At 42.8% G+C, this 63,821-nt stretch overlaps 1 protein-coding gene across 1 annotated transcript; it reads right to left on the reverse strand.

The window, feature by feature from the left end:
* Positions 1-6,871: 6,871 nt before the first annotated feature.
* Positions 6,872-38,048, reverse strand: LOC145348610 (putative G-protein coupled receptor 139). Its single transcript, XM_080196786.1, has 2 exons — positions 37,979-38,048; positions 6,872-7,770 (listed from the first exon to the last, which is right to left on the reverse strand). The coding sequence occupies exons 1-2, from the start codon at positions 38,046-38,048 to the stop codon at positions 6,872-6,874; spliced, it is 969 nt and encodes a 322-aa protein (XP_080052912.1).
* Positions 38,049-63,821: the final 25,773 nt, after the last annotated feature.

Here is a 63,821-nt window from a genome sequence, read left to right on the forward strand (position 1 = left end):
TATTTAGGAAGATTCATAGGATCAGAAATGAGCTGGCAAGATAGATAAAGAACTGCCTTGGTCATAAAAGGCAGAGGGTAGTAGTGGAAGGATGCATTTCAGAATGGAGGACTGTGAGTAGTGGCGTACCTCAGGTATCAGTGCAGGGACCTTTGCTGTTTGTAATATATATAAATGATTTGGAGGAAAATGTAACTGGTTTCATTAATAAGTTTGCAGATGACACAAAGGTTGGTGGAATTGCAGATAGCGATGAGGACCATCAGAGGATACAGTAGGATATAGATCAGTTGGAGACTTGGGCAGAGAGATGGCAGATGGAGTTTAATCTGGACAAATGTATTCTAGAAGGTCTAATGTAGATGGGAAATATACAGTAAATGGCAGAACCCTTAAGAGCATTGATAGGCAGAGGGATCTTGGTGCACAGATACACAGATCACTGAAAGTGACAATACAGATGGAGAAGGTAGTCAAGAAGGCCTAATGTATGTTTGCCTTCATTGGCTGTGGCATTGAGTTTAAAAATTGGCAAGTCATGTTGCAGCTTTATGGAACCTTAATTAGGCCACACTTGAAATATAGTGTTCGATTCTGGTTGCCACACTATAAGAAGGCTTTGGAGAGGGTCCAGAAATGATTTACCAAGATGTTCCCTGGTATGCAGGGCAGTAGCTATGAGGAGAGGTTGAAGAAACTTGGTTTGTTCTCACTGGAGCGATGGAGGTTTAGGGGCAACCTGATAGAAGTCTGCAAGATTATCAGAAGCATAGACAGGTGAAACATTCTTTCCATTCTTCCAGGGTGGAAGAGTCAATTACTAGGAGGCATAGGTTTAAGTGGTTTAAGGGGAAAAGTTTAAAAGAGATGTACAAAACAAGTTCTTTACACAGAGGGTGGTGGATGCCTGGAACCCACGGCAGGGGGAGGTAGTGGAAGCAGATATGATAGTGACTTCTATGGTGCATCTTACAAATATATGAATAGGATGGGAGTAGAGGGATACAATCCCCAGATGAGTAGCGGTTTTAGTTCAGACAGGCAGGTTGGTGAGTGCAGGCTTGGAGGTCCAAAAGACCTGTTTTCTGTGCTGTAATTTTCTTTCTTCTTTGTTCTCTTCAATGAATGAGGGCTGTGTAAGTTGGACTTATACTCATGGCAGTTTACAAAATTCAGAGACGAGCTTACCGAACCAAGAATATATTGCGAGTGTGCTTCATGGAGTTGCTGCTAAACTACTTTAGAAATAGAACATATTTCCAATGGTGTTGAGGATTCCCTTTTGACAGAGCTGTTAGTGTTTGCAATTATCTTCTTCACCATGCAGTGGCGGCTGGGCCACTTGGTATATGCTAAGTTAATTTAAATGCATCTTTGACTGACAAGAAATTGAAGAGCTATGGGGACGAGCAAGAGTTCAGGTCACAATAACATTTTCCATAAACTTAATAAATGTTGGATCAGGCTTGAGGGTGAAGGTGCTGTTCCTAATGTAATGTAAGCACAATGGTTTCTGCTAGATTCTCAGATGATTCACTCTTGTTTGTTTGACACAATAATAAATTGGCTTTCAGGAAAGGACTTCAGGGATATGGCTAGCCCAGTTAACTTTTGAGCTGTACATGTGTGTAATAGGTATCCAATAATAAGGAATATACAAAGATGTCCACATTTGCACTTGACATTGCATTTCCCTCGCTCCTAACACTCATCTTCCAGCTATTGCAACGAATCTCCAGAAGACATTATGCAGATACTGTATTTACAAAATAGTAATATAGTCCATGGGTAGTGACGTCTCAGGGCCTAGCAGCGCATCAGCGTGTTTTTGCACTAGAAATAGAATATACAGGCAAGGATATTTTTCTGCAGCTGAAATGTAACTTGGCCAGTCCACATGTGGAACTTTGTGTACAGTTTCCTATGCCTTTTGAAGAATAAAAGACACAACCGTGTTCAAGGCAGTTTAGAGAAATTTCACTCATCTCATTGCTGGATGATGGGAATTGTTATGAGGAAAGTTTGAACAGATTGGTTTTGTATCCATGGGAGTTTAGAATAAGAATTTACCTGATGATGAATGTGTGATAGTGTGGGAACTTGGTGAGGCAGATACCAAGACAATCCTTACGCTTGTGGGGAATCTATGGGGGGAGTTCTCCTCTCCTGCCCACCATGGAAATTGTAGTGGGCGGGGGCAGATCACGCAAATGTCCATTGACCTGGGCGTGTGTGGCCTGGGAATCCCACCCTTCATCAAGGAAATACAGTTTAATTATAAAGGGTCTGCCTTTGAGGAGGAGTACTTCCAATCTGTTAGTTTATGGAATCCCCTTCCTCAGAAAACATTGGAGACTGGGTCGTTCAATTTATTCAAAATGGAATTCGAGATTACTGACATACATGGGAGTCAAGGATTATGGTGACAGACAAGAAAAGCAAAATTGAGATCACAACCAAGTCAGCCATGATTGTGTCAAATGGTGGTGGTTGGGGTTGGGGGTGCAGAGACACGAATTTCCAAATGGTCTATCAGACATCCTAGATTCTGCATTTCCATGTTTCTATGCTGTACTAAGCGTGAATCGATTGCAGCCTTCTTGTGTTACCATTTAGTACATGTTGCTCCCTGTGACCTATTTTCAGCAGCATTGTTAAAGTTTTCAAGTTGTGTTTCACATTTTAGAGCAGTGAATTGTTTAGCGAAGGAAGAAGATGTAGAATGGGTCAGTGAAATTTGAAGGGCTCTACAGCGATACATCTGTCATTGATATTTACATAGGATAAATGGGATTGAATCACTCTACACAGTTACCCATTTCAGAGACATGGATAGAGCAGGGGCAGGAATGGTTGCTGCAGGTCCCGGGGTTCAAATGTTTTAGTCGGAGTAGAGAAGGAGGTAGAAGGGGGGGAGGGGTAGCATTATTGGTCAGGGACTGTATCACAGTGTCAGAGAGGAAGTTTGATGAGGACTTGTCTGTTGAGGTAGTATGGGCGGAGATTAGAAATAGGAGTGGAGAGGTCACCCTGTTGGGAGTCTTTTATAGACCTCCTAGAAGTTCTAGAGAGGTTGAGGAAAGGATTGCGGAGACAATCCTGGTTAGGAGTGAAAGTAATAGGGTAATTGTTATGGGGGATTTTAACTTTACTAATATTGATTGGAATTGTTATAGCTCTAGCTCGTTAGAGGGGTCAGTTTTTGTACAAAGCGTGCAGGAAGGTTTTTTGACTCAGTATGTAGATAGGCCAACTAGAGGTGAGGCTATATTGGATTTGGTGCTGGGAAATGAGCCAGACCAGGTGCTAGACTTGGAATTGGTGTGCATTTTGGTGATAGTGACCACAATTCGGTTACGTTCACCTTAGTGATGGAAAGGGATAGGCATGAACCTCGGGCCAGTGGTTTTAGCTGGGGGAAGGGTAATTATGAGGCTATTAGGAGAGAATTAGGAAGCATAGGTTGGACTAGGAGATTACAGGGACTGGGAACGTCCGAAATGTGGAGTTTTTTCAAGGAGCAGCTACTGCGAGTCCGTGATAGGTATGTCCCTGTCAGGCAAGGAGGAATTGGTAAGGCTAGGGAACCGTGGTGCACCAAAAAAGTTGATTCATTGGTTAAAAGGAAAAAGGAGGCTTATGTTCGGATGAGACGTGAGGGCTCGGGTAGTGCACTAGAAAACTTTAGATTGGCTACGAGAGAGTTGAAGAGTGAGCTAAGAAGGGCTAAAAGAGGACATGAGAAGACTTTGGCTGATAGGGTTAAGGAGAATCCTAAGGCATTCTATAGGTATGTCAAGAACAGAAGGTTGGTTAGGGCAAGATTAAGGCCAGTTATAGACAGCAGAGGGAAGTTATGTGTGGAACCGGAGGAGATTGGAGAGGCATTGAACCAATATTTCTCTTCGGTGTTCACGCAGGGGGACATGGATATAGCTGAGGAGGACACTGGGTTGCAGGGGAGTAGAATTGACAGTGTTACAGTTGATAAGGAGGATGTGCTGGATATTCTGGAGGGTCTGAAAATAGATAAGTCCCCTGGTCCGGATGGGATTTACCCCAGGATTCTCTGGGAGGCAAGAGAAGTGATTGCAGAGCCTCTGGCTCTGATCTTCAGGTCGTCATTGGCCTCTGGTATAGTACCGGAAGATTGGAGGTTAGCGAATGTTGTCCCATTGTTTAAGAAGGGGAACAGAGACTTCCCCGGGAATTATAGACCGGTGAGTCTCACTTCTGTTGTGGGCAAGGTTTTAGAAAAAATTATTAGGGATAGGATTTATAGTTATTTGGAGAGTAATGAATTGATTGGAGATAGTCAGCATGGTTTTGTGGCGGGTAGATCGTGCCTTACTAACGTTATTGAGTTTTTTGAGAAAGTGACCAAAGAGGTGGATGGGGGTAAGGCAGTGGACGTGGTGTATATGGATTTTAGTAAGGCGTTTGATAAGGTTCACCATGGTTCTGCTTCTGCAGAAAATGCAGATGTATGGGATTGAGGGTGATCTAGGGAATTGGATCAGGAATTGGCTAGCGGATAGGAGACAGAGGGTGGTGGTTGATGGTAAATGTTCATCATGGAGTTTGGTTACGAGTGGTGTGCCTCAGGGATCTGTTTTGGGGCCACTGCTGTTTGTAATTTTTATTAATGATCTGGATGAGGGTATAGTTGGGTGGATTAGTAAATTTGCTGATGACACCAAAGTCGGAGGTGTGGTAGATAGTGAGGAAGGGTGTCATAGTTTGCAGGAAGACTTAGACAGGTTGCAGAGCTGGGCTGAGAGGTGGCGGATGGAGTTTAATGCGGAGAAGTGTGAGGTAATTCACTTTGGTAGGAATAACAGATGTGTCGAGTATAGGGCTAACGGGAGGACTTTGAATAGTGTGGATGAGCAGAGGGATCTAGGTGTATGTGTACATAGATCCCTGAAAGTTGGGAATCAAGTAGATAAGGTTGTTAAGAAGGCATACGGTGTCTTGGCGTTTATTGGTAGGGGGATTGAATTTAGGAGTCGCAGCGTTATGTTGCAACTGTACACAACTCTGGTGCGGCCGCACTTGGAGTACTGTGTGCAGTTCTGGTCCCCACATTACAGGAAGGATGTGGAGGCTTTGGAGAGGGTGCAGAGGAGGTTTACCAGGATGTTGCCTGGTATGGAGGGGAGGTCCTATGAGGAGAGGCTGAGGGATTTGGGGTTGTTTTCGCTGGAAAGAAGGCGGCTAAGAGGGGATCTTATTGAAACGTATAAGATGATTAGAGGTTTAGATAGGGTGGATAGTGATAGTCTTTTTCCTCTGATGGAGAAATCTAGCACGAGGGGGCATGGCTTTAAATTAAGGGGGGGTAGTTATAGGACGGATGTCAGGGGTAGGTTCTTTACCCAGAGGGTGGTGAGGGATTGGAATGCCCTGCCTGCTGCAGTTGTAAATGCGCCTAGTTTGGGGGCGTTTAAGAGATCTGTGGATAGGTTTATGGACGAAAAGGGATTGGTTTAGGTTAGTGGGTCATTGTTTTGTAACTGGTCGGCGCAACATCGTGGGCCGAAGGGCCTGTTCTGCGCTGTAATGTTCTATGTTCTATTTTCTATGTATATAAAATTGGTGCATGCTCAATAGGTGCTGAGCAGACATTAAACTGCTAAAGGTGAATCTCTGCAGACTTCCCCACGTACTTTGTCGCCGCTGTGTATTTCTAGGCTTTGCATGAATGTTGGATCTGTTTGTATAAAATCATACCGCAAAGTCTTGATTTGTGTCAGATCGTGCAACTTCATTTTATTTAATACACCAGCTACTTAATTTAATATATTTGAAAACCACTTTCTGAGTCCTGCTTGACCTCACATTGTTTTTTAATATTATGTTCCATTTAAACTGTGGGAAGCCATTTTCTTTAAGATTTTGACAATGATTTAGTTTGCATCATATAGGCAGAAAACACGTTTCAGTAATCATAGTGGGAGAGCAATTATGTTGAGCCTTACTTGTTCAACAACATAGTTTAGTACTAAGGACACATTTCTGTAAACAGAATATTTGGGTCCGATGCAGCTGCAACAATATTTTGAACGCTGCTGAGGATATGAGGAACAAAAGAGGCATTTGCATTTTATTAAAACATAACAGCATTATTTTCAGCAGAGCATTCTCTCTCGCTCTCTCCTCCCCTCCTCTCTCTCTCGCACACACACACACACACACACACACACACACACACACACAATGCCCAGACTCAGACATACTGCGCAAATAGGCACACAATGTACAAACACGTACAAAGATATATGCACAAGCATGCAAACTAATGAATGCTCGGACACGTTCTGTGGATTCTTATTAATCAGTGTGAGACGCTTACTATAGGAAAACTGACTACAGAGATTACCTCCTGACTGAATGTGACATACAATATACATTCTGTAATGTTACAGAGAATTTATCCACAATAAGGCATACTGGAAAATAAAAAGTGAAATTATTAGAGTTCTGAAATTTTACACAGTGACCCTGGTATGGAGTTCTGCATTTCAATGGGTACAAAGAAAACACAGTATGTAGCTGAACATCTGTTGCACAAGCTAAATCATTCCTGGGATAGAAACATATTATACGCAATGGCACATGTTATGGTGTCAAGTTTTGCAGTGTGTGAGGTATACAATTTACATGATCACTTGTATTGGACTTTTTAAGAAGCAATTCATGTGCCTTTAAATGCAAGTTTTGAATAAAAGGTCAGAAAATTTCAAGAAGAGTTTAATAGTAATGACATGACATATATTAATAATGTATCATATATATTTCAATGACCGTAGCTTGCTTGGAATGAAGACATTTCGTTCCAGTGCCTCAAAACATTCAGCCATAGCTATGCTTAATTCAATTTATCGATCAGGACGAATGGACATTTCAATGCATTCTTCAGTTCCTCTCTGAATTTCGCTTGGGTCAAGACGTAAATGCAAGTGTTAGTACAAGTACTAAGAAGCTGAAGCATCATTGATGTAGATTCAGTGATGTAACGAGGGTCAGAGTAAGAATAGTAATATTGAATATTTGTAACTCGTGCATAAATTTGATACACAACCCGGGTCATCCATAACAGAATAAAGCTGCCGGAAATGCTGAAGAGTAAAATTATGGATTTCCTTCGGTTCTCCATCTCCGGGTCCTTTTTATTCTCTCCATTGCTCTGGCCCCGGAGGCCCTTGCGGACTCTACTAGCTGCTAAAATACGCCTGACTGTCAGAACATTCAGCAGCAGAATCAAAATGAATGGGACGCAAGGCGTTAAGACACGATGAAACATGTCAAATGCACCCCAAATGGATGATCTAAAGAAGCTCTTTTTAGCGATACAATCCCAAGGAACATTATCAATTATATAATACGGTTCATAGATGAAGTACCAAGGGATAGATACTAAACAGCCCACCATACTCACAGTTCCTATCACTATAGCCGCGGATTTTGCTGTGCAGTATTTTGTTTTCAGTTTCTCACAACAAATTGCGACAAATCGATCAAAGGTGAATACAACGGTGAGCCAGACAGAAATCATTGTGGTTGCAAACCTCAAAAAGTAAATGAGACTGCAAACAGGAGTAATATTCAGGAATGAATTTGGGTAATAAATTTGAACGTTCCACCTTAATATTGGATCAGTGATAACGACAAGGAGATCAGCTGCTGACATTCCGACCAAGTAATAAGTAATACATTTCGATAGACCACAATTTCCTCGGGACAGAATCACAATCGCCAACAAGTTAACTACAAGAGAGCGAAAAAAGGAATAAAAGTATTACTGACCATACATTGCCAAATGAACAACTGACAGCATTGGGAAATTCTTATTATTGTGTCTGTATTAAATGGCACAATGTGATTCAATAGTCGATGCTGTGTTGTCGGCAGAGCAAATGATATAAACCTGATTGTCAGCAATGAATGCGACATGCCATAAGGGAAATGAGTACACGAGAAACGTGTTGAGCTGCATGTAACTGCGTTGCCTATGGAGAGGATATTTTCTTGTGGTGTATTACGAGGGCTGGTAGGAGCTAGCGCAAAATGGAAAATAACTGACAATCCCTAGAAGCTGAAGAGCTACAGCATAGGATTGTAAAAGGATTGATTGCATAGAGAAGTACATGTCATTTTTCAAAATTCCCTGCTTTTTGGAACATTCATATCAAATGAAAAAATTGCTATTTAAGAAAGGATGGAGGGTGATTACAAAATGTTATGGTTTAGTAAGCATGATTTCCATCATCTCAAAAATCTTGGCATGAAATTGTAAGGGACTGTTAATTATACAATTAAATATCAGCATGAAATAACATAGTCAATATATTTTAAGTAAAGCAGAATTTTCCAGTTGAGTGTGTAAATCCTAAATTTGTAAAAAGCGGGACCAGGAGAACTGATACTCTTGGGTTTCCAATGGGAAAAATGTGACTGAACAAGTTGCCACATAAAAGCTTCCCTGCAAGTATCACTGTGATTTGGAACCATACATCAGTTTATTTTGGAAATTCCATCCAAACAGCACTGCAAGATTTTTTACTACAGAAGGCAGCTAACTCATTACCATCTATTCAAGGATAATTCGGAATGGGCTATGAATGCTGGTCTAATTAGCAGCTCCCCCCCTCCCACCCCCCCGCCCCCCCATGATTGAATACATAGAAAAATTTCAGTATGATAAATGTTGGATATAATATGTAAACATAAATGGATGGTTGATTGAGTGAAAGGGAATAGTGAATATGGATTAAGTTGGCTGCCTGAAACTATTGCAGCTTCACTATGATCTGTGCTGGGCCACAGGTATGTCCAACCTATATCAGTGAGTAAACAGATATCTATGTTTGCTGAATATACAATGCTGAAGTGGGAATGTAAATTGTGACGAGGGTAGAAATAGACTACAAAACTATGAAGGCAGGTGAATTGAATGGGCAGCAATCTGTTATTATGGGTATATTGCAGGACATCATGGTTTTTTTGGGAATGGACAATAACTGCTGACCAGCCAGTGTTGCCCATGTCCCATGAATGAATAAAAACATATTTACTTTGGCAGTAAGGATTATAAAGTAGTTTTTTTTCAAAAGTAATGCATTTGCAAACTTGGTGCAACATTAAATCTATAGGTTCCACGTCCCAATAACTGGCGAGCTGGAATAAACTGCATTTCCATTCAGATGTTCTCAGTGAGCAGACTGTACTCAACAACAACTCAAAACAACATTACAAGTGTTTAATATGATTCTGCAATTGTATATAGCATTTGATAAACAAATACGAAGAATTAAGCTAATGGCCACTTTAAGATTACCAATCGTGTCTTCAATGACACTCACTTACACTGGCTAAAAGCTACATATACTATGCAAAGGTCATGGTATTTGCAGAAGAAAGGACCATGTTCACACATTGCACATTTTAAATTGATCAAAGAATCATGGACAAAAGTTCCTTGGCATATTGTGCATTCATTTTGGGGCATAGCGTCGCTGGCTGGCCAGCATTTATTGCCTATCTCTAATTGCCTGAGGGCAGTTGAGAGTTAATCACATTGATGTGGCTCTGGATTCACCTGTAGACCAGACCAGGTAGGCGTGACAGATTTCCTTCCCTAAAGGAAATCAGTGAACTAGATGGGTTTTTCTGACAATGTACAATGGTTTCATTGTCATCAGTAGATTCTTAATTCCAGATATTTTTATTCAATTCAAACTCCACTATCTGCCATGGCAGGATTTGAAACCTGGTCCCCCCAGATTATTAGCTGAATTTTTGAATTAATAGTCTAGCAATATCAATAGGCCATCACCCCCACCAGTGACACTACCTGAACCACAGTTGAGCTGCCAGCCAAATAGCAGCTATTTTACATGCAATGCAAGTTGTTGCCTGCTTTAAAATTTTGAATTCTGGCATCTGTATTTAGGCATCCAAACTGAAAAACCATGACAGAATATGCTTTCAGGAAAGACTGAAAGCATATTTTCTGTGTTCAGAGGGACTTCTTTTAAAGTTAATTTATTGATGTCACAAATAGGCTTACATTAACACTGCAACAAGGTTACTGTGAAAATCCCCTGGTTGCCACACTCCGGTGTCTGTTTAGCTACATTGAGGGAAGATTTAGCACGGCCAATGCATCTAACCAGCATGTATTTTGGACAGCGGGAAGAAAAGGGAGCATCCAGAGGAAACCCATGCAGACATGGGGAGAACATGCAGTCTCTGGATAGACAGTGACCCAAGCTGGGAATTGAACTGGTGCTGTGAGGCACCAGTGGTAACAACCGTGCCACCACGGACTTGTGTGCATTCGTAATATCAACATGTCAACATGTGAAACCAGCAAGCAACGGGACGGCAAAAGTTTTATGAGTGGGAATCTGAGTCAAAAAATGTAGCTGAAAATGTCACAGCTTTGATGAGAAATTACCTTGAGTAGTTTTTTAAATTGGTTTCCATTTTTAAGTGAGGCTTTACGTACATTTGAGATATTGCCATGAGTAGTACTTGATTTGTTCCTAGGATGAGAGACTGATTTCTAGTATACCTCAAAATAAGATTTTCAAATTCAGATTTATCAAGCACCCATTTTAAACAAAAAATTATTGTAGCATTGACTATGTTTTGCAGAATAGAATTCCAATTCCCTCTCATTCTGTGCTTTAAAAATAAATCCAGGAATGTTTGGCTCATTTTTACACTGTGATTCTGGTATTAAACTTCACAATAGCAGGATTAGATACCCCAACCTCCCCGGCCACACTCAGAGACCAAATCACCATGTCTATCCCATTCAATCAATTCTATCATTTTCCATTCCTGGATCAACAACAGCTTTGATCGCCCCTCTTCTTAACTTATCCCTTAAATTCCAATTTTCATCTGATATAATCGATCATACATTCCCTCCCCAAACAAATACAATACTCTTTTCCATCTTATCCAGAGTTCCTCATAATACCCCATGTCTGCATTTGTTTTTTTTTCATAGATCTTAACTATCTTCTACCCCCTTTGTATTCCAGGCCTCTTATAGACACCCAGTAGAACAATATCCAATGACAATATTAATAGTTAATTTACATTGTCTGAAACAAGTAATGAGTAATCCACCTAGTCCCTAGAAGAATCATGTCTAATTTTCTCACCACTAAGTACCCTGTTGTCAAATTTTGATGATCTTACACCTCAAAATTTATTGGTCACTTGATTTTTCCCTATTCATTGAAACTATCAGCTGCCTTCTTAATTTTACATGTCCTTTTAAAATGTTTACTATACCACTGATCATGCCTAACTTTGCTTATGTGCTTCCTATCCCATCATACAATGTAGATATACTAATTGGTGGGACATCCAAGAACACATTCTACTCACCAAAAAGTCAGTCCACCAGGCATATAGTGGCATAAAGTTAGGAGGGAATTGTCTTGAGAGCACATAACACTGATTCCAAATTTCATGCAGTCCAATGGATTATTTCAAACATGGACAATGTGACCATGTCCTGATTTGCACCTATCATCATCACTTGTCTGGTGAACCAGTATTCCTCCAAATTGCATCAATCACTGAATACAACAATGGCACAGACAGTACTCAGAGCCTGCTAATGACAATGTCCATCAGTATACTTGGCCGTAATAAAAAGCTGGCATATTTGCCAGCTTTAGCATGCAGAAGGTGGTGCAAGGCTCAGAAAGACGGCTGGATCTACATGAACTCACCCTCTCCGAATTTCCTAACCCAGATGACTGAGTCTATAACTGCATTTGTGTGAGTGACAATCCCATTTGCCTTGCCAAGTTCACACGGAAGATATATATTTCCATTCAGTAAAGGATGTGGGCTCCACTGGCCAGACCAGTACTTGTCCATAGCTTATTGCCACCGAGAATGGGGTGGTTAGCTACCTTAATAAACTGCTATAAGAACCCCCACCATTGCCATTAGGGAGAAAGTTCTTGGGCTTTGGTTAAGCGAGAGGGAAAGCAATGGCAATCGTTTTCCAAGTCAGGTCAATGGGTGGCTTAAGAGGGAACTTCCAGGTTGTTCACAAGTTGTTCTTTGTCCATCCATATGGTGTTATTAGTGGGTTTAAAAGGAATGTTGGTGAATTCCAGCAATGCATTCTTGCAGATGGTAAAATCTTCTGCAACAGTGTGCCAATGGTGGAGGGAGACAATATTTCTGGATTGTGTTCCAATCAAGCGATCTGCTTCATCCTGGATGTTATTAACCTTTTCAGTGTTGTTGGAGCTGCACTCATTCAGGCAAGTAACAGTATTCAATCACTCCTGGCTGGTGCCTTGTAGATGGTGGATTGGCCTTTGGGAATTAGCAGGTAAGTTAGATGCCACAGGATGCTTAGCTTCTGATCTGCTATAGTAAGCAAGCTATTTATATCCTAATCCAGGTGAGTTTCAATTCAATGATAATTTGTAGGATATTTACAGTGGGAGATTCAGCGATGGTAATGCCATTGACTGTCAAGTGGTGATGGTTAAATCACCTCTTTTTGGGGTCATTGAAACTTGCCAGCTTCAGCCATTATATTGTCCAGGTTTGTCTACATTTGAACATGGACTGCTTCAGTATGAGGAGTTACGAATGGTACTGATCAGTGTGTAAAGACCAGTAAACATCCCCACATCAATTTTTATGATGCCAGGAAGGACACTGATGAAATAGTTGATATTTGTTGAGCTTAGGACACTCTTTTGTGGAACTCCTGCATTGATGTCATGGAACAGAGACGCTGCTCACTGTAATCACCAAAAACTTCTTCCTTTGTGCCAATATGAATACAATAATCAGAGAGTTTTCCTCTGATTCTACAGAAAATAGAAACAGGAGTAGTCCATTCATTATATTGGATGAGGCCATTTACTCATTCTTGAAAACATTCAACGTTAATGCCTCAAATGCTTTCTGCAGTAGTGAATTGTAAAGGCGTACCACTTCCTGGATGAAGACATTTCTCCTCATTACACCCCTAAAAGGTTTATCCTGTACCCTTATGTTTTGGCCCCTGATTCTGGACATCCCCACCATTGCGAGTACCATTCCTGCCTCTTAACTGTCTTGCCTTGTGCTTCAGTTTCTATGAGATTTCCGCTCATAGTTCTAAACTTCTGTGAATATTATCCTAATTGTCTAAATCTTTCCTCATATTTCACTCCTGCCCTACCAGAAAACAGCCTGATAAACCTTCACTGCGCGGCAAGAAAATCCTCAGATAAGGAGTAAAAAACTGCACAAAATATTGCATGTGTGGCTTCACTAAGGCCACATATAATTACAGCCAGACAACCCCGCTCCTATATTCAAATCCCCTCGCTATGAAGACCAAAATACTATTTGTCTTCTTTACTGCCTGCTGCACTTGCATACCTAACTTCAGTGAAAAGTGTACAAAGAGACACGTGTCACATTGCACATTCCACCTTCTCAATTGATAGCCATTCAGAAAATAATCTGTCTTCCTGTTTTTGCTACAAAGTGGATAATCTCATATGTATCCACATTATACTGCATCTGCCATGCATTTGCCCACTCAGATTGTTTGTACACATCACACTGAAGCATCCTCCTTATAGCTGAGCCTCCCATGCAGCTTTGTTAATTTTGCAAATTGGAGGTATTAGATTTAATTGCCTAATCTACATCATTAATATCTATTGTATACTGCTGGTATCCTAGCACAGATCCCTTCTAGTTACTACCTGCATTGGAAAAAAATTCCATTTATGCCTACTCTGTTCCTTGTCTGCCAAACAAATTTCTATCCATTTTACTAAAGTGCCCTCAATCCCATTTTAATTTTAGACACTAATCTCTCCCACGGGACTTTGCCAAAAGTCTTCAGAAAATCCAAATAAATCCATTCACTTTCATCCCCTCATCAAGGCTACTAGCTATATCCTTGAACAATTTCAGGAGACTTGTCCAGAATGATTTCCCTTTCATAGAAACATAGAAAAACTATGGCACAATACAGGCCTTTCAGCCCACAAAGTTGTGCCAGACATGTCCCTACCTTAGAGATTACTAGGCTTACCTATAACCCTCAATCTTATTAAGTTCCATGTACTTATCTAGAAGTCTTTTAAAGGACACTATCGCATCCACCTCCACCACTGTTGCCGGCAGCCCATTCCATGCACCCACCACTCTCTGAGTGAAAAATTTACCCCTGACATCTCCTCTGTACCTACTCCCCAGCACCTTAAACCTGTGTCCTCTTGTGACAACCATTTCAGCCCTGGGAAAAAGCCTCCGACTATCCACTTGATCAATACTTCTCAACATCTTATACACCTCTATCCAGTCACACCTCATCCTTCATCTCTCCAAGGAGAAAAGGCCGAGCTCCCTCAACCTATCCTCATGAGGCATGCTTCCCAATCCAGGCAACATCCTTGTAAATCTCCTCTGCACCCTTTTAATGGCTTCCACATCCTTTCTGTAATGAGGCGATCAGAACTGAGCACAGTACTCCAAGTGGGGTCTGACCAGGGTCCTATAAAGCTGCAACATTATCTCTTGACTCCTAAACTCAATTCCTTGATTGATGAAGGCCAGTACACCATATGCCTTGTTAACCATAGCTTCAACCAGCACAGTTGCTTTGAGCAACCTATGAACTCAGACGCCAAGATCCTTCTGATCTTCCACACTGCCAAGAGTCCTGCCATTAGTACTATATTCTGCCATCCTATTTGACTTGCCAAAATGAACCACTTCACACTTATCTGGGTTGAACTCCATCTGCCACTGAGGTTAGACTCACTGGTCTATAATTTACAGGGCTATCTCTACTCTCTTTCTTGAATAAAGGAACAACATAGAACATAGAACATAGAACATAGAACATTACAGCGCAGAACAGGCCCTTCGGCCCACGATGTTGCGCCGACCAGTTACAAAAACAATGACCCACTAGCCTATACCAATCCCTTTTCGTCCATAAACCTATCCAGAGATCTCTTAAACGCCCCCAAACATCCGCAATCCTCCAATCCTCTGGAACCTCTCCTGTCTCCATTGATAATGCAAAGATCATCATGTAGAGATGCAGGTGTTGGACTGGGATAAACATAGTAAGAAGTCTCACAACACCAGGTTAAAGTCCAACAGGTTTAAATAAACCTGTTGGACTTTAACAACAGGCCAAATAAACCTGTTGGACTTTAACCTGGTGTTGTGATACTTCTTGCAAAGATCATCGCTAGACGCTCAGCAATCTCCTCCCTCACTTCCCACAGTAGCCTGGGGTACATCCCATCCAGTCCCGGCAACTTATCTAACTTGATGCTTTTCAAAAGCTCCAACACATCCTCTTTCTTAATATCTACAAGCTCAAGCTTTTCAGTCCACTGCAAGTCTGCACTACAACCACAAACCATATATCTATGTTGACTCTGTCCAATTCCACCACTGCTTACCATGTGCTCTGCAATACATCTTTGATAATGAGTTCCTGAATTTTCTCCACTACCAACATCAGGATGATTGGCCTATAATTCCCTGTTTTTTCTCATCCTCCTTTTTTAAATAATGGGGTTACATTAGCTACCTTCTAATCTGTAGGAACTGTCCAGCATCCAGAGAATTTTTGAAGATAACCACCAGTGCATCCACAATTTAAGGGCCATTACCCTACATACTCTGGGCTGTTGATTATCAGGCCCTGGGAATTTATTAGGCTTCAATTCCATCAATTTCCTCAACACCATTTCATTGCAAATATTGATTTCCTTCAGTTCCTCCTTCTCACTAAACCCTGTGCTGCCCAACATTGCTGATATGTTATTCATGCCCTTTCTTGTGAAGATAGAACCCAAGTATGTATTTAGTTGTTTTCGTTTCTTCTTTCCACATCATATATTTATTCCTAACTATAAAGGACCTACATTTGTCTTCACCAATCGTTTTCTCTTCGCATACCTATAGAAACAATTACCATCAGATTTCTGTCCCTAGCCAGCTTAGTTTTGTATTCTATTTCCCCCTTCTTAATCAATCCCTTTGTCCTACTTTGTTGAATTTTAACCTGCTCCCAACCTACAGGTTTGTTGTTTTTTTGCCAATATGTATGCCTCTTCCTTGCTCTAAGATTGTCTCTAATTTCCCTTCTAAGCCTTGTCCCATTTAACTTTCGCACCAGGAAGAGACAATTGTGCGGTTCGCCCATACACTTGTTGAATATTTGCCATTACCTATCCATCATCCCTTTAAGTAAAGTTTCCCAATCCATCACTGCCAACTCTAACCTCATGGTATCATAGACTCCTTTATTAAGATTCAGGGCCCTCATCTCAGTTTCAATTACATAATTCTCCAGTGTGATGAAAAACTCTTACATCATCTCAGTCTTCCCCAAGGGGTCTCGTACTACTAGATTGCCAATTTCTCAGATGACAACACCCATTCAGGGATGGCCTGTTTTCTAGTTGGTTCTTCAACATATTCATCCAAATAACTATCCTGTATACACTTCCAGCATTCCTCCATTATACTAATGTATAATTGGATTTGCCTAGCCTGTATGCAGATTAAAGTCACCCATAATTGTGGATGTTCTTTCATCACATGCACCTCTAATTTCCTTTTTAATTCAGATCCCAACATCAACACTGCAGTTTGGGAATTTATGTTCAACACCCCCACTAACGTTTTTTTGCCCCTTTCTGTTTCTCAGCTCTACCCATACAGATTCCACTTTGTTGGAGAGAATTTCTTCCCCTACTATTGTGTTAATATCCACTTTAACCAGCAATGCATCTCCACCACCATTTCCTTTTTGTTTATCGTTCCTAGAGGCTGAATACCCCATGATGTTCAATTCTTACTCCGGTTACCCTGCAGCCATGTCTTTGTAATCCCAACTATATCATACTTGCTTGTGTCTGATTGCATGATTAATTCATCCACTTTATTATGAGTCCTCCTTCCCCTGTGAAGCTGAGCCTACCATGGTGCACAGATTTTGATTTTTGCTCCTTCCCTGGAGAGGCCATTTCCCTCAACAGTTTCAAATCTGTAAATCTGTTTTGAAGGGCAATGGTTACAGGAGATTCCTGCACTAACTGTCCAGAGCTTTGTCTGGTAGCCATTCAATTCCCTCCTGCCTTATGATTCTTAGCCTGCTGTGACCACCTCTCCATATTATCCACAATGCTCTCTGTCTCATGGATGCTGAAAAGCGTCCTCAGTTGCCACTCCAGATATAAAGCCAGGTTTTCAGGAGTTTGCAGCTGGAAGTTCTTCCTCCACATATACTAGTCCTGGGCATTGGAAATGTTCCCAGCTTCCCTCATCAAATATGGAACTCACTGCAGCTTTGAGCTCTCCTGCCATGGCTTACTCCTTTGAACTAAACCTTTGGAACATGTTAATATGAAATAATATTAATTAATTCAGGCCCATTTTACCTGATCCTTATTACGTTCCATTACCATTTATTACCATTTAAATAATAGCCCATTTTGCTGTTATTCCTACCAAAATGGTTACCTCACATTTACTGAAGAATATAACTGTTACATTCAGAAATCACAAAAATGGCCTTACAAACCGCAGATGAGAATACTCACAAACATTTACTCGACATTAGCAACTACTCGCCAATCAGCTCTTGTCTTTGTAGTGTCTACAGTTGTAATGAGGCAAGGCCACACTGAAGATTTAATGAAGTTAGAAAACAAAGGGAAAAATAAACAAAAAAACACCACTTTCCCCTCTGCAATGTGTTCCCACTGCATTCCAAATTCCTGGTACTCATTCTCACTCCGGTTTTGTTTCACTCAGGATGAGATCTCCCTCCACTGTATGCACACAAAGTTCATTGATTGTTTGCTTCCAAAGTTCATTTCCTAAATATAGCTCAAATCAGCTGAGATGACTCTCAACAGTTACGTTTCAACAGTAATTAGCAGCCATTGAGGCCCCCATTACGCTTCAGCTGATTGACAGTTAACTGTCACTCAGTCAAGTCAGCTGAGTTAGCTACATCTTCAAACTTTTAATTAGAATAATGAACTGAGAAAATGTAAAGAGAAGGTCTTACCAGTTCAATTCCTCATGTGTCCAAAAGTTCTCAATACTTATTAAATTCAGCTCCTTTATGCTGCACTTAGTCAAAATCTGCCTCAATTTCAAGAGCAGTTGCTCTCACTTCACCTTTGCAATTTAGCTTCTTCGTATTTGTTTGAACCAAAGTCAGGATATTAGTGGATCTGATGGAATCCAAACTGAGAGTCCTAAGCAGGTAACCGCTCAGCATGTGCCACTTAAGACAGTGTAATGTCATCTTTCATCACTTTGCCATTTACGCTGAGTAGACTGATTGGGTGGTCATTGTCTGGGTTGGGCTTGTCCTTCTTTTTGAGTAATGTACATCCCTAGGTGGCTTTGCATATTTCCTGGCACACAATAGTGTTGTCACTAAACAGGAATAACTTCACCAATGGTACAGCATGCCCTGGAGAATAAATCTTCAACAATATTGTGGGATTATTGACAGGGTCCATAGCCACTGCAATATCCTGCACCTTTAGCCATTTCTTGTCATCACATGGACTGAACACTGCCATCTGTGAGGCCAAGCCCTCCTTGGAAACTAAGATGGATCATCCAATAGACATTTCTGAATAGATTAGCAAATGCTTATACCATATATTTTGTACTGATATGCTAGGCTATCCAATTTTGGGGAATGGGGTTATTTGTGGAGCCTTATCCTCCAGGGAGCTTTGTAGTTATTCACAGTTATTGACAGGATATGGCAGGATTGCAGAGTGTCAATCTGTTTCTTTGGTTTTGCAATTGCTCAGCCCTGTCTATCACTTGCTAAGTATGCTGTAGTCCTGTGTTGGAGCTTCATCAGATTGACAGTTGATTTTTAGTTACGTCTTCTGTTATCTCTGGCATCCCCTCCTGCACTCTTCATTAAATGAGGATTCAGCCTTCTTTGGTGTGAACTGTAGAGTGGGCAGTGGGGGGTGTGTGTTCGTGGTATGCAGGATGAGGAAATTATGGATTGTGTTTGAATGTATTTGTGCTTTTGTTAATATTGTAGAGCTACACAGCAGGATATAGGATATCCTTAGTGTGAATAAGGGACATCATTGCCACAGGTATTGTTCATTTGTTATGCCTATTCATCCAGTTGTGGGTAGATACATCTGTGAAGACTAGCGTGGTGAGGATGATGTTAATGTATGAACGAAGGAACAAGGATCAGAAGTAAGCCATACAGAATCTCGAGCCCAGTCAACATTTTAATAAAAGCATGGTTGACCTGACAGGAACTTCAAATGTGCATCCTGCCTGCTCCTGATAACCTATCACTCCCTTGCATGCTGATAGTCCATACAGGTCCACTTTGCACAGATGTATTCAAAGACTCTGTGTCCATCATGTTTTTAGGAATAGAGTTCCAAGTCTCACGACCCTCTCACAGAAAGAAATTCTGACTTATCTCCATGTTATTTTTAATAGTGACCCCAAATTCTATATTTTCCCATGAGGGATACATCCTGCCCACATTCACACTAGAAAGATGCTATGATTCTTATTTTTTTCATAGTCATCTCTTGACACTTTAAGCTCTAAAGGATGCAAGCCTAGCCTCTGCAACTTTTTCCCATACCACAACACACCCCATTTCAGGTACTACTTTGCTAATCCATCTCTGAGCTGCTTCCAACGCCTTTACATCCTTTCTTAAAGAAGGTGGCCAATATTGCAGTGTTGTCTCATGAGTGCTTTGAACAGGTGAAGCATAACCTCATTCCTTTGCTTGTAATATATATAAATGACTTGGAGGAAAATGTAACTGGTTTGATTAGTAAGTTTGCAGACGACACAAAGGTTGGTGGATTTGCGGATAACAATGGGAACCACCAGAGGATACAGCAGGATATAGACCAGTTGGAGACTTGGACAGAGAGAGGGCAGATGGAGTTTAATCTGGACAAATGTGAGGTAATGCATTTTGGAAGGTCTAATACAGATAGGAAATATACAGTAAATGGCAGAACCTTTAAGAGTATTGATAGGCATAGGGATCTGGGTGTACAGGTATACAGTTCACTGGAAGTGGCAAGGCAGGTGGACAAGGTAGTTAAAAAGGCATATGGCATGCTTGCCTTCATTGGCTGGGGCATTGAGTTTGAAAATTGGCAAGTCATGTTGCAGCTTTATAGACCCTTAGTTAGGCCATACTTGTTCAGTTCTGGTCGCCACACTACCAGAAGGATGTGGAGGCTTTGGAGAGGGCACAGAAAAGATTTACTAGGATGTTGCCTGGTATGGAAGGCATTAGCTATGAGGAGAAGTTGAAGAAACCTGACTTGTTCTCAGTGGAACGACGGAGGTTGATAGAAGTCTACAAGATTATGAGAGGCATGGATAGAGTGAATAGTCAGAAGCTTTTTCCCAGGGTGAAAGAGTCAATTATTAGGGGGTATAGGTTTAAAGTGCAAAGGGCAAGGTGTAAAGGAGGTGTATGAGGCAAGTTTTTTACACAAATAGTAGTGGGTGCCTGGAACTCGTTGCCAGGGGAGGTAGTGGAATCGGATACGATAGTGACTTTTAAGGGGCATCTTGACAAATACATGAATAGGATGGGAAGAGAGGGACATAGTCCCCAGGAGGATAGGGGGTTTTAGTTCAGTTGGGCAGCATGATCAGTGCAGGCTTGGAGGACTGAAGGGCCTGTTCCTGTGCTATAATTTTCTTTGTTCTTTCTATCCAATTCCCCTTGCAATACTTGGTAACTTTATATTAATATGTTCTTTTCCCCCTTTTTCAGGTTCTGACACCACCATCCACAGATCCAATCGAGCAGCTTTGTCATTTAGGACTCTATTAGCTGGGCCCCTGGTTGTGTTACCTAACCAATCTTGATGATGGACATTGCGCTCCCCACACAGAGTGCATTCTGCATCCTTACCACCAGCACTGATTCCTCCAAATGATTTCAACGTCGAGATACTCCAATTGATTGCAATGGGGGTGATGGGGAGTGTGAGGAGATGCATTGGCTGTGGTGATAGGATCACAGAATCCTACATTGTCAAAGGAGGCCATTTGGCCCATAGAGTCTGCACCAACCATGATCCCACCCAGGCCTTATCCCCATAGCATTTATACTTGCCACCCACCACCACCCCTCCCCCACCCCCCGACAGTAAAGGGCAATTTAGCGTGGCTAATCCACCTTAACAGGCACATCTTCGGATTGTGGGAGGAAACCGGAGCACACGGAGGAAAGCCACGCAGATACAGGAATAATGTGCAAATTCCACACAGGCAGTGACCCAAATGATCTCATGGGCTTTCCCTTAACCATGTTTGACCTGAAGCCAGAACATTCGAGTAATTCTCTGACGATGCTATATCACTGTGCCGCCACCTCTGCTGAGCCTGCCCTTCCATTGTGTCTGGACATACACAGAGATGTTGCTGCTGGTGGCTGGGACTCCATGTCTGTGATAAGATTCCCTCACCATGTCAATGCCAGATTTTTGCCTTACCTTTGAGACAGATCTACGTATTTTGACACATGCCTCCAGGTGTTAGTGAAGAGGTCTTCACAGGGGTGACAGAGCTGTGGCATTATTTCCAATGCCTAAGTTGATGTCAGGTGATCATTCAGTTTCATTACTTTGTGACTTTTCAATGGTTTGACACAACTGATTTGCTAGGGGATTTCGGATTAAACCACACTGCAGCGAGTTTCCAGTCATATGTAGACCAGGTGTGTAAGGTGGTGATGACATAATGCTGTTGTTACTGGACTAGTAATCAGATGCCTAGGGTAATGTATTGAATTCTAATTGCTATATTGAAGGAAGTCAAATTCAATGAAAAACATGTGAAATTTGAAGTGTAATAATGGCCATGCAACCATTGTCAATTGTTGTAAAAACTCTAATGGTTCATACAAGTTCTTTAGGGAATCATAGAATCTCTACAGTACCGAAGCAGGCCATTTGGCCCATTGAGCCTGCACTGACAACAATCGCACCCAGGCCATACCCCTTAACCCCACCTATTTTACCTCATTTTACCTCTGATCTTCAGGTTGTCGTTGGCCTCTGGCATAGTACCGGAAGATTGAAGGATAGCGAATGTTGTCCCATTGTTTAAGAAGGGGAACAGAGACTTCCCCGGGAATTATAGACCGGTGAGTCTCACTTCTGTTGTGGGCAAGGTTTTAGAAAAAATGATTAGGGATAGGATTTATAGTTATTTGGAGAGTAATGAATTGATTGGAGATAGTCAGCATGGTTTTGTAGCGGGTAGATCGTGCCTTACTAACCTCATTGAGTTTTTTGAGAAAGTGACCAAAGAGGTGGATGGGGGTAAGGCAGTTGACGTGGTATATATGGATTTTAGTAAGGCGTTTGATAAGGTTCACCACGGTAGGCTTCTGCACAAAATGCAGATGTATGGGATTGAGGGTAATCTAGGAAATTGGATCAAGAATTGGCTAGCAGATAGGAGACAGAGGGTGGTGGTTGATGGTAAATATTCGTCATGGAGTTCAGTTACGAGTGGTGTGCCTCAGGGATCTGTTTTGGGGCCACTGCTGTTTGTAATTTTTATTAATGATCTGGATGAGGGTATAGTTGGGTGGATTAGTAAATTTGCTGATGACACCAAAGTCGGAGGTGTGGTAGATAGTGAGGAAGGGTGTCATAGTTTGCAGGAAGACTTGGACAGGTTGCAGAGCTGGGCTGAGAGGTGGCGGATGGAGTTTAATGCGGAGAAGTGTGAGGTAATTCACTTTGGTAGGAATAACAGATGTGTTGAGTATAGGGCTAACGGGAGGACTTTGAATAGTGTGGATGAACAGAGGGATCTAGGTGTATGTGTACATAGATCCCTGAAAGTTGGGAATCAAGTAGATAAGGTTGTTAAGAAGGCATACGGTGTCTTGGCGTTTATTGGTAGGGGGATTGAATTTAGGAGTCGCAGCGTCATGTTGCAACTGTACACAACTCTGGTGCGGCCACACTTGGAGTACTGTGTGCAGTTCTGGTCCCCACATTACAGGAAGGATGTGGAGGCTTTGGAGAGGGTGCAGAGGAGGTTTACCAGGATGTTGCCTGGTATGGAGGGGAGGTCCTATGAGGAGAGACTGAAGGATTTGGGGTTGTTTTCGCTGGAAAGAAGGCGGCTAAGAGGAGATCTTATTGAAACATATAAGATGATTAGAGGTTTAGATAGGGTGGACAGTGATAGCCTTTTTCCTCGGATGGAGAAAGCTAGCAAGAGGGGGCATAGCTTTAAATTAAGGGGGGGTAGTTATAGGACAGATGTCAGGGGTAGGTTCTTTACCCAGAGGGTGGTGAGGGATTGGAATGCCCTGCCTGCTGCGGTTGTAAATGCGCCTAGTTTGGGGGCGTTTAAGAGGTCAGTGGATAGGTTTATGGACGAAAAGGGATTGGTTTAGGTTAGTGGGTCATTGTTTTACTGGTCGGCACAACATCGTGGGCCAAAGGGCCTGTTCTGCGCTGTAATGTTCTATGTTCATTAATACTAAGGGAAATTTACTATAGAAAATTCACCTAACCCACACATCTTTGGAGTGTGAGAGGAAACCCATACAGACACAAGGGGAATGTGGAAAGTCCACACAGACAGTATCCCGAGGCCAGAATTGAACCCGGGTCCGCGGCACTCTGAGCCAGCAGTGCCAATCACTGTGCCACCCACATCTGATGTGGAGATGCCGGCGTTGGACTGGGGTAACACAATGTGACCACCCAAATTTGCCGTCCTTACCTGATCTAATCTACATTTGACTCCAGACACAACAATGTATTTGACTCTTAAATACCCTTTGAGTGGTCTAGCAAACCATTCAGTTCGAGGGGAAGCAGGGATGGGTAAAAAATGCTGACCCAGCCAGCCACACACACATTCCATATTTATTTCCCTATAGGGCATTAGTGGGCCAGGTCAATCAAAAACGATTTCATGGTCATCCAGTTATTTAATTGAATTCATATTTCACCACCTGTCGTAGTGGGATTCTTACCCACTTCAAGAGCATTCCACTGAGTCTGGGAGATCAATCTGGAGCAGATTCTTCGAGACATGATTTACTCCGACTTGGAAATAATTGGACATATTAGCATGAGGCAAGATGGTTTTGTGAAGGGGAGGTTGTGTCTCACTAACTTGATCAAGTTTTTGAGGAAATGACAAAGATGATTAACGAGGGTAGAGCAGTGGACATTGTCTATATGGATTTCAGTACGGCCTTTGCCGAAGTCCCTCATGGCAGACTGGTACAGAAGGTGAAGTTGTATGGGATCAGAGGTGAGCTGGCAAAATGTATACAGAACTGGTTCAGTCATAGAAGACAGAGGGTAGCAATGGAAGGGTGTGTTTCTGAATGAAGAGCTGTGACTAGTGACATTCCTTAGGCATCAGTGCTGGGACCTTTGCTGTTTGCATTATATATAAATGATTTGGAGGAAAATATAACTGCTTTGATTATTTGTGGACGACATAAAGGTTGCTGGAATTGCAGACAGCGATGAGGGCCGTCAGATGATAAAGGACGATGTAGATCGGTTGGAGATTTGGACGGAGAAATGGCAGATGGAGTTTAATCCGGACAAATGTGAGCATTTTGGAAAGTCTAATGCAGATAGGAAATATACAGTAAATGTCAGAACCTTTAAGAGTATTGATAGGCAGAGGGAACTGAGTGTACAGGTAAGTTCATGTTGCAGCTTTATAGAACTTTAGTTAGGCAGCACTTGGAATACAGTGTTCAGTTCTGGTCGCCATTCTACCAAAAAGATGTGGAGGCTTTGGAGAGGGTACAGAAAAGATTTACCAGAATGTTGCCTGGTATAGAGGGCATTCGCTATGAGGAGAAGTTGGAGAAACTTGGTTTGTTCTCACTGGAGCGATGGAGGTTGAGGGGAGACCTGATAGAAGTCTACAAGATTATGAGAGGCATGGACAGAGTGGATAGTCAGAAGCTTTTTCCCAGAGTGGAAGAGTCAATTACTAGGGGGCATAGGTTTAAGATGCAAGAGAGAAGGTTTAAAGGAGATGTACAAGGTAGGTTTTTTTACACAGAGAATAGTGAGTGCGTGGAACTTGTTGCCGGGGTAGGTAGTGGAAACGGACATGGTAGTGACTTTTAAGGGGCATCTTGACAAGTACATGAATAGGATAGAAATAGAGGGATATGGTTCGAGGGTTTTAGTTAAGTTGGGCAGCATGGTCGGTGCAGGCTTGGAGGGCTGAAGGGCCTGTTCCTGTTGTGTAATTTTCTTTGTTCTTTGTTCAGATACAATTCTGATTTTTAAGGGGTGTCTTGACAAATACCCAGAAGGCATTATGGTGGGTACAGGCTTGGAGGGCCAAAGGGCCTGTTCCTATGCTGTATTTTCTTTGTCTCTGGAGCAAAGGGTAATGGGCTCAGAGTACAAGGTTAGCCATTTAAGAGAGAGATTATGGCAAATTTGAGCACGCAAGAGAATGGTGACTTGTAGAGGTGCCTATCACATGAAGATGTAGAGGCCAAGTGACACTTAAGAAATAAATAGATATACTGAGACATACAGAATGGGAGAAAATGGGAGTATAGCGTTAAGGTAGAAGATCAACCATGATTACACTGAATAGCAAAGCAAGATGAATGGACACAAAAGCCTACTTTGGTGTTTGTGTTCCATATTTCTAAGTTTCCTTGTTCCTGAACTTCTTCCTATTTCTCAAGCCACGATATTGACATGAGTGTGGCAATTATGTTTCTGCTCAATGGTAACACCCAGACTGCAGATAGTGAGAGATTCAGAATATGATGCCATTGAATGTTCAGGGTCAATGGTTGAATTCTCTTCTTTTGGTGGTGACCATTTTCTGGAAATATTGTAGCCCATCTCGTTGCATGCTGCTGTCTGCTGATGGTGTGTTAACTTGGATAGGCGCACAGCAGGTCCAAACCCTTTGAATGCACGAGGCTGTGCGGGTGATCAGCAGCAGTAGAATTTGATTCAAGCACAAACTGCAAATTCATGGTCCAGTAAATCCCCCCACTCCACAATCAGCATCACGAATGGGGAAAAATTCTGGTTCAATGAAGATTACAGGAAGGTACAGGTGTCCGACATCATGCGTATAAATGATGGAAGGCTACAACACAAGATTGCTTGTATGTTGAACAGTGGAACTACATGCGATTAACAGAGCTAAATGATTCCACAATCAAAACATCACACTTAAGATCCACGTTCAGTGATCAATGGTGATACACAATTCAGCAAATAACAGAAACACAATGTTTCCATCCACACTGGTGAGGAATTGAGTCACATCAGTATAAATTACAAAGATGAAAAATTCAACGATATTCAGCCAGAAATTCTGAATGGAAGCTGCATCTCAGCATGGTGGCACAGTGTGTAGCACTGCTGCCTCACAGCATTCAGGACGCAGGGGTTCAATTTCCGGCTTGGGTCATTGTCTGTGTGGAGTTTGCAAATTTTCCCCGTGTCTGCATGGATTCCTTCAGGGTGCTCCGGTTTCCTCCCACAGCACAAAGTTGTGCAAGTTAGGTTGATTGGTCATGGTAAATTGCCCCTTAGTATCAGGGGAACTACTAGGAGTAATCCGTGGGGTTATGGGGTTAGGACCTGGGCGGGATTGTGATTGGTGCAGACTCGATGGATTGAATGGCCTCCTTCTGCACTGTAGGGATTCTATGATTCTATTCTAGTCCTGAGGTTTTAATTAATACAAATACAATTTTTCTTCTTATATACAAAAAAAATCTATGTGATATTAAAAACAAGCACTGAGGTACTGAATACTGCGAAGTACCTTGACAACATTCTGGGAAGAGTACTGAAATCCTGTGTTCCTGAACTGCCTGGCATGGGCAAAACTGTTCCAGCACAGTTATAACATTGGCAGGTGCCTATCCATGTGGAGCACTGGGCAACCATCTCCTGTCCACAACAAGCAGGACAGAGTAATTCCAGCCAATTACTGCCCTCCTGTGCAATCTTAATTATCAGAGAAGGGTATATATCAAGCGGCACTCACAGAATCATTTCCTGCTGACTCACACTTGTGTTCTGTGTTCCGCAAAGACAACCTAAAGCAACTCTGAACCGTTGCTCCAAACATGGGCAACAGTGCTATAATAAGATGCCAGGTGCTGGTTGTTGCCTTTCACATCACAGCATTTAGAACATAGAACATAGAACATAGAACACTACAGCACAAACAGGCCCTTCGGCCCACGAGTTGTGCCGATCACATCAACACCTACCAACCTACAGACCTATCTATAACCCTCAATCTCATTAAACCCCATATACTCATCCAGAAGTCTTTTAAAAGACCCCAGCGAGTTCGCCTCCACCACCACTGACGGCAGCCGATTCCATTCACTCACCACCCTCTGAGTGAAAAACTTACCCCTAACATCACTTCTGAACCTCCCTCCCCGCACCTTAAATCTGTGTCCTCTCGTAGCAACCATTTCTACCTGGGGAAATAGCCTCTGAGAGTCCACCCTATCTATTCCTCTCAACATTTTGTAAACTTCTATCAGGTCACCTCTCAACCTTCGTCTCTCCAGGGAAAAGAGTCCCAGCTCCCTCAACCTAACTTCATAAGGCATGCCTCCCAGTCCAGGCAACATCCTTGTAAATCTCCTCTGTACCCTCTCAATAGCTTCTACATCTTTCCTATAGTGAGGCGACCAGAACTGCGCACAATACTCTAAATGAGGCCTGACAAGGGTCTTATAAAGTTGCAGCATTACCTCCCGACTCCTAAACTCAATCCCTCGATTAATGAAGGCCAGTACACCATACGCCTTCTTGACCACCTCCTCCACCTGCGAGGCCGATTTAAGAGTCCTGTGGACCCGGACCCCAAGATCCTTCTGCTCTTCAACACTACTCAGACTTCTGCCCTTGATAGTGTACTCGTTCATCCCGTTGGTTCTGCCAAAATGGACGACTACACATTTATCTGCGTTGAAGTCCATCTGCCACTTCTCCGCCCAGTCCTGCATCCTATCTATGTCCTGCTGCAACTTTTGCCATCCTTCCAGACCATCCACAACACGACCAACCTTCGTGTCATCAGCGAACTTACTTACCCATCCCTCCACTTCCTCATCCAGGTCATTTATGAAAATGACAAACAACAAGGGTCCCAGAACAGATCCTTGAGGCACTCCGCTGGTGACTGACCTCCATTCAGAAAAAGCCCCATCCTCAACCACTCTCTGCCTTCTGCAGGCAAGCCAGTTCTGGATCCACAAGGCCAAAGGCCCTTGGATCCCATGGCCTCTCACCTTCTCAAGAAGTCTTGCATGGGGGACCTTATCAAACGCCTTGCTGAAGTCCATGTACACTACGTCCACGGCACTTCCTTCGTCAATGTGTTCAGTCACATTATCGAAGAACTCAACTAGGCTTGTAAGGCACGACCTGCCCTTGACAAATCCATGCTGACTATTCCTGATCATGTCAAACCTCTCCAAATGTTCGTAAATCTTATCCCTCAGAAGCCTCTCCATCAGCTTACCAACCACTGAGGTCAGACTCACCGGTCGGTAATTTCCCGGGCTATCTCTGTTCCCTTTCTTGAAAATAGGAACTACATCCGCAATCCTCCAATCCTCCGGAACGTCTCCTGTCTCCATTGACGACGCAAAGATCATCGCCAGAGGCTCTGCAATCTCTTCCCTCGCCTCCCACAGTATCCTGGGGTACATCCCATCTGGTCCCGGCGACTTATCTACCTTGATGGAATTCAGAAGTTCCAACACATCCTCCTCCTTAATATTCACGTACTCAATCCTTTCCATCTGCTGGAAATCCATAACAAAATCTCCCAGATCGGCTTCCACTGTGAATACTGAGGCGAAGTACTCGTTAAGCACCTCTGCCATTTCTTCTGGTTCCACACAAACCTTTCCCCCCTCACCTTTTATAGGTCCTATCCCTTCTCTTCTTATCCTTTTACCTTTCACATATTTATAGAAGGCCTTGGGATTCTCCTTAATCTTACCCGCCAAGGTCTTCTCATGACCCCTTCTGGCTCTCCTAATTTCCCTTTTAAGTTCCTTCCTACAGTCCTTATACTCCTCAAGATCTTTAACCTCTCCTAATTCCCTGAACCTCTTGTACACCTTCCTTTTCCTCCTGACTAGGTTCAACACAGCCTTTGTGCACCACGGTTCCCTCGACCTACCAAACCCCCCTTGTCTCATCGGAACGTTGTCACTCAGAGCTCCAGACACACATTCCTTGAATATCTGCCACCTTCCTTCAGTACTTTTCCCTAAGAACGCCTCCTTCCAGTTTATTTGTCCAAGTAACTTCCTGACTTCTTCGTATCTCCCCTTACCCCAGACAAACACCTTCCTAGCCTGCCTGATCCTATCTCGTTCCAACGCAATTGTGAAGGAGATAGAATTATGGTCACCATTTCCAAGATGCTCTCCTACCGAAAGATCCATCACCTGCCCTGGTTCATTCGCCAGTACCAGGTCAAGTACAGCCTCTCCCCTCGTAGGCTTATCCACATACTGTGTCAGGAAACCTTCCTGAACACACCTAACAAACTCCTCCCCATCCAAACCCCTTACCCTAGGGATATTCCAGTCGATGTTTGGGAAATTGAAGTCTCCCATCACGACAACTCTGTTGTTAAAACATCTCTCCAGAATCTGTTTTCCTATTTGCACTTCAACTTCCCTGTCACTATTGGGCGGCCTATAGAATACACCCAGCAAAGTTTTCGACCCTTTGCTGTTTGTAACTTCCACCCACAGAGATTCTGTAGACAGTCCCTCCACGACATCCTCTTTCTCTGTAGCCATGACACTGTCCCTGATCAACAGTGCCACTCCACCACCCCTTCTGCCACCCTCCCTGTCCTTCCTGAAACCTGGCACCTGAAGCCTGGCACCCGAAGTACCCAGTCCTGTCCCTGAGACATCCAAGTCTCCGTAATGGCCACCACATCACAATCCCAAACAGTAATCCACGCCCTAAGCTCATCTACCTTATTCACTACACTCCTTGCATTAAAATATATACACTTCAGCCCCTCAGTCTGGGCATTTCCCATCTCCACCGCCTGTCTAACCTTCCTCCCATACTGCCTGCGGTCCTCCCCTACCTGGGAGCGAACCTCCTCTGTCCCAGTTTCCCCATCACAGTTCCCTCCCCCCATCCTTTCTAGTTTATCCAACTGGAACGAGAACATGGAACATTACAGTGCAATACAGGCCCTTCGATGTTGCGCTGACCAGTGGAACCAATCTAATGACCCTCTAACCTAAACTATTCCAATGTTATCCATATGCCTATGCACTGACCATTTGAATGTCCTTAAAGTTGGCGAGTCCACAACTGCTGCAGACAGGGCATTCCACACCCTTACTACCCTCTGAGTAAAGAACCTACCTCTGACGTCCGTTCTATAATTACCACCCCTTAATTTAAAGCTATGTCCCCTCATGTTAGCCATCACCATCCGAGGAAAAAGGCTCTCACTATCCACCCTATCTAACCCTCTGATCATCTTGTATGCCTCAATTAGGTCACCTCTCAACCTTTGTCTTTCTAACGAAAACAACCTCAAATCTCTCAGCCTTTCCTCATAAGACCTTCCCACCTTACCAGGTAATATCCTGGTAAACCTCCTCTGCATGCTTTCCAATGCCTCCACATCTTTCTTATAACGCGGTGACCAGAACTGTACACAATAATCCAAGTGCGGCTGCACCAGAGTTTTGTACAGTTGCAACATGACCTCACGGCTCCGAAATTCAATCCCTCTACCAATAAAAGCTAACACACTGTTCGCCTTCTTAACAACCTTTCATCCTTGATTGTCCTAAAATTGTCATCCTTGCCATGTTAGACCTCCCAAAATCCATCATCTTACACTTCTCAAGCTTAAGTTCCATCTGCCATTGTTCTGCCCATCTGATCAGCCCATCATTGTCCGATGGGCAGAACTATGACAAGGATGACAATGAAGGAAGTACAAAGGACCAGAATGATCCTGGAGTGCATGGCAAAGATCTCTGAAGGCAGTAAAACAGATCGATAAGGTGGTTAAGAAGGCATTTGGTTTACTTGCCTCTATTAGCCGAGGCATAAAATATGAGTGCAGAGAGGTTTGATGGAGCAGTATGAAATGTTGCTTAGGTCACAGCTGGAATCTAAGGCTTTCTTCCTCGCTAATTACCACACCACCCATTTTCCTGTCATCGGCGACCTTACCGGTGCTACCTCCCACATTGACAAGTCTGTGGTGGGCTATTCATTCCTTCTTCCCCAAAGATTACTCATACCTCCAATGCATATGTCAGATTTGTGCTGAAATACCCATCAATTGCTTGGATGATTGAAGTTTGATACTACAAAGGTTAAAAAAGACCACTATCAGCCCCATACTCACCAAAATTAGAATGCATACTGCCCACCACTGGTGCCAATTGACAGTAATATGTCCCTTAATGTGTATCATTTAGAACATGCCATTCAGGAATTCGCATTGCTTCCTTCAGCAGCAGTTTCCAACCTCGCAGCCTCTTTACCCTAAAAGTACCAGACAACAGATGCATATGAGGAACATCACTTGTAAATCTCCCTGATAGACTGTCAATACCCTGATATGGAAATAGACTGTCTTTTCTTCACAGTCACTGGATCAACAACGTTCATTCCTCCATGGCACATCCTTGTTAATACCAATGTTGCTGAATGGACACTACTTGGACAACAACAATACAAGTAAATTGCACATGACTTGAAGGGGAAATTTGTTTGGGCAACAAATGCCAGTCTTTACAATGAGCCTGCCGGGACATCTGACTATTCACAATCTACCGCTGTTTAAAAAGGGTAGTAGGGATAACCCTGGTAATTATAGGCCAGTGAGTTTAACATCGGTGGTAGGAAAGTTATTGGAAAAAATTCTCGGGGATAGGATGTATGAGCGTTTGGAGCGTTGCGATCTGATTAGGGATAAGCAACATGGCTTTGCTCGGGGGAAATCTTGCCTTACAAATCTGGTAGAATTCTTTGAGGACGTGACAAAAACGGTTGATGATGGGCGAACCGTTGATGTCATCTATATGGATTTCAGTAAGGCGTTTGACAGAGTCCCTCACAGTAGGCTGGTAGAAAAGGTTAAGGCACATGGGATACAAGGACAGTTAGCTAGGTGGATCGAAAACTGGCTGGGCAATAGGAGACAGAGAGTAGTAGGGGAAGGGTCCTTTTCTGGCTGGAGGTCAGTCCAGTAAAAAGTCTGACAACACCAGGTTTTAGTCCAACCGATTTATTTGATAGCAAACGCACAAGCTTTCGGGGTTAGTCCCTTCGTCGGGTGAATGGAGAGTTCTGGCCTCAGACAGAGCATATAAAGCACAGACAGTTTAGAGATTACTGATTAGAATGCGAATCTTTACACCTAACCTGCTGTTCAAGACCGGAAGTGGCTGACAATGTGAGTGGAAGGAGCACTGATCACAGGTTACAGAGATGTGTTTTGTCTCCAGACAGTACAGTAAGTGAGGTTTTGCAAACCCAGGTAAGTCACGGGGGTTACAGATAGTGCGACATGAACCCAAGATCCCTGTTGAGACCGTCCTCAAGTGTGCGGAACTTGGCTATCAGTCTCTGTTCAGCGACTCTGCGCTGTCGTGTGTCGTGAAGGCCGCCTTGGAGAATGTTTACCCGAAGGTCAGAGGCTGAATGCCCGTGACCACTGAAGTGTTCGCCAACAGGAAGGGAACAGTCTTGCCTGGTGACTGTCAAGCGATGTTCATTCATCCGTTGTCGCAGCGTCTGCATGTCAGCCCCTTCAGGTCTTGAACAGCAGGTTAGGTGTAAAGATTCGCATTCTAATCAGTAATCTCTAAACTGTCTGTGCTTTATATGCTCTGTCTGAGGCCAGAACTCTCCATTCACCTGACGAAGGGACTAACCCCGAAAGCTTGTGCGTTTACTATCAAATAAATCAGTTGGACTAAAACCTGGTGTTGTCAGACATTTTACTGTGTTTACGCCAGTCCAACGCCGGCATACCCACATCATGGAGGTCAGTCACCAGTGGTGTGCCGCAGGGCTCAGTACTGGGACCTCTCCTCTTTGTAGTATATATAAACGACTTGGAAGAGGGTGTACGTGGTGTGATCAGCAAGTTTGCGGATGACACCAAGATGGCAGGATTGGCAGATACTGAGGAGGTCTGTCAGGTGACACAGCAGGATATAGATAGGTTGGTATATTGGGCAGATAGATGGCAGATGGAATTTAATCCTGACAAATGCGAGGTGATGCATTTTGGAAGGAATAATGCAGGGAGGAGTTACGTGATAAAAGGTAGACCGATTAAGAGTATAGAAATACAGAGGGACCTGGGAGTGCAGGTGCACAAGTCCCTGAAGGTGTCAACACAGGTGGAGAAGGTTGTGAAGAAAGCTTACGGAGTGCTAGCCTTTATAGGAAGGGGTATAGAGTATAAGACCTGCCGTCTAATGCTTCAGTTGTACAGAACGTTGGTTAGGCCGCATTTGGAGTACTGCGTCCAGTTCTGGCCACCTTACTACCGGAAGGACTTGGAGACCCCGGAGAGGGTGCAGAGGAGGTTTACTAGGATGTTGCCTGGCATGGAAGGACTGAGTTACGAGGAAAGGTTGGAGAAACTGGGGCTCTTCTCCTTAGAAAGACGGAGATTAAGGGGGGATCTGATAGAGGTGTATAAAATAATGAAGGGAATAGATAGAGTCAACAGTGATAGGCTTTTCCCTAGATTGGGGACAATTACGAGAGGTCACGATCTGAGGGTGAGTGGGGAAAAGTATAATTTGGATACGAGAGGAAAGTTTTTCACGCAGAGGGTTGTGGGGGTATGGAACGTGCTACCAAGTAAGGTGGTGGAGGCAGGCACGTTGGACTTGTTTAAGGTTTACTTAGATAGACACATGAGCGAAACAGGGATGGAGGGTTATAGTAGACGGTATTAAATAGGGTCAGAGCCTCGGGACGACACCGGAAATGTAGTATTACATGTTAATGTTTTTGTCTTTTTTATTCCACAGGTGTTGGTCCACCTTGTTGTCAAACGAGGGGCATGCCCACGGTGGTTTGTGCGTGGGCTGCTCTTGGTGGTTCCGAGAGTGGCCTAGTACTTTGTGTCGTTGTGTGTGCTTAATCCTGGACCAGCAGATGGGCACCGCAACAGCTCAGTGACTATCACTGCTAGCTGTGCAGATACATGGATTTGGGCCTGTGTCTGTGGGAGTTTGCGCATTCTCCCTGTGGTTGCGTAGGTTTCCTCCGGGTGCTCCGGTTTCCTCCCACACCCCAAAGATGTGCTCTTAGGCTGATTGGTGTACCAAATTGACAATATTCTCCCTGAATCTGGCTACATTAGGGGTTCCACTCACATACACACAGGGCAGGGTAGGTGTGGGAAAATGCTTTGTTGAAGGGGCGGCGTGGGCTCGTTGGGCCGAAGGGCCTGTTTCCCGTGCTGGGTTGTTCTTTGTTTTGTTCTATCTTACATTTCCTTTGTCCATGTCACTTGCACAATTTTATCCCAAGCTGCATACCACTGGGGTGCTCCAAAACCCCACTGCTGCCATCCAAAGATAAGATATCTTTGGATTGCAATTTATGATGTACAGCGCTATGAATTGGAAAAATAAAGATTAACTATTCACCGTGTGGCATTTACTTTCTGAAGATGTCTTCACGTGTCAGCAATGTTACCATGGAGGACTCTAGCCAGTGAAAAATAGAGGTTGCTTTTAAGGATGTCCTTGATATTGCATTTCTAGTTGTGGTCTATTACAGTGAGGGCAACAGCAGTTGATTAACTGAGAGGTACAGTGAAGACACTAACAGAGTGGTTGTGATGGAAATATGTTTATGCAGTCATACTAATGGAGGACAACAGGACTGTGCGCCATAGCCATTATCTCTCACTGCCATCCTCTCTCAGTCATCCTATTACTAGTCGTCCAAAAATCCAATTGAATAGTCACTCAAAGTCCAACACTGTAGCTGATGGAATTTTAATTCACTAAGTTAATAAATAAATCTGGGCTAATCTGAAATATTGACCATCAGATGTCAGAAGGAAAGCAATAAAAGAAACTTTTGAATTATTACAGGGGTATAAATCTACCATCTTTACCTGGCCTGCCTTACATGTAATTCCAGTCACACAGTAATGTGCCTGACTCTAAGCGCCCCTCTGAAATGACCTGGAAGGTCATTGTTAAAGAATAATCAGCAATGGTGAGAATATTTTGTCCTTGTCCTACGCAAGAATAAAAGACAGAGTGGAATTACTTGACTATCTGAAAACATAAAATCACAGAGTGGGTCAGAAAAGAGATGCAGAGGGAAACAAGGATCTCTTTGGTACATTAGTTGTACCAAGAAGTGAATCAAAATAAATTTGTTGGACTTTAACCTGGTGTTGAGACTCCTTACTGTGCCCACCCCAGTCCAGCACTGGCATTTCCACATTATGGCAGCATGAAAATTAAGCAAGACAGCAGGTTTAGGGAAGAAGTGAAGTAACATGCCATTACCCTGGATTATGCTCGCATTGCCAAATGCCACTGCTGTTTCAGCTGGTATTATGTAGGCGAGAACCATTGTGCTCTGTGGAAGAAAGCGTACCTGCTAATGTCCTTTCTCTCTGTGAAACCTGAGACACTTAGAAGTTACGATTCAAAACAAATGAGAGAAGGTTCTTTCATTTCTTCCTCTACGTTTCCCTGATCCTTGGACCCAGATGCTGATATCCTTCACTTGCCAACCCCTGGCATTGAATCCAGGGAGTTTTCATTTTGGGACCTGTGCACTGAAAGTAAGACTACAAGCTTAAAACAGAAGAGACACCTTAAATTGTTAGGGTGCTGTTGGTCTTGCACTCATACATTTTACATATCAGGTCCAGAATCTGTTTCAGTAACTGGAACTTTTATCTCTGATTTTTCAGCTGCTAATTTGGATAACGTAAAAAATATATAGTTTTTTCCTTTCTTTTATTTCATGGGATATGGACATCTCAGGTAATGATAACATATTTTGCTAACCACTAATATATTAATTCCAAGAATTAATATATTTTCACAACATATTTTCACTGTATGTTTTCCAACATATTTTCACAGTATGTTCATTTATCTTGAGTTTTCATTGTCTTTTGTCTTCTTTTCATTTACATCAGCCTCACTCTTTATTGGATTCACTGACATCTTTTAAAAATCAAATATCCAGATATTGCTTTGGAATTAATATATTAATGGATTGCAAGACATGTTATCATTACCAGAGACGTCATATCCCATGAAACAAAAGAAAGGAAAAAAACATGTTGCTTACATTATCCAAGTTATTAGCTGAAAAATCAGAGATAAACGTTCCAGTTACTGAAATAGTTTCTGGACCTGATATGTAAAATGTATGAGTGCAAGATCAACAGCACCCTAATAATTCAAGATGTCTCATCTGTTTTAAGCTTGTAGTCTTACTCTTAGTATCCACTTAATAGAATCATAGGATCCCTACAGTGTAGAAGGAGGCCATCGAGCCTGCATTGGCAACAATCCCACCCAGGCCACTTAATTCCACTGAATTATCCTGTTAGTCCCGCTGACATTAAGGGGCAATTTTGCACGGCCAGTCAGCCTAACCTGCACATCTTTGGAGTGTGGGAGGAAACCAGAGCACCTAGAGGAAATGCAGATGCAGGTAGAACATGCAAACTCCATACAGTCAGTGACCTGAGTCGGGATTTGAACCTGAGTTCTCAGTACTGTGAGGCAGCAATGTTTGCCACTGTGCTCCCATGGTTCCCTCACTTTAATTCTGAATGTTACTTTCGATCTATCTATTACTCATTTCACATTGATTTGCATTCTCTCTATCCTGTTCCCCAATGCTCATTCTCCAACTGTTGCAATCATAACATCCTGCATTTTTTCACCACACAGATCCTGTTCTGAGTCACTCTCTTAGATGGCGAACTTCTTGTGCTTTATTCAATGTTTCAACAGCTCACTCAACTTGTCACTATTCATCTGCACTGCTCCTTTCACACCTAATGCATGACATAAACAGAACAGTATGTATCTTCCAAACAGAATGCACGATCATTGAAGTTAGTTCTGCTGTAATTATAAAATGTAGCATTAAATGGCTTTCAATGAACAATTGCAATTGTTTCACAATTTTGAAATCAATGAAAGGGCTCGTAATTCCCACAGATGCTTCACACAATGATACTTTAAAATGACCATCTTAAAAATAAATTCCAATAATATTAATTACTTTATGGTGAATCAGAGAAGATATTGGGAAATTGTCAGTAGCAAACTCAATTCATCAGCTGGACCCTACAGCTGCACGAGGAACAGTGATAATGCGACAAAATTTGTGAATAGTGAGAACCATTGATAATGTGATAATATTTCATAGTGTTGACTGAGGAGGACAGATATTGTGCTGGCTTCCTTGTAATGCTGAAATCGTGACCTGCCTGTTGACCAACCACTGAAAGCATTAATGAAAACAATAAATATGTTTCAAGAGATGCAAGTTACACACAAGAATCTTTGCTGTTCCTGGTTGGTTTTTAGTCCATGTACAGTATTCCAGTCTATTCAATCCAAAGAAAAGTCTAATATTAATGGTAGGTTCAGATGAATAGCAGTCATTATGTATAAAATACAGCTACTACAAAGCTAAAACAAAATATATTGAGAATAGTTCACCATTCTAAAGACCAAGAATGCAATATACCAATTCTGTAAAAGGTCGGGAAATAAGCAATCCTCTGCACAGAACTTTGCAGTTAATACTGATGTTCACGACAAACAAATGCAATAAACACTTACCAGGAACTCCAACTGCTGAAAGAACAGGATAGTAAACGCGTTCTAACTGAAGGATTGCTGGTTTTCCCATATCTGTAAAACGTCTGTCTGCAAGCTACAGATTTTCCATGCGCTCTGAGCTGTTCCTTTCTAATGGGCTCTGATTTATATAGGCAAAGAAAATCCACTGACAGTTATACCCTTGATCATAGCAATTAGCTACAGTCACTTGAACAAACACATTTCATCAGCAGCTTTCTCTCTGATGAAAATACTTGGTTGGATAAAACATAAGTCCAGCACATTATTTTAATCTGACCTCTCTCAGGAATAAAGTTAAAACTGTTATCATACAGGATAAATTCAAAAATACTGCGATCCTGCATTTACAGCTTCCAGCTGTCCTTGTTCATTCCACACAACCATTTTTTTTAATGAAACTAGATTTCCTGAGATTTGTATTCAACAATGCAGCCTGACACAACCATTTCACTCTATTTGTTTGGATTCCCTACTAAAATCTCAACACTGTATTTTTTATATTTATTTATTACTGTCACAAGTAGGCTTACATTAACACTACAATGAAGTTACCATGATAATTACCTAGTTGGCATACTTCAACACCTGTTCGGGTATGCTGAGGGACAATTTAGCATGGCCAATGCTCCCAACCAATACGTCTTTTGGACTGTGGGAGGAAACTGGGGCAAACCCATGCAGAATCCTCACAATCAGTGACCCAAGCCAAGAATCAAACTTGGGCACCTGGCACTATGAGACAGCAGTGCTAACTACTTATCACTGTGCTGCACAGTAACAAGTCTCACAACACCAAGTTAAAGTCCAACAGGTTTATTTGGTAGCAAAAGCCACTAGCTTTCAGGCCTCTGATCCTTCGTCAGGTGAGTGGAGAGTTCTGATCGCAAACAGGGGATGTAAAGACACACACAGTTTACAGAATACTGATCAGAATGCCAGTCTTTACAGCTAATCAAGTCTTAAAGGTGCAGACAATGTGAGTGGAGATAGCATTAAGCATAGGTTAAAGAGATGTGTATTGTCTCCAGACAGGACAGATAGTTGCCTTTGGAGGGCAATTGAGAGTCAACCACATTACTGTGGCTCTGGAGTCACATGTAGGCCATGCTGGGTAAGGATGGCAGATTTCCTTCCCTAAAGGACATTAGTGAACCAGGTGAATTTTTCTGACAATCAACAATGGTTTCACAGTCATCAGTAGATTCTTAATTCCAGACCTTTTCTTATTGAATTTGATTTCCACCATCTGCCGTGGCAGGATTCGAATCAGAATACCCCAGAGCATTAGTTTAGTTTCTGGATCAATAGTCTGGTGATAATAACACTATGCCATCGCCTTCCCCATATTACACTGTTCCCTTTTCATTACGGCTTCCTTATATTTTTCCATGATTAATTTTCTAGTCAGAGCCAGAGAAAAATCTAGAAATTGCTTCTTCCCAGCACCATCCAGTATCATTACCATTGATGATGCCATGCTCCCCTGCCATTTCAGAAGCGCTACAGATGCATTCAAGCCAATACGACTAGACTCAGGAACAGCTTCCTCCCCAGAGCTGTTTTCCAGCTGAACTCCATCCTTTAACATTGTGGACAGAGAAAGAACAGCTACAACAATAATGGTAAGATTGGCTTTAACATGGCTATTCTGCTGAGAGCTAAGCATGTTAGGAATTTTGGTCAACATATAGATGAAAACTAGAAGCAGGTTGTAAAGAGGCTCTGGTCTTGGAGTTGTGATCTGCAGCTTCCCAGATAAGGGAAGTTATTTACATTAACCAAGACAAAGCAGCTTCAATTTTTATGGCTGCTATGCATGGGACATGTCAAATGAGCTAAGCGTCATGATGTCCTTCAAAACATCCTTCATTGGATGTTCGAACAATGTGATCGGTCTTTGTTGCACAGTAGGCTGGATGACAGAGAATCTCTGGAAGCGAGTGGAGAATTGTGAATAAAAAGACATGTGGTCCTTTGTTTGGCAGCGTGAAGTTGAAGAGACCAACTATTGCAAGAACAAGACCTGCACCCTGAAGGATGTTTCAGAGAGGGGAAGATAGATTCTACAGAAGATATTTTTTGGCCAAGGTTTTCTAAACACGGTAGTGTCTATATTCAGTTAAAGTTTATGTTTAGTTAGAGTTGATGTTCAGTTAAAGTTGATGTGCAGTTTACGAGTTAAAGTTCAGTTAGAGTTAAATTTCAGTAAAGAGCTAGAGTTGCAACTGTTTATGTTTGAGTTGGTACTAGAAATATTAAGTAAAGAAATAATTGAATTATTGTCCTAGTTTGTCTCATTAAACTGGAATGCTTGATAGGTTTTTAAATTAAGGCTGTATAACACCATATTTCCAGGCAATAGGCATGTATACACTTAATGACTATTGGCACTATGTTATAATGGTGAAGTAGGGAAAAGGTGAATGCATTTTGTACCTGAAGGGAAAGGGTTAATGGATTTTGTACCTAGAATATGTCACAAACATAACCCTACCTCATGACTGATCTCCTTTAGCTTATACTGCTCCTGGTAGTAATATAAGTTATTTGTTCATGTCTTACATGCTTTAACTCTCATTTGTATAAAGACAGATAGTTTAATGTGGCTGTTATTTTGCAGACTTTGCAAATCTTACCTATTTGTGTTAGTTGGACATCGTTACACAGATGGTAGTTTATGATATTAGCTTTTGACAGCTGCTGATGGCAGATTGCAATACTGGCTTTTAACAGGAAGAGTCCTACTGGGACAGCCACGATCGCACAAGGAACTTCAAAGACAGGGATGCCGGTACTGCAGCAGAGGGGTTTTGAATCGTGACCGGATTAAGCCTGTGTCATGACTGCAGCTGCCAGCTGGACTGTAAATTGTGATTAAATCTGGGGCTGTATCATGAAAATGGAAGGAAGACCTGGAGTTTTGGTCACGAATTGTGTCGTGATTGATACTAAGACTCATAATGTATAAATGCCCACTTGTCTTTGTGTTCTATGAGAAGTCTGGTAATCCATTGTAAGAAACCAGTTTCTCTCAAAGCTTGTGAATGAACACCAGAGCTTTGAAATAAAACCACTGTATTTTGACTCACTAACACTCTGCGGTATTATTTTACCTACAACAAATGGCTGCTGCATTTGCTTTTTTTCTTTGTACCTTGGGAGCCTGCAAGTTCACTTTTCATTGTATTTGTACTTGTGCATTATACAATGACAATAAGTTAAAGTGAATTGAAATGTTCAATTTAGTCCTCCTATTGTACTGATGCCAGGCATTGGAGCCAATATCTGTAAATATGTATCAGTTTTTACATGAATCATATGACCTCTCCATTCCATGTCTGAGCCACTCTTCTCACTCAGTATTAACAGAGATCACCTACTTCCACATCACAGTTCCAATCTAGCTTCAGCCAATTGAAATTCATGTCCATACATTTACCATATTTAAAATATTGATCAATGGATGCTTTGAACACATCTAGCACTTGTTGGACAAATCACTCCTGTCTTATTCCATTCTCACACTTAGTCCCTCTCACCTATCATCCCTCTTGTTCTTGACATAAACTCACTGGATGTGCCACAATACCGCCATATTATTTTATTTTTCTTGTGCTTCAACCCAAAATGAACTCAAATCTGCCTTGAATTGAAACATGATTGTAAGATGAATGCATCGAATGTCTTCCAGTTGCTTCTTATTCAGTCACTTGAACATCTGCTCTTCTACTAGCCAAGTATTTACAATTGCAATGCAACCTTGGAACAATAAAGAGTATATTAAATGCTCACCACCAAAATCGTGGCTATTGTACACCATTAATGTAATTTTCCAATAAGGAAAAGCATGGCTCTGAGCATGAGGTAAGTAAATTACAAAACTTCCTCTAATCCATTGAGCACTACTGTGTATTAATTGTTACAAGATCAATCTGGTGTCCATGGTGTTTGGCATTATCTCTGCTATTTTCACTCCTATTTGAGCAAGAGATAAACAAAGCATGCACTCCCATCATTTTTTTTCGGGTTGTGATTGAATCATACCACTTCTAACCCATAGGTAGAGATGCTATCCATTGCACCACAGTATCTACTATTCATGTTGCTGCTGTCTTTTTGATCTCACCTTCTTCACAAGTTGGTTTTGCAGCACGTTTTCATATATCTGTTAGAAGTTTATGTACATCACATTGATGCCATTATGGTCATCATTCCTCTCTGTCACCTTATTAAAACACTCCAGCAAGTTGTCATTACACCAATTCAACTAAACAAAACCATGTTTGTTTAGCTGTTTTGTCTTCATTTTGGCAGGCCAAATAGGATAACAGAACATTATATTAAGGGTGAGACTCTTGGCAGTGTGGAAGATCAGAAGGATCTTGGGGTCTGGGTTTATAGGACGCTCAAAGCAGCTTCGCAGGTAGAGGCTGTGGTTAAGAAGGCGTGTGGTGTACTGGCCTTCATCAATCAAGGAATTGAGTTTAGGAGTCGGGAGGTAATGCTGCAGCTGTATAAGACCCTGGTCAGACCATACTTGGAGTATTGTGCTCAGTTCTGGTTGCCTCATTCCAGAAAGGATGTGGAAGCCATGGAAAAGGTGCAGAGGAGATTTACAAGGATGTTGCCTGGATTAGGTGGCATGCCTTATGAGGGTAGCTTGACAGAGCTTGGTCTTTTCCCCTTAGAGAGATGAAGGATGAGGGGTGACCTGATAGAGGTGTATAAGATGTTAAGAGGTATTGATCGAGTGGATTCTCAGAGGCTTTTTCCCAGGGCTGAAATGGTTGCTACAGGATGACACAGATTTAGGGGGCTGGAGAGTAGGTACAGAGGAGATGTCAGGGATAAGTTTTTCACTCAGAGGGTGGTGGGTGAGTGCAATCAGCTGCCGACAGTGGTGGTGGAGGTGGATTCGATGGGGTCTTTTAAGAGACTTTTGGATAAGTATATGGAATTAATAAGATAGAGGGTTATAGGTAAACCTAGTAGGTAGGGACATGTTCAGCGCAACTTGTGAGCCAAAGGGCCTGTTTGTGCTGTAGTTATTCTGTGTTCTATGTTCTATCCTTTTACAATGTATATATTTATAGAAGAATTCTGAAATTCCATTTCTGTTAGCTACAAATAAATTTTCACGCTATTTCTTTCCTTCCATTATTTGACTTTTTCCCAATTACATCTGAGTTATTTGTATTATTTGCAAGGCATCTGCAGCAAGCACACATTTTGTCTGAATTGTCATATCTGTTGTCATCCATTGAGCTTTGTATTTCTTTGCTCCAGCTTTCTTCTTCCTGGGAATATACCTTGAATGTTCCACAACTAATTTTTCTTGAACTTCAGGCCACTTTTTATTGTATTGTTTTTCAATACAACCTTAGATGCCAACTTACGAGTATCATATTTATTCTTGCTGCATAAAAGTTGGATTTCTATCTTTCTATTCTTAATTGTCATTTGTCCTGTTCTGCTGCCAAACTAAATGCTATGATGCAATATTCCATTTCCACTAAATTCCTGTCTGTCAGCTCTTGAATTATTTGGCCCACCATATTAGGGCCTCTTGCAGTTTTCTAAATAGACAGCTTTAGAAAATTATTTCTAGAACTGTTGCCTCTCTCCATTGTTTATTAGCTATTGTCTCTGTGTTTGTTCAGAAAATTAAAGTCATCATTATACCTACTATATCCTTATTGCATCTCACTATAAATTCTGCGCAAATCATTCCTTTGCATTTTTTCCAGTACCTGCAATGCAGCCTATGGCATACAACACACAAAAATGAATATTTTTTCCTTATTTCTCAAAAATATTCACAGTTATACTGAATTCTTTCATTCTATATATTTCATCTCTGAAATATGTACATTAAAATTAACGTTTAGCATTATGCAAATTCAACACAAGGTAGAAAATGCTATTTTTCTCGATATATTGCACTTGACCATAAGTAGCCTCAGAACCTATACACTGTTCTTAACGTTGATGTTCTTTGTTTCTTGTGATGTGTGGCTTTGGAAGGTCCCAATGAGACAAATTAGGCTTCAGCACTTCCTGCAGGAGTGTGTGAAGTTTAGCTCTGCTGTTATTTCCTTCCAGCGGGTGCTGGAAACACCAACTGGTGCATTAAAAAGGTTATTTTGCTGCTGAAATTTTCAAGGTCAAGTGTATAAAAAATGTAATTGCTAAACTAGCTGGCTCAATGTGAGGTGCTGCCACCAGCATCGTGTGAACCTTAACACTGTGCTTTCATATTCACTCAGTTAATGACGGTTAAGATCATCACACACACAGAGTTGACATCCAGCTGAATGCTGCCATGCATGTCATTACTGGAAAGCTCCACTCAACACCATTGTCTTGGCACCCCATGTTGCAAACATCATTCTTTCACATATCCATCTATGTGTAGAAGCCCACAAAATGACGTAAAATGTTCGCAAATCCCCCCCAGCTGCTGCTTCATGCTAATATTTCAGGCCATCCATGGTATAACTCCCTTCAAGAAAACTAATGAAGAAACACCCTCTCACACAGAAATTCGATGCAAACTTCACCCGAATAAATGAATGTCAATCATTGGACATGACAAACAATCAGCCAGACTCAAACCCACCTAAGCAGCTGCCTGGTTTCAAACTTCCCAGGAAACAACTGTCCACCCTCAACAGGTTCAGGCCCAGCCATGGTCCCTGCTTGACCAACCTCCACTGATGAAGCATTAGTGACAGCCTCCTATTTGCCAGTGGGAGAGAGCAAACATGCACCACATCATAGGTGTGTCCAATCCACAGACTAAACTGAACAGAGTATTGTGAAATTGTAGATTGGTATTTGTAAAATTGTAAAATGCTAGGGAGAAAGCATTTTATGGTCCCTTTAACAGGTGGTCCTTTTTCTGTGCATAGAGAGTTTAAAAATGCACATAGACAGCCCAAACTGAAATATTTGGATTGAAAGGCCAAGCAGCAGTGTTACCAAGACAATAGGCTTTTGAATTTTTTTGAATTCAGCCAATCAGTTTGAATCAGGCACTTTGATACAAAGAACTTATTAAATTTAAATCTGATGGTTTTGACAACCTAAGGCCAATCCTATTGTGGGAAATATTGATAAGGTATCATAGATATAAAAGAAGGGTGGACAGTAGGACAAAAAGAGAGAGCAACTGCCACTGCCTGAGATAACAGCTCTCAGAGAGAGAGAATTGCTGGCTCTCACAGCTTCATTTATGCCTTAGAGAAAGCTCCAAATGTACCAAGTAAGAAGAAAGAAGTTCCAGACAGAAGAATCAACAGAGGAGGCCCAGAATATTCCAGAAGACACAAAACCTGGTTGTAATTTAAAGAGGGACAGATAGGAGAGTCTGTGGGCATGAACGAAACTTGCGGTTGGTATGTTGCCTCCCAGGTGCCAGGGTCCGTGATGTCTCTGATTGAGTGTTCGAGATCCTTAAGGGGAAGGGAAACTAGCCCCAAGTTGTGGTTCACGTGGGTACCCATGACATAGGTAGAAAAAGGGACGGGGATGTAAGGCAGAAATTCAGGGAGTTAGGGTGGAAGCTTATGGCTAAAACAAACAGAGTTGTTATCTTTGGTTTGTTACCTGTGCCGCGGGATAGCATGGAGAAGATTAGAGAGAGAGAACATTTGAACTCGTGGCTAAAGGGATGGCACAGGAGGGAGGGTTTCAGATACTTGGACAACTGGGGCTCAGTCTGGGGAAGGTGGGACCTCTACAAGAGGGATAGTCTGCACCTGAACCAGAGGGGTACTAATATCTTGGGGGGAAAATTTGCCAATGCTATTCAGGGGGGTTTAAACTGATTCAGAGGGGGGATGGGAACCTGAATTGTAGCTCCAATACACAGGAGGATGAGAATAGGGAGGTCATGGATAAGGTTTCTATGTCGCAGCAGAGTATTGGCAGGCGGGAGGATGGTTTGAAGTGCGTATACTTTAATGCGAGGAGCGTACGGAATAAGGGAGATGAACTTGCAGCCTGGATTGGTGCCTGGGATTTCAATGTTGTGGCCATTTCAGGGACATGGATGGAGCAGGGACAGGAATGGTTGATGCAGGTTCCGAGGTTCAGATGTTTCAGTCAGAGCAGAGAAGGTGGTAGAAGAGGGGGAGGCGTGGCATTGTTAGTCAAGGACAGTATTACGGTGGGGGAAAGGACATTTGATGTGGACCTGTCTATTGAGGTAGTATGGGCTGAGATTAGAAACAGGAAAGGAGAGGTCACCCAGCTGGGAGTTTTTTATAGGCCTCCAAAAAGTTCCAGAGATGTAGAGGAAAGGATTGCAAAGATGATCCTGGATAGGCGCGAGAAAAGCAGGGTAATTGTTATGGGGGACTTTAACTTTACAAATATCGATCGGAAAAGCTATAGCTCAAGTACTTTAGAGGGGTCAGTTTTTGTCCAATGTGTGCAGGAAGGTTTCCTGACACAGTATGTAGATAGGCCAACAAGAGGTGAAGCTACATTGGATTTGGTACTGGGTAATGAACCAGGCCAGGTGTTAGACTTAGAGGTGGGTGAGCACTTTGGTGATAGTGACCACAATTCGGTTACGTTTACCTTAGTGATGGAAAGGGATAGGTATATACTAACGGGCAGAAGTTATAGCTGGGGGAAAGGTAATTATGAGGCTATTAGGTGAGATTTAGGATACGTAGGTTGGAGTAGGAAACTGCAGGGGCTGGGAACAACTGAAATGTGGAGCTTATTCAAGGAGCAACCACTGCGAATCCTTAATAAATATGTACCTGTCAGGCAGGGAGGAAGTGGTCTAGCAAGGGAACTGTGGTGTACTAAAGAAGTTGAATCTCTAGTGAAGAGGAAGAAGGAGGCTTATGTAAAAATGAGGCATGAAGGCTCACTTACGGCACTGGAGAGTTACAAATTAGCCAGGAAGGAGCTAAAGAGAGTGTTAAGAAGAGCTAGAAGAGGACATGAGAAGACTTTGGCTGATAGGATCAAGGAGAGCCCTAAAGCTTTCTATAAGTGTGTCAAGAATAAAAGATTGGTTAGGGCAAGATTAGGGCCAGTCAGAGACAGCAGTGGGAAGTTGTGCGTGGAGCACTGCCGTTTGTCATTTTTATAAATGACCTAGATGAGGATGTAGAAGGATGGATTAGTAAATTTGCTGACGACATCGAAGACGGAGGAGTTGTAGACAGTGAGGATGGATGTTACAGTTTGCAGAGGGACATAGATAAGCTGCAGAGCTGGGCTGAGAGGTGGTAAATGGATTTTAATGCAGAAAAGTGTGAGGTGATTCACTTTGGTAAGAGTAACAGGAGTACAGAATATAGGGCTAATGGAAGGACTCTTGGTAGTGTTGATGGGCAGTGTACATGTGCATAGATCCCTGAAAGTTGGCACCCAGGTTGATAAGGTTGTTAAGAAGGCGTACGGTGTGTTAGCTTTTATTGGTAGAGGGATTGAATTTCGGAGCCGTGAGGTCATGTTGCAACTGTACAAAACTCTGCTGTGGCCGCACTTGGAGTATTGCGTACAGTTCTGGTTGCCGCATTATAAGAAGGATGTGGAGGCATTGGAAAGGGTGCAGAGGAGGTTTACACGATGTTGCCTGGTATGGTGGGAAGGTCTTATGAGGGAAGGCTGAGGGACTTGAGGTTGTTTTCATTAGAAAGAAGAATGTTGGGAGGTGACCTAATTGAGGCATACAAGATGATCAGAGGGTTAGATAGGATGGATAGTGAGAGCCTTTTTCCTCGGATGGTGATGGCTAACACGAGGGGACATAGCTTTAAACTAAGGGGTGGTAATTATAGGATGGATGTCAGAGGTAGGTTCTTTACTCAGAGGGTAGTAAGGTCGTGGAATGCCCTGACTGCAGCAGTTTTGGACTCGCCAACTATAAGGACGTTCAAATAGTTAGTGATAGGCATATGGATAACATTGGAATAGTTTAGGTTAGAGGGTCATTAGATTGGTTCCACTGGTCGGCGCAACATCGAGGGCCAAAGGGCCTGTACTGCGCTGTAATGTTCTATGTTCTATGCAACTAAATTCTACTTTTTATTAGTGAGTGGGAATTGTATTTATTGGAATGGCATATCATTAGAATCTTGTTTTATTCAGGGATAGTTAATAATCAGAACAGATTTATTCATTTCTTTAATAGTTTAGTAAATTTGTTCACTGTTAGTTTGATAAATAAATTGTTACGTGTTGATTTTAGAGTGAGTGTCAGAAATTTATTTTGTACTTAACCACTAGAAGTTGCTGAAAAGCAGATCATATCATCATAGATTAATTGTGATGAGGAACAATTTAATTTTCTAGAGGGCCTGTTAAAGTTTGAAATTACATTCAACAAAGAACAAAGAACAACACAGCATGGGAAACAGGCCCTACAGCCCAACGAGCCCGCGCCACCATTTTACAATGTGCTTTTTCTCTTCCACCGTTGACCCATGTCTCTGCTTATGGCACCCACATTGGAAACCAGATTAAGGGGAGAATAATTTAGGGACAATTTGTTAACACCAATCAGCCTAAGAGCACACCTTTGGGGTGTGGGAGGAAACCGGAGCCCCCGGAGGAAACCCATGCAACCACAGGGAGAATGCGCAAACTCCCACAGACACCGGCCCAAATCCATGTATCTGCACAGCAAACAGTGATAGTCACTGAGCTGGTGCCCATCTGCTGGTCCAGTTTAAGCATACACAAACAACGCAAAGTACTAGGCTACTCTCGAAACATCCAAGGGCAGCCCATGCACGACCCACCGTGTGCATGCCCCTCGTTAGACAACAAGGTGGACCGACACACCCGTGGAGTAAAAGAGACAAAACATCAACACATGTAACAGTTGATTTCCAGGAACGTCCCGAGGCTCTGACCCTTATTTAAAACAGTCTCCTAGAACCCTCCATCCCTATTTTGCTCATGTGTCTATCTAAGTACACCTTAGACAAGTCCAGCATGCCTGCCTCCACCACCTTACTTGACAGTGCATTCCATACCCCCACAACCCTCTGTGTGAAAAACCTCCCTCTAGCATCCAAATTATACCTCTCCCCCCTCACCCTAAGCCTGTGGCCCCTCGTGATATTTGTCTCCAATCTAGGAAAAAGCCTGCCACTGTTTACTCTATCTATACCCTTCATTATCTTATACACCCCTATTAGATCTCCCCTCAATCTCTGTCTTTCTAAGGAAAACAGCCCCAATTTACCCAATCTTTCCTCATAACCCAGTCCTTCCATACCAGGTAGCAACCTGGTAAACCTCCTCTGCACTCTCTCCAGGGCCTCCACGTCCTTCTGGTAGTAAGGTGACCAGAACTGGACGCAGTACTCCAAATGTGGTCTAACCAACTTTCTATTCAACAGCAGCATTAGACGTCAGAGAGCATTCCTCAGAGAGCATTGTTTTCTGTATAACAGAAGATATGCCTGGCTGTGTTAGAATGGTTTTCAAGCTCCAAAAAAGTCAAGGATCTAAAGATGTTAGGGAAAGTGTAGTTGAAGTCAAAAATAGGACAACAAGGTACATAACAAATGGTCAAAATGGAATCTTCCTTCCATTATCTGCTCTGAAGGACAATAGATAGGGGAAGGAATTTGAGTGATCAAACAGGTTGAAGGATGCAATGAGTTTGAAGGAGTCTTAAGGGTTATTGACTGTCACTGAGCTTGAGATGTTTGAATTTAGTGGGACTATTTCAATATTATGGCTTGGTTCAAAACCTGACAGCTGTCGTTGGTGCATTAAATTGTATCCAAAGAAAGGACATTAATTTTGGAAATTTCGCTGCTGGACATTGGGATGAGCTATTGTTTGAAATTTATGATAAAGTGCTTCATAGTTTAAACTTCAAAAAATGGGACAATAGAATCTTTGAAAGGAGGGAATAAAACCTAATAGAGAAACACATGTCAAAGATCACCTCATTTGTCAAATAACTTTGTATTCCAGAAAGATTCTTGGGAAAAGGCTACAATAGACAGAACAGAGGCCCTCTTATTGAAGTCTAGAGCAATGCTCCATCCATCGCTTGGGCTTATGAACTTGAATTTGTGGCAATGCTGGGACAAATTATGGAGGGAATTGACTAAAGGTACAAAGTGACCTTTTAAAGATGACAAAGTGACCCTCTCACATTTCATTCATTTAAGTACAAGTTTTAATTATTTAATTTAAAATTGTCTTGTAATTTTAACTGTTAAGAGCATGAATTTATGCTTGCGAAACAAAACGCTGGATACCTGTAAATCCACACTTGAATTGAAGAATCTATCAATATATTCTTCTCTGATTTTGTTCAAAGCACAGTAAGAAGTCTCACAACAACAGGTTTATTTGGTAGTAAACACCACTAGCTTTTGGAACACCATTCCTTTGTCAGGTGAGTGAGGAGTTTTCATCACAAACAGAGCACATAAAGGCACACAAAGTTTACAGAATACTGATTAGAATGAGAGTCTTTACAGCTAATCTGCTATTCAAGTCTTAAAGGTGCAGACAATGTGAGTGGAGATAGCATTAAGCATAGGTTAAAGAGATGTGTATTGTCTCCAGGCAGGACACTAAGTGAGATGTTGCAAGTTCAGGCAAGTCATGGGGGTTACAGGTAGTGTGACATGAACCCAAGATCCCAGTTGAGGCCGTCGTCATGTGTGCGGAACTTGGCTATCAGTCTCTGCTCAGCGACTCTGCATTGTTGTGTGTCGTGAAGGCCGCCTTGGAGAATGTTTACCTGAAGATCAGAGGCCAAATGCCCATGACTGCTGAAGTGTTCGCCAACAGGAAGGGAACAGTCTTGCCTGGTGACTGTTGAGCAGTGTCCATTCATCCATTGTCGTAGCATCTGCATGGTCTCCCCAATGTACCATGCCGCGGGACATCCTTTCCTGCAGCATATCAGGTAGACAACGTTTGCCAAGTTGCAAGAGTATGTGCCATGTACCTGGTGGATAGTTTTCTCACGTGAGGTGATGGCATCCCTGTCGATGAGCCCGCATGTCTTGCAGAGATGCTGTGGCAGGGTTGTGTGGTATCGTGGTCACTGTTCTCCTGAAGGCTGGGTAGTTTGCTGCGGACAATGGTCTGTTTGAGGTTGTGTGGTTGTTTGAAGGCAAGAAGTGGGGGTGTGGGGATGGACTTGGTGAGATCTTCGTCTTCTTCAATGTTCAAAGCAGTCATGGTGCTTGGTGTGTTGTTATGAACAAAGAACAAAAAAAAGTACAACACAGGAACAAGTCTTTCAACCCTTCAAGCCACTAAAAAATATGCTTATACTCTTACTCAGTCCATATCCCTCTTGCCGCACCCAATTCACATACCCATCCAAATGCCTCTTAAATGTTGCTAATTTACCTTCCGCCACCTCCTCTAGCAACACATTTCAGGCACCCACTACACTCTGTGTGAGAAACTTTCCCTTCTCACCTTAAACCTGTGCCCTCCTGTAATTGACATTTCCATCCTTTGAAACAGCTTCTGACTATCCACCCTGTCTATGTCTTTGATAATTTTGTACACCTCTTATCAGGTCTCCCCTCAGTCTCTATCTTTTCGGTAAAAACAATCCTAGTTTATTCAACTCCTCATAGTCAACACCCTCGAAACCAGGCAACGTTTTTGGTGAACCTTCTCTGCATTCTCTCCAAAGCTTCCGTGTCTTTCTTGTAGTGACCAGAACTGCATGCAATGTTCCAAACATGGTCTAACGTTTTATATAGCTGCAACATGATTTCTCAACCTTTGTACTCATGATGAAGGCAAGCATGTCATGTGCCTTCTTAATCACCTTGGCCACCTGTGTTGCCATTTTTAGGGAATTGTGGACCTGCATGCTGTTCCTAGTGGTTCTGCCATTTACATCAGCACTCGATCCTCCAAAATGCATCAGTTTGCATTTGTCTGTGTTAAACTCCATCTGCCATTACTACGCCTAAGTCTCCAATCTATCTATTCCTTTTGTCCTTTGACAATCCCCAGCACTATCATCAACTTTACCAATCTTTATTCCATCCACAAATTTACTTATCAAATCACCAGATTTTCCTCGAGATCATTTATATACATGCAAACAACAGAATTCCCAGCATTCATCACTGCAGATCTCCATTCTGAAAAGCATCCTTCCATCGTTATTCTGTCTTGTATAACCGAGTAAGAAGTCTCACAACACCATGTTAAAGTCCAACAGGTTTATTTGGTAGCAAAAGCCACTAGCTTTCGGAGCACTGCTTCTTTGTCAGGTAAATGGGAGTTCTGTTCATAAACAGGGCATATAAAGACACAAACTCAATTTACAAAATAATGGTTGGAATGTGAGTCTTTTCAGGTAATCAAATCTTAAAGGTACAGACAATGTGAGCGGAGAGAGCATTAAGCACAGATTAAGGAAGTGTGTATTGTCTCCAGACAGGGCAGTTAGTGAGATTTTTCAAGCCCAGGCATGTTGTGGTGGTTACAGATAGTGTGACATGAACCCAAGATCTCAGTTAAGGCCATCCTCATGTGTGCGGAACTTGGCTATCAGTCTCTGTTCAGCGACTCTGTGTTGTCGTGTGTCATGAAGGCCACCTTGGAGAATGCTTACCCAAAGATCAGAGGCTGAAGTGTTCCCCAACAGAAAGACAACACTGGTGATTGTCGAGCAGTGTACATTCACCTATTATTGTAGTGTCTGGACTCCCCAGTGTACCATGCCTCGGCACATCATTTCTTGCAGCATATCAGATAGACAACATTGGTCAAGTTGCAAGAGGATATACTGTGTACCTGGTGGATAGTTTTCTCATGTGACATGATGGCATCCATGTCGATGATATGGCATGTCTTGCAGAGATTGCTGTGGCAGGGTTGTGTGGTGTTGTGGTCACTGTTCTTCTGAAGGCTGGGTAGTTTGCTGTGGACAATGGTCTGTTTGAGACTGTGCGGTTGCTTGAAGGCAAGAAGTGGAGGTGTGGGGATGGCCTTGGCGAGATGTTCATCTTCATCAATGACATATTGAAGGCTCCAGAGAAGGTGTCATAGCTTCTCTGCTCCGGAGAAGTACTGGACGACGAAGGGTACTCTGTCCACCGTGTCCCATGTTTGTCTTTTGAGGTCGGTGTGGTTTTTCGCTATGGCACGTCAGAACTGCCAATTGATGAGTCCAGCGCCACATCCTGTTCTTATGAGGGCATCTTTCAGCGTCTGGAGGTGTCTGTTGCGATCCTCCTCATCTAAGCAGATCCTGTATATACGGAGGGCTTGTCCATTTGGGATGTCTTCTTTAACTGTTTAGGATGGAAGCTGGAGAAATTGAGCATCATGAGGTTATCCGTGGGCTTGCAGTACAGTGAACTGCTGAGGTGACTGTCCTTGATGGAGATGCATGTGTCCAAGAATACAACCAATTCCAGAGAGTAGTCCATGGTGAGTCTGATGATGGAATGAAACTTGTTGATGTCACCATATAGTTGTTTCAGTGATTGTTCACCATGAGTCCAAAGGAGGAAAATGTCATTGATGTATCTACTGTATAGCATTGGTTGAAGGTCCTGTGCAGTGAAGAGATCTGTTTTAACCTGTGCATGAGATATTGGCATATAGAGGTGCGAATTTGGTCCCCATGGTTGTTCTGTGTGTCTGGATGAAGAACTGGTTGTTGAAGGTGAAGACATTGTGGTCCAAGATGAAGCAGGCGAGTTGTAAAATTGCATATGGAGAGTGGCAGTTGTCAGCGTTGAGTACGGAGGCAGTTGCAGCAATGCCATCATCATAGGGGATGCTGGTGTAGAGTGCCGAGACATCCATTGTGAACAGGAGTGCTCCTGGTTCAATTGCTCCATGGGTGCTGAGTTTCTGTAGGAAGTCTGTAGTGTCGCGACAAAAGCTGGGAGTTCTTTGTACAATGGGTTTCAGGATGCCCTTGACATAACTTAATTAGCTTTAAAGACTCGCGTTCCAATCATTATTTTGTAAATTGAGTTTGTATCTTTATATGTCCTGTTTGTGAACAGAACTCCCACTTAACTGATGGAGGAGCAGCGCTCTGAAAGCTATTGGCTTTTGCTACCAAATAAACCTGTTGGACTTTAACCTGGTGTTGTGAGACTTCAGACTCACCATGGATTACTCTCCAGAATTGGTTGCATTCTTGGACACATCTCCATCAAAGACGGTCGCCTCAGCACTTCACTGTACCGCAAGCCCACGGGTGATCTCATGATGCTCCACTTCTCCAGTTTCCACCCTGAACACGTTAGAGAAGCCATCCCCTATGGACAAGCCCTCCGTATTCACAGGATCTGCTCAGATGAGGTCCTCGCAACAGACACCTCCAGATGGTGAAAGATGCCTGCATAAGAACAGGGTATGACATTTGACTCATCGATCGACAGTTCCAATGCGCCGCAGCGAAAAACCGATGGGACACGGTGGACAGAGTATCCATTGTCGTCCAGTACTTCCTCAGAGCGGAGAAGCTATGACATCTTCTCTGGAGCTTTCAACGTGTCATTGCCTTGCCAGGGCCACCCCCACACCTCTACTTCTTGCCTGCAAACAACCGTACAACCTCAAACAGACCACAGCTATCAAATAAATCAGTTGGACTTAAACCTGGTGTTGTCAGACTTTTTACTGTGTACACAGCAAACTACCCAGCCTTCAGGAGAACAGTGACCATGACACCACACAACCCTGCCACAGCAACCTCTGCAAGACATGCCGGATCATCAACACGGATGACATCATCACACGTGAGAACACCATCCACCAGGTACATACTCTTGCAACTTGGCCAATGTTGTCTACATGATACACTGCAGGAAAGGATGTCCTGAGGCATGGTTCCTTTGGGAGACCATGCAGATGCTATGACAATGGATGAATGAAAACTGCTCGACAATCACCAGGTAAAAGTGTTCTCTTCTGTTTAGGGAACACTTCAGGATCATGGGCATTTGGCTTCTGATTTTCAGGTAAGCGTTCTCCAAGGCGGCCTTCATGAACCACAACACAGAGTCACTGAGCAGAGACTGATAGCCAAGTTCCACACACATTAGGACGGCCTTAAGTGAGATCTTGGGTTCATGTCACACTATCTGTAACCACCACAACTTGCCTGGGCTTGAAAAATCTCACTAACTGTCCTGTCTGGAGACAATACACATCTCATTAACCTGTGCTTAACTCTCTCTCCACTATATTGTCTGTAACTTTAAGATTTGATTACCTGTAAAGACTTGCATTCCAATCATTATTTTGTAAATTGAGTTTGTGTCTTTATATGCCCTGTTTGTGAACAGAACTCCCACTTACATGATGAAAGAGCAGTGCTCCGATAGCTAGTGGCTTTTGCTACCAAATAAATCTGTTGGACTTTAACCTGGTGTTGTGAGGCTTCTTACTGTGTTTACCCCAGTCCAACGCCAGCATCTTCACATCTTGTATAACGAAGCCATTCAGGATCAATCAAACCAACCCACCCTGAATCCTATATGATTTTTTTTTATCAGTCTGCCACGTGAGACCTTGTCAATGGCCTTACTGAAGTCCATATATACTAGATCTACAGCCCTTCCATCAAGAACATAAGAACATAAGAAATAGGGGCAGGAGTAGGCCATCTAGCCCTTTGAGCCTGCCCCGCCATTCAATAAGATCATGGCTGATCTGTCGTGGCTCAGTTCCACTTTCCCGCCCTCTTCCCATAACCCTTAATCCCCTCTCTTATCAAAAACCCATCAACCCGCGTCTTAAAAATATTTAGCGAGGCAGCCTCCGCCACTTCAACGGGCAGAGAATTCCAGAGATTCACCTCCCTTTGAGTGAAGAAGTTCCTCCTCAACTCCGTTCTAAACCCTTTATCTTGAGGCTGTGCCCCCTAGTCCTACTGTCTTTGTTGAGTGGGAAGAGTCTCTCCACCTGTATCCTATCCATCCCATTCATCATCTTATACGTCTCAATGAGATCTCCCCTCATTCTTCTAAACTCTAACGAGTACAAGCCTAGTTTATTCAGCCTCTCCTCATAGCTCAACCCCCTCAACTCCGGCATCAGCCTAGTAAACCTCCTATGCACTCCCTCCAAGGCCAAAATATCTTTGCGCAGGTGCGGCGCCCAAAACTGCACACAGTACTCCAGCTGCGGCCTCACCAATGCCCTATACAGCTGCAGCAAGACCTCCCTACTTTTATATTCAATCCCCCTCGCTATGAAGGCCAGCATCCCATTCGCCTTCCTGACCACCTGCTGCACCTGCAGGCTGGGTTTTTGCGACTCATGCACAAGGACCCCGAGGTCCCTCTGCACCGTCGCCTGCTGCAGTTTTTCGCCACGTAAGTAATAATCCTTCCCACCATTATTCCTATCAAAGTGGACCACCTCACACTTGCCAACATTAAATTCCATTTGCCATTTCCTGGCCCATTCGCCCAGCCTATCTAGATCCTTCTGCAGACTCTCCACACCCTCCGCACAATTTGCTGTTCCACCAATCTTGTGTCATCAGCAAATTTCGACACCCTACACTCGGTTCCCTCCTCTAGATCATCTATATAAATGGTAAATAGCTGAGGCCCCAGCACCGACCCCTGGGGCACTCCACTAGTCACCATCCGCCAATCCGAATAGCACCCGTTGACCCCCACTCTCTGCCTCCTATTTGACAACCAATCCTCTATCCACGCTAACACCCTACCCCCAACTCCATGTCCCCCGACCTTCTGCAATAACCTCTTGTGAGGTACTTTGTCAAACGCCTTCTGAAAATCCAGAAAGACCACATCCACCGGCTCTCCTCTATCCACTGCCCTAGACACATCCTCATAGAACTCCAGTAAATTTGTCAGACATGACTTCCCTTTAATGAAACCGTGCTGCGTCTGCTCTATCAAGCAATTCCCTTCAAGATGCCTCGCAATTTCCTCCTTAATGACGGATTCTAACATTTTACCTACCACAGACGTTAAACTAACCGGCCTATAATTCCCCGCCTTTTGCCTGGCACCCTTCTTAAACAATGGCGTGACATTAGCCGTTTTCCAATCTTCCGGCACTTCCCTGGAATCCAGCGACGTCTGGAAAATAACCACCAAGGCATCCACTATCACCTCCGCCATTTCTTTCAGAACCCTCGGATGCATTCCATCCGGTCCTGGGGACTTGTCCACAATCAGCCCCTCCAGTCTGTCGAGCACCGCCTCTCTAGTAACAGTAATGTCATTAAGACCCTCCAGTCCTACCACCTTTCCATCGCTAACACCCGGCAAATTATTCACGTCCTCCTCCGTGAAGACAGAAACAAAAAAGTTATTCAAGACCTTAGCCATATCCCCATCCCCTACCACTAGGTCCCCTTTCTCATCCTCTAAAGGACCAATGTTCACCCTAGCCAGCCTCTTCCTTTTTATATATTTATAAAAACTCTTGCTATCCTTTTTTATATTAAGCACTAGCCCAGCTTCATAGTTTCTCCGACCAAGAATTGTCTTTACTAGCTCTTCAAAAAAAACTCAATGATGTTGGTGAGACATGACCTTCCCGTGAAAAACTATGCTGCCTGGCACTAATTAGTCCACTTTATTTCAAATGCACATATACCTTGTCCCTAAGTATCTTCTCCAAAAGCTCTGATATCACCACTGATGTCAAACTCACTGGCCTGTAATTTCTTGGTTTATCCATGCTTCCTTTCTTAAACAAGGGAACAAAATTGTCTGTTCTCTAGTCCTCTGGAAACTTGTCTGTGGTCAAAGGGGATGTGAAGATATCTGTGAAAGTCCCAGCTATTTCTCCCTTTACCTCCCACAGTAGCCTGGGAACTTCTCTAACTAATGTAATTTAGGATACTCAACATTTCCTCTTTCAATAAATTGACATTCACTGGAATGTTAAGATTTCTTGTCATAGATATTCCTGATACAGGCCTTTCGGCACAACTTGTTCATGCTGCTCAGTTTTTACCATTAAAGTTTGAGATTGGTGAATGTCTGGAAAACACTGTTTTGATTTGATTTTATTATTGTCGCATATATTAGTATACAGTGAAAAGTATCGTTTCTTGCATGTTATACAAAGCATACCGTTCATCACCTGATGAAGAAGTAGCACTCCAAAAGCTTGTGATTCCAAATAAACCTGTTGGACTTTAACCCGGTGTTGAGAGATTTCTAACTGTTCACAGAGAAGGAAAGGAGAGGCTGCAGAATGTACTGTTACAGTGATGGCTAGGGTGTAGAGAAAGATCAATTTAGTGCAAGATAGGTCCATTCAGAAGTCTGATGGCAGCAGGGAAGAAGCTCTTCTTGAGTTGGTTGGTACATGACCTCAGACTTGCATATCATTTTCCACGTGGAAGAACGTGGAAGAGACTACATCCGGAGCGCATGGTCCTTAATTATGATGGCTGCTTTTCTGAGGCAGCAGGAAGTGTAGACAGAGTCAATGGATGGGAGGCTGGTTTGCGTGATGGACTGGGCTACATTCCAGACTCTTTGCAGTCTTGGGCAGAGCAGGAGCCATACCAAGCTGCGATACAACTAGAAAGAATGCTTTCTGTGGTAGATGTTGGTGAGAGTCATAAGAATATAAGAACATAAGAAATAGGAGGAGGAGTAGGCCATCTAGCCCTTCGAGCCTGCCCTGCCATTCAATAAGATCATGGCTGATCTGAAGTGGATCAGTTCCACTTTCCCGCTTTCACCTCATAACCCTTAATTCCCTTGTCTATCAAAAACCTATCTACCCGTGACTTAAATATATTCAGCGAGGTAGCCTCCACCACTTCAATGGGTAGAGAATTCCAAAGATTCACCACCCTTTGAGTGAAGAAGTTCCTCCTCAACTCTGTTCTAAAGTGCCCCCCCCCCCTTTTTTTGAGGCTATGACCTCTAGTTCCGTTTTCCTTTCTAAGCAGGAAGAATCTCTCTACCTCTACCCTATCTAGCCCCTTCATTATCTTATGTGTCTCAGTAAGATCCCCCTCAGCCTTCTAAACTCTAACGAGTACAGACCCAGTCTCTTCAATCTCTCCTCATAAGCTAACCCTCTCATCTCTGGTATCAGCCTAGTGAATCTTCTCTGTACTCACACCAAGGCCAATATATCCTTTTGCATATAACATAGAACATTACAGTGCAGTACAGGCCTTTCGGCCCTGAATGTTGTGCCGACCTGTGAAAGGAATCTAAGCCCCATCTAACCCACACTATTCCAATGTCATCCATATGCTTATCCAATGACCCTTTAAATGGCCTTAATGTTGACAATCCAGTACTATTGCAGGGAGGGCATTTACTCTCTGAGTAAAGAGCCTACCTCTGACATCTGTCCGATATCTATCACCCCTCAATTTAAAGCTATGTCCCCTCATACTAGCCATCACCATCTGAGAAAAAGATTCACACTGTCCACCCTATCTAATCCTCTGATTATCTTGTGTGCCTCTATTAAGTCACCTCTTAACCTTCTTCTCTCTAACAAAAACAGTCACAAGTCCCTCAGCCTTTCCTCATAAGACCTTCCCACCATACCAGGCAACATCCCAGTAAACCTCCTCTGCACCCTTTCCAATGGCTCCACATCCTTCCTATAATGCGGTGACCAGAACTGTGCGCAATACTCTAACTGCGGACACAGCAGAGTTTTATACAGCTGCAATGTGACATCATGACTCCGAAACCCAATCCATCTACCAATAAAAGCTAACATACTGTACAAATTCTTAATGACCCCTTCAACCTGGGTGCCGACTTTCAGGGATCTATGCACATGGACACCGAGATCTCTTGGCTCACCTACACTACCAAGTATCTTACCATTAGCCCAGTACTCTGTATTCCTGTTACTCCTTCCAAAGTGGATCACCTCACACTTTTCCACATTAAACTCCATTTGTCACCTCTCAGCCCAGCTCTGCAGTTTATCTATGTCCCTCTGCAACCTGCTATCCTCTAGTCTTCTGGCACTATTCCTGTAGACAATGACGACATAAAGATCAAAGCAAAAGGTTCTGCAATTTCCTCCCTAGCTTCCCAGGGAATCCTAGGATAAATTCCATCCGGCCCAGGGGATTTATCTATTTTCACACTTTCCAGAATTACCTCCTCCTTATGAGCCTCAATTCTGTCTAGTCTAATAGCCTGTATCTCAGTATTCCCTTCTACAACATTGTCTTTTTCCTGTGTGAATACTGATGAAAATTATTCATTTAGCGCTTCTCCTATCTCTTCAGTCTTCATGCACAACTTTCCACTACTGTCCTTGACTGGCCCTAATCTTACCCTAGTCATTCTTTTATTCCTGACATACCTATAGAAAGCTTTAGAGTTTTCCTTGATTCTACCTGCCAAAGACTTCTCATGTCCCCTCCTGGCTCTTCTTAGCTCTCTCTTTAGGTCCTTCCTGTTTAACTTGTAACTCTCAAGTGCCTTAACTGAGCCTTCACGTCTCATCTTTACATAAGCCTCCTTCCTTTTCACTAGAGATTCAACTTCTTTAGTAAACCACAGTTCCCTTGCTTGACCACTTGCAGACAGGTACAGAGTCTGACAGGTACATACTTCTTAAGGACACACAGTAGTTGTTCCTTGAACAAGCTCCACATTTCAATCGTACCCATCCCCTGCAGATTTCTTCCCCATCCTATGCATCCTGAATCTCACCTAATCACATCATAGTTTCCTTTCTCCCAGCTATAACTTTTGTCCTGCGGTATATACCTATCCCTTTCCATCGCTAAAGTAAATGTAACCATATTGTGGTCACTATCACCAAAGTGCTCACCTATATCCAAATCTAATACCTGGCCTGGTTCATTACCCAGTACCAAATCCAATGTGGCCTTGCTACATACTGTTGGTCTTTCTACATACTGTGTCAGGAAACCCTCCTGCACACACTGGACAAAAACTGACCCATCTAAAGTATTCAAACTGTAGTGTTTCCAGTCAATATTTGTAAAGTCCCCCACAACAACTACCCTGTTACTTTCGCTCCTATCCAGAATCATCTTTACAATCCTTTCCTCTACATCTCTGGAATTTGTCAGAGACCTATAGAAAACTCCCAACAGAGTGACCTCTCCTTTCCAGTTTCTAACCTCAGCCCATAGTACCTCAGTAGACGAGTCCTCATCAAACATCCTTTCTGTCACCGTAATACTGTCCTTGACTAACAATGCCACACCTCCCCCTCTTCTACCACCTTTCCTGATCTTACTGAAACATCGCCGGAACCTGCAACAACCATTCCTGTCCTTGCTCCATCCATGTCTCCGAAATGGCCACAACATCAAAGTCCCAGGTACCAACCCACACTGCAAGTTCACCCACCTTATTCCGGATGCTCCTAGCGTTAAAGTATACACACTTCAAACCACCTTCCTGCCTGTCCGTACACTCCTGCTACCTTGAAACCTTATTCATGACCTCACTACTCACATCCTCCTGTACACTGGAGAAACAATCCATGTTCCCATCTCCCTGCTGAATTAGTTTAAACCCTCCCGAAGAGCAAATTTAACCCCCAGGGTATTGGTACCCCTTTGGTCCAGGTGTAGACCATCCCGTTTGTAGAGGTCCCACCTATCCCAGGATGACCCCCAATTATCCAGGTGTCTGAATCCTTCCCTCCCACACTATTCCTGTAGCCACATGTTCAACTGCTCTCTCTCCCTATTCCTCTCCTCACTAGCACATGGCACAGGCAACAGAGATAACAACTCTGTTTGTTCTAGTTCTAAGCTTCCACTCCCTGAATTTCTGCTTTACATCCCCATCCCTCTTCCTACCTATGTCATTGATGCCTTTGTGGACCACAACTTGGGGCTGGTCCCCTTCTCCCTTAAGGATCTCGAAAACACGATCTGAGACATCACGGACCCTGGCACCTGGAAGGCAACACACTAACCACAAATCTTCTCATTTCCACAGGATCTCCTATCTGTCTCCCTAACTATGGAGTCCCCACTAACTAATGCTCAACTCCTCCCCCTCTTTCCCTTCTGAGCAACAGGGACAGACTATGTGTCAGAAACCTGTACCCCATGGCTTACCTCTGGTAAGTTGTCTTCCCCAACAGTATTCAAAACAGTACACTTGTTATACAGAGGAACAGCCACAGGGGATCGCTGCACTGATTGCTTCTTGCCCCTTCTAACAGTCACCCAAGTATCCTCCTTCCTCGGGGTATGAACCTGTCATATAAATAGTGTAATTACTTCCAACCCGAAAAAGCAACAATGATATTATATGGAAACATGGAGAATAGGAGCAATAGTTCATTTGGCCCTTCAAGACTGCACCACCACTAAATATAGCCCTGGCTCCTCCTCTGTCTCAAAGGCACGCTCGCTCGCTTTCCCCTCACTTACCTCAACATATTTAGATCTAGAAATTTGTACATTTCTTTGTTAAATATATTCAGTGCTCCATAACATTTGTTGCAGAGAATTCCACAGGTTCCCCACCTTTTGTGTGAAGAAGGTTCTCCACACCTTCATGGCTTATCCAATGTTCTGAGAATGTGACCCCATTTTCAAGACAGTCCAGCCAGATGAAGCAACATCCCTGCATCCAGTCTGCTCATCCTTTGCAGTATCTTAAACATCTGAATTACATTACATCAGGATATGTCATGCAATTCAAGGATGTTGTTGAACATTATAATTTATGTGCTATATTATGGTTTTATGTATTTTATATATCTCCCTACATATATCCCATTTTCTCATTTCCCTTCATCTGACCAAAAGTATTTCCATTTCCAAGGCATTGCTTGTTGTTTACATATTTTTTTCTGAAATGTGAACCCATATTCCATACAATTCTTGAGGTACTCCCTCATTTTTTGCTGAACTAGCCACTTAATTGTTCTAGAATGAACCCAGCTTGCTGGGCAGTATACAGCTGGTCAGTGTAATATTTAAATGCACAAGTAAATTTCTAACTGATCAATTTACAGAGTGAACAATATGGAGGTTGCAGAATCCCGACAGTGCAGAAGGAGACCATTCGGCCCATTGGGTTTACACCCACTTTCCCCCAAAGCATTTTACCCAGGCCCTATCCCACGATTTTGCCTTCTAACCCTCTTAAATTACACATCTTAGGACACTAAGGGGCATTTTAACTATCAATCCATCTAAGCTGGACATCTTTGGACAATGGGAGGCAACTGGAGCACCCTGTGGAAACGCACATAGACACAGAAAGAGCCTGCAATATCCACACAGATAGTCTCCCTAGGCTAGAATTGAACCTGGGTCCCTGGCGCTCTAAGGCAGCAGTGCTAACCACTGTGTGGCCTTATCACTGGCAATATGATGAGTTTGGCTGAGATAGTGAAGAACGAAGACGTGGATTTTCTCCGATTTAACATTTCTGCTTCAATTTGGTATTCAATGCTCCCGAGAAGCACCTGCTAACTTTACCTCCCATTGTAATATGATTGGCTGTCAGAGCTTTGAACAGCATAATTGAAATGATTAATGATAAATAGGTAATGCTGGGGCTCAAGGTCTGGTGCGTCCGCACTTGGAGTATTGTGTGCAGTTCTGCTCCCCACATTATAGGAAGGATGTGGAGGCTTTGGAGAGGGTGCAGAGGAGGTTTACCAGGATGTTGCCTGGTATGGAGGGGAGGTCCTATGAGGAGAGACTGAGGGATTTGGGGTTGTTTTCGTTAGAAAGAAGGCGGCTAAGAGGGGATCTTATTGAAACATATAAGATGATTAGAGGTTTAGTTAGGGTGGACAGTGATAGCCTTTTTCCTCGGATGGAGAAAGCTAGCACGAGGGGACATAGCTTTAAATTAAGGGGTGGTAGTTATAGGACGGA

This window comes from Carcharhinus amblyrhynchos, chromosome 9 (genome assembly GCF_965287045.1).
Source record: "Carcharhinus amblyrhynchos chromosome 9, sCarAmb.v2.hapA, whole genome shotgun sequence".
Taxonomy (NCBI): Eukaryota; Metazoa; Chordata; class Chondrichthyes; order Carcharhiniformes; family Carcharhinidae; genus Carcharhinus; species Carcharhinus amblyrhynchos.

Excerpts from the sequence above, each read along its gene's own strand:
- LOC145348610 (XM_080196786.1), bottom strand. The coding sequence starts at position 38,048 with ATGGGAAAACCAGCAATCCTTCAGTTAGAACGCGTTTACTATCCTGTT. Across the intron at positions 7,771-37,978 it reads TTCAGCAGTTGGAGTTCCTG|TTAACTTGTTGGCGATTGTG; the intron begins GTAAGTGTTTAT and ends GCTCTCTTGTAG.